This window comes from Cyclospora cayetanensis, unplaced genomic scaffold, assembly GCF_002999335.1.
Source record: "Cyclospora cayetanensis isolate NF1_C8 unplaced genomic scaffold, CcayRef3 CcayRef3_contig_187, whole genome shotgun sequence".
NCBI lineage: Eukaryota > Apicomplexa > Conoidasida > Eucoccidiorida > Eimeriidae > Cyclospora > Cyclospora cayetanensis.
In genome coordinates this window covers 2012-67276 of record NW_020312133.1, presented here as the reverse complement: position 1 = coordinate 67276, position 65265 = coordinate 2012, and the positions used below count along the sequence as shown (strand labels likewise).

Genomic DNA, 65265 nt, shown 5'->3' with positions numbered 1-65265 from the left:
TGCAAACCGTTCAATCTGTATTCAAGCAGCAACGAGGCGGTGTGAATACGTATACACGTATATGTATAGGTATCTATACGAGTCTAGTGTGCAGCAGCCAGCTAGCCAGTGAGCGCTTCGGAGGTAGCTACACTCCGGATGTGACCGACAGCGTAGCCCCTTGTACGGAGGCTCGAAAGCCTCCAGCTGGCAGCCAGCGTGCCGGCAGTCCCGGTGCTTTCTGTTTGGATGGCTAGCTCTCCCGCGCGGCCGCTAGCGATTGTAGGTTCGACGTCTGCGAGGCGGGCTAGGTACGAAAGCCTCGAAAGGGGCATGGATAAGCGAACTGAACGGCTCCATATGCAGCACGGAGGAAGAGGACGGGTAGAGAGAGAGAGAGAGAGATAGCTGAATACAGGGGCAGAGGAGAGAGAAAAAAAATTGAGATATATATATATATATATATATATATATATATATATATCTGAACACTGGGGCAGACGGGGGGCATGAGGGACGGAGGGAGCACCTCGTCCTATGCGCTCCCCGCTACGCCTCGTGGGCAGCAGCGGGGGAGGCCCTTGTCGCCATGCATAAGATATATACATATATATGTATATGTGCATGCAGCATGTGTGCAGCAGGGATCGGCTGTATCGACGCTCGACGCGCTATTGCAAACTGTGCTGCTGAGCCTGTCTCGCCAAGCACCTGCAGCTGTCAAGCCTCGACGAGCATGCGGACTTGAGCATCAGCACGGAGGTAGGTGTCTTGGTGTCTGCCACGGCATCCCTGGTTGGTTGAAGCCTTTGTGACCTCTTTGATGTCGCGGCTGCTCGAGGAAAACGAGGGAGGACTTGACTGCAGCATTGTAGATTTCCAGAAAGGGGTGCTGCAGCAGCGTTTCAGCCGTTGGTCGCTTTCCACTCGTACGGTGCAAACAGCAGCTCAAAAAGTCTCTAAAGGAACGCACATGCGAGGCAGACACAAACAGAAAAAAGTCAGCCTCTCCTCGAGAGGAGACTTCGACGTCTTGAGAGAGGAAGCGGCTCAAGCAGAGACACAGAAACAGTGTCATGACAATGACACAAAGCTCCCCCTTCGTCCCCCCCCGCCCCCCCCGCGCATATATATGTATATGTATATATATATATATATATGCACACATCCACATACATACATCCACACACGTACATACATACATACATACTTACACATATATACACATACATGCATACATACACATCCACATACATATACATCCACATCCACACACATACATACATATACATCCACATCCACACACATCCATATACATATACATCCACATCCACACACATACATACATACATATATATACACATACATACATATACATCCACACACATCCACATCCATACATACATACATACACATCCACATACATACATACACATACATACACCTAAAAAGCAAAATCAAAAGCCTCGGGAGACCTTTCGGGGGAGGGATGGGGGGCAGCAGTCACGCAGAAAGCCCGTCAAAACTGTTAGAAGACGGGGGAACTCGTATCCTCTTTCGCAAACGGCGGGAAGGGCAGCTACTGTCACGCATGCAGATGGTTGGTGTGAGGAGGGGGAGACTGTCAGCCTTGGCAGCGCAAAAACTGCGTTTTTAGGCAGACTACGACCAAGCACACTTGCCCTCCTACCTCCGCAGCACGCGTGTTTTGCCATTTCCCCTCTTTCCTGCCTTTGCTGAGGCGTGACACCCACCTGAAGTGAGAAGACATGCCATTGAGCTTCTCTTTGATGGCGACATTGTGCTGAGCCTCTGCCGTTATTTTCTCAGTCCATCCCTTGGATGTGATGTTCCTCATCACCTCTTCCTCTTGCACCATACACTGCAGAAAGAGCAGCAGCTTTCAGCAACATCCTTTGTGACAGCGGTAGACACTAACGACCGCGCACAGCCAACGGCAGCAACCCTTCGCAGATAAACACTTGCCTGCACTCCCTTGCCCCCCTTTGCCGTCACCCACAAATGCAGCTCCAGCTGCAACAGCAACAGCGTCACTGCCATCATCACTAGCAGCAACACTACCACCAGCATCACCACCATCATCACTACCACCATCATCACCATCATCATCACTAGCAGCAACATTACCACCACCAACAGCAACAGCATCACTACCACCATCATCGCCACCATCATCACTAGCAGCAACACTACCACCATCATCACCACTACCACCATCATCATCACTAGCAGCAACATTACCACCACCAACAACAACAGCACCTGAGAGCCGAAGGGGGGTGCCTTGAAATACAATTCAAAGGCCAAGATACCGAGCATCCAAATATCGCTTTTTTCATCGAAGCTACTGCCGATGCCACTCCCTGCATTGTGGAGTGCCTCAGTCAGCTGTTGCTGCTGCTTTTGCAGCTGCTGTAATTGCTGTTGCTGCTGCTGGTTTGATTGCTGACCTCCCTGCTGTTGCTGCTGCAGCTGGCGTCGCCGATCCGCAGCCATACACCGCATGCGCGCTAAGCACTGCTCTGGAGAGAAGTAGTCTGCACGTTCAAAAGCAGGAGGGCAGCAGTGAAAGAGGCACATCGTGAAGCAAATGCAGGAGGAAGACGAGGAGGATATGCATCTAGACACCCGCAGCTGCTGCTGCAGGAGCAGCAACTGCAGCAACTGCTGTTGCGGGTGTCTAGATGCATGTCCTCGTCCTCCTCCTGCTTTTCCGCATTGCGTGTTGCTTTTCTTGTGCTACTTGACAGCAGTCTAAAAAGCCTAGTTGCTATTACATATTTTCCGAAGGTGTGCTGCGCTCTGAAGAAGGATCGAAAATGGAGCGGATTCCCCCCAGGGAAACTCACCGCAAGTGCCTCTGTTGATGGATACACCACGTTTTCTGTGAGCGCCACCTATGTGTGCAGACAGACCAAAGTCTGCCAGCTTGAGATAGCCTCTTTCATTGACAAGAACGTTTTCCTGAAGGCAAGCAGGTGACGCAGGCAGCGGAGACAGACAGAGACAGAGAGCCTTTCGAGGGAAGGCAGAGACCGTATAGCCACACGGGGGAGGTGGGGGGGCGCGAAACAGCCCGACCATCACTGTAGCCGCTGTTGTTCAACAACAACCCCACCAACAACCCCACCAACAACACCTCCACTTTGGAGGTCCTCGGCACACGAAAAGGCTTTCCCCACAGATCCAAAGAAGCGAGAAGAAGAGAGGCAAAGAGGCACGCCCAACAGCCGCAACAGAACGTTTCGCGATAAGGCCGAAAACAAGGCAGGAAGGAAAATACGCAGAGGAAAATAGCAAGAGAGCAAAAACGGAAGGATACGCAAAAAAAGCACTTGCCAGAGGTAGCCGCGACAGCCACACACACTCACAGACACACACAGACACAGAGGCACACACAGATACAGACACACACACATATACAGACACACACACAGATACAGACACACACACAAATACAGACACACACACAGATACAGACACACACACACAGATACAGACACACACTCAGACACAGACACACACACACGCGCTGGCCTACGCGTTGTAGGCTTCCTTCGAGCGCTACGCTACATCAGAAGGACGCGATGTGGGTGCAGGAGTTGCCGGCAAGGCGGAGGGAGTGATAAAAGAGAGAAAGACAGCAAAGAAGGGAGGCGAAACGAAAGGATCACGATGAGGAGGGCAGCAGGTAGAGAGGCAGCCGCGCACAGTTCGCTTGCACCCTAGTGCAGAGGCACCTCCGGGAAAGGCTAGATTCACGCTGGCGAGTGTTTGGGAGGGGAAGGACTATTACAGGTTTGATGTCGAGATGAGCAATGCGTTTGTCATGGCATGTGCGTATAGCCCATGCGATCTGGAAAGCCATGCTGAAGCGCAGAGACAGTTTTTGCACAAGGCTGTGACAGGGGTGGAGAAAGCACTTCTCAAACGCCTCTCAGAGGGTTCTGTTCTCTAGCCTGGAGTTGGTTGGAGGTTGGTGGGGATGAAATGGAAGAAGAAGCAGCAGCAGACGCAGACTACTGCCGGAGAGAAAGGCTAATTAGAGAGGTGGTGATGGGGAGGAAGAAGAAGCAGCAGCAGACGCAGACTACTGCCGGAGAGAAAGGCTAATTAGAGAGGTGGTGATGAGGAGGAAGAAGCAGCAGCAGACGCAGACTACTGCCGCAGAGGAAGGCTAATTAGAGAGGCGGTGATGAGGAGGAGGAGTAGGTTGACTAGAGAGGCATGAATCGCAGACGAGGAGGAGCCTTTGAGAGCAGCAGCAGCAGCAGCACGAGGGGCAGTGGGTTGGAAGCAGACAGCAAGGAGCGAGAAAGTGCAGGAGCGATTTACCGAGCAACTTGTTCTTCTGAGAAGCCATTTTGTGTTTCATCAAGGCGACTGAAGAGGTCTCCTTGATGACAGTATTCCATCACGAGGAAGACAGTTGAAGGCGTCTGAAACCAGCCATACATGCTGAGTTCCCCCACGCAGCAAAAAGCGAAGTGTCTAGACAAGGAGCCGACGGCAAACAGGAGAGCAGGTAGTATTTTAGACAGGTAGAAAGACACGAGGGGGGGAGCAGAGAAAGTCATTGGTGCGGCGTTGGCGAAGAATGTTCAAGAGATGAAAAATGCGAAGGGCAGAAGCTGGTGGAGTGCGCAGTAAGGAGTGCAGCACCGCTGTACAGGCTGTGCCTTTGCTCGGGTGTAAAGTGAATTGAGGGGGCTCGCACACACAGGCGGCACAGACAGAACGACGCCTAGAGTGAGCGAGAGGGAGGGGCAGCAAAGGCAGAAGCGCAAGTCTGGAGACGTCAACACGTATAGGGGGAAAGGGGGGGAGGAACAGAGATACACTGCCTGCATCAGCAGTCATTCCAAGACTAGCACCCCAAGAAAGCACGAGTAGGTGTTGTTAGAGAAAGCGAGAGAGAAATAGAGAGGGAAAAAATGAGAGAGAAAGATAGAGAGATAGAGAGAGACACAAGTAGTACCAGCATATGTGCGGATGCTTGAGGTGTGCCTGCAGCTCCACTTCCTTTTTCAAGAGAGCCTCATTGCCTCCCCTACAGCGGAAATGGGAAAAGAAAAGCAGCGAAGGTGAGAATATGAGGAAGGCTGGTCGATGCCACAGAGCGCAGAAGGCTGCGAGGGGCACCGATGCGGCAGCACAGGAAAGGGAAATTTGGGCTGAAGAGGTGGTAATAAAGGGGGGGGTTGGGGGGAAATAAAGGGGGGTGAAACGGGAGAGACTTTTCCGCTACCAGAGAGAGAGCTCGAGAAAAACACTGCGAAAAGCGGCGTTGCTACAGTGCCGACATGCGCCGCTTTTTGCAGAGACGCACCACTTTGTCAACACTTGTGGCAACAACAGGAGCACCACCAGCGACAGCAGCAGATAGCAGGAGCAGACAGCAGGAGCAGATAGAAGATAGCAGCAGATAGCAGATACAACCTCTAAACAGCTCTTGAGGACGCACCGGATGAGGTGAGACTTGGTGATGCATTTCAGCACACAGATGAAGCCGCTGCGTCGCTCACGTGCCAGAAATACACTGCCATGGGCGCCATCTCCCTGCATGCGCAAGTGTAGCAGTATCAGGGAAAGTTGAAATCTTTGCAACAGGAAGAGCAGAGGGAGGGGTGGAGAAAAGAGCAGCGCATGCACCACCACAACACGCCGACCGACTCACCAGATAGCCTCCAATATCGAAGTCTCTCAGAGAGAAGCGGTATGCATGGAGCCCACACTGCAAAGAAACGTCTTCTTCGACTGCAGAGGGCTGCGCTACATCAGTACTCTCTCTGTTCTTGTTGCTGCTGCTGCTACTGCTGCTGCTGCTGCTACTGCTGCTGCTGCTGCTGCTACTGCTGCTGTCGGTATTGGTATTGGCATTAGTATTGCAACCGATGGCGCTTCCATTGCAGCAGGCAATGTTTTCCTTGAAACTTGCCTTCTGACTGGTACAGCTGCTGCCCACCGTGTTAGCTGCTTCCCCCGCTACGACTCGCTGGGAAGGTCCTTTGAGACTACGGGGTTGCTGCTGGAGTTGTTGGTGTTGCAATGCGCTTGATGGAGGATCTCCGATGCCTTGCATAGTCGGGGAGCTTTAGGATGAAGCACTGATGCTCAAAGTCAGGGGGGCGTAGCAATTCTGCAGCTGCCAAGGTTGAGAAGACGAGGTGTAACAATGTGCTTAGAGAGAGGCATCAGCTGCTTCTGCGGAGGCTGCTGCTGCCGCGAAGGAGTGCTTAAATGGAGAAGACAACGGCATGGGCAGACAGCTGCTGGGGATCTGCATCAGCCTGAGTGTGCTTCAGCGGGAGCAACTGGCAGAGTCGATGGTAGATAGAAGCTGCAGCAGCACAAAAAAGGAGGCGGCGTAGGTGGCTTTGTTTGGAGCGACTGCGGATACTTCTTTAGGCTTTTAGTGCGTTAGGGGGGCTTTGGCGCTGCTGGTCGGGGTGTCGTAGTTCTCTGAATGAGATGTGTCGCGGGGATGACAGTCGGAGGCTGCAAGAAAGAAGACAAGTGAGCGGTTGCTGCAGTGTGACAAGCTCTAAAATGGAGAAATACAACGCAAAGCAAAGGCTGGGGGAAAAGAAGGAAGAGGTTTCCATGGGGGTGGTGATTCGGGTCGCCGATGGGGGCTGCTGCTGCTGCTGCTGCTGCTGCTGCTGCTGCTGCTGCTGCTGCTGCTGCTGCTGCTGCTGCTGCTGCTGCTGCTGCTGCTGCTGCTGCTGCTCGGTAGCTACGGACGTTGGCACGCCTGCTGTAAGCCTGGCGGTTTTATGGCCCATTTTGCCGCACATGTTGCTGCCTTTCATCGCTTGCGCTTCAAAACTTCTCAAGTGTATTGTCAAGATCTTCAAGTGTATTACCGGAGAGAGCATTGACAGCAGCTTCACCACTAGCAGCAGCAACAGCAGCAGCAACAGCAGCAGCGGACACCAGGACCAGCAGGAGCCATGTAGTAGATCTTGTACTGGAGCCTAGTGTAACGCTGCTCTTCTCTCTGCAGCCCCCTTTAGGGAGGAAGGCGGTTTCAATAACTCGTTTGGCTTTGTTTTTTTCTGCGTATGTTGCGGTATGATTCGCGACAGAAGGCGCGCAACAATACACAAGGCATTAAGCACTGGCAACTAGCCAGGTGGTTGGCAGCTATTGCTGCAGCAGTTCTTGGTGCCGTTGCGTTACACATTTCACTGGCTAGCAGGCAGCAGAGAGTCTTTCTTGGCAGCCCATGTAGTATCCTCCTGAGCAGCAGCAGCTGCAGCGGCAACAACACGAGCAGCGGCTGTTGCCGCAGTAGCGGCGGTTCTTGCGAATGCGCAATAGAGGGGTCCCTACGCCTCGTCTGCTGCAGTGTAACGTGGAGCTTTCTGACCTTCCTGCTGCTCGCGAAGCAGTAACACCTGCAGCTCTGCTGCAGGTGTCACTGCAGGTGCTGCCGCTGCCCCTCCTCTGTCTGATGATCTCATGACCCCAGGAGTCGCTGGACTGTCTGTACACCAGACACCGACGGCGAGCATGCATGCTGCAGGCGCCTCTGGGAGCCAAGCAGGAGAGAGCACCCCTTTTGCGTCGCTCACTGCAGCGGCTTCCCCCTTTACTGCTGCTCCCGGAGACTCTCAACGACCCCCTGAAGATGCAGCAGGCACGGGGGCAGCTGCCGCAGCAGCCGCTGCATCTCCCGTTGTAGCACCCGCAGCAGCAGAACCAGCGACTCACGCAGCGATCGACTCCGCGATTACAGCGGCAGGGACAGACTTCCGCGAGTCTCTTGGGTGCGCCTCCTTCGCAGACGGCGCCTTGTCTGCCGCAGCTGCAGCAGAAGGCGGAGGCAGTTTTGGAGGCTTCACTGGCGCTCCCGATGGAGCGACAGGCAGCAGCAAGGCCTTTTTGGAAGCCTCGCGAAAGTGGTGCTGCAGCTCAGAAACAAGAGGGCTGGCTCCCGTTTGCTGCCCTTGCCACGCTCTGCGAACTTGCCGATGCAGCAAGGGAGGCCCCTTCGCGCAGCGGCGGATTCTCTTGCAGCACCTGCGGCGACAACAGCACGAGAAGTTTGCTTCCGCTGCCAGTGCTGCTGCTGAAGAGCTGGAGGACGCATGCGAGGACGGCTTCGAGTGCAGCCAGAGCGACGCCTGCAACCCTTCAAGCGGTGTTGTGGACCCCTATGCTCGTGCATGGAAGCCGCCTCTGCATGCAGCCGATTTTCCCCCCCTTCCTCCGCCCGTCTCCTCGAGAGCACGACGAGCAGCAGCAGCCGCAGGAGGCCTTTCCCCCACTCCTGCTACACTGGATGGGGAGGGGACTGCGCCTTGCCACAGCAGCGCTGCCTCCGCAGCTGCCTTGCAAATGCAGTGGTCTCTGCCTCCGGTGGGGTTGCGCGTTGTTTCCGCCTTTTCTTTTGGAGGGTTGCTCACGAGGTCAGCGGACTTGGTGGTGCTTGAGCTCGCGCATTTGGCTCCCGCTCCAGCTGGCGAGCAAGCCTGGCAGCGGCTCGCGCACTCAGCAGCCGCGCCAGCGTCGCATCCTGAGAGCCTTCCTCGGCACCAGCAGCAGCAGCGGCAGCACGCTCGGGAGCAGGAGCTTCAGGGGGGCAAGCAGGCGCAGCAGCCTCCCCGTCAGGAGAACTGGGAGTGCGTCTGCTGCTTTCAGGTGTCGCTGCAGCGGTACCAGTACGCAGAACTGCAGCGGCACGTGTACCAGCTGTATCCGTTCACGCCTATGAACGGCGGGAAGGAAGGGCACGCAGGGGCGGGGTGGGAGGCCCCTTGGAGGCGACTGGAGACGCGCTTCAGCAGTCTGCAGCCTAAGCGCATTTCCACTGCAGTCGCCGCATGGATGGGGGGTGGTTCTGCTCGGGGAGGGGGCAGAGAGGATCCAGTTGCGGCAGCAGCAGCAGACAGCGCGGAGGCTGCTGTGTTGTTCTCACCGCTTGAAGACGCGCCTTCAAGCGGTGAGAACAACACAGCAGCCTCCGCACTGTCTGCTGCTGCTGCCGCAACTGGCAGAAAAATGGAGTACCTCACTGCTGGGCAAGAGGCGCCTGATGTAGCAGCGTTCGTGGGAACGCTGCTGCAGCGTGCTGATATCATGAGCGACGTCTTTGTTCAGAGACGCCTTGGAATTCGGCAGCAGCACGTCCTGTGCTGTCGGCGATGCAGAAGGAGACTCGAGACACCCCACCCCCTCTCCCCCCTGCTGCTGCCTCCGCAGCACATGACGCTGCCCGTGCACGGGCGTCTTTTCGCTTCGCGCGTGTCTCTTGAGCTGCGGGATGCCTGTGTGGCCTTTATTCAACCTCCTTCCGCTGAATCGGCTGCTTCCGAGGCGCTGTACGGATGCAAAGAAACGCTCCCAGGAGTCGACAAGGGGCCTCTGCACCACCAGCAGAAGCAGCAGCATGCACAGAAGCATGTAGATGATGACGGGCCTGGCGAAACCGGCGAGACAGCCTCTTGGCGTATTCTTCAGAGACGCAGTGCGCCGTCCTGCTGGCTGCTAGGGGGTTCTTGCCCGCCTTTTGTGATTCTCTCCCTTTTCCACACGAGTGGCAAGCGCATTTCCTTGTTTCCTTTTCTCGCTGGGAAGAAGAAGCAAGGAAGCAGCGCAATAAAGGCTGCTGCTGTCTCCGCAGGGACTGCCGCCGTGGCAGTGCAGAAGCGCATCGCCCTCATGGCTTATCCTCAACGCGATAAGGCTGCTGTGTTGCTGATACTTCCCAAGCCCTTCCCTTCGTCTTTCTGCGAGCGGCTAGAAGCCGCAGTGCTGCGGCAACAAGCCACAGCAGGCCCACTGACACCAGAAAACACCCCCAAGAGCGACTCCAGGAACGACAATCGCACCCGGAGACAGCGTCGATCCGTGGCTTGCGGACTCAAAATCAAGAGTCGGAGTTCTCTCCTCGCTCTCTCAGTACCTTCCTCCCTAGCCCTCCCGTGGCTGCCTCCCCTCACAGACACCGCAGAGGCTGCAGAGGCTGCTGCGTTTTGCAGCGAACGTGGCTCAGAGCTTGACGCAGTGCTGTCTCGGTTGCACAGGCAACGCTTCCTGCTAGCCGACGCTGCTTCTTCCGTCCAACAGCAGCATCCGCACCAGCAACAGCAGCATCCGCAACAGCAGCAACAACAGCGGGAGAGCGAGCTTTCGCAGCAAGCACAAGGGCAGCACCACGATGATCGCGGGTATCATACACTTTTGTCAGCGCTGCCTCCAGGAGAACTCTCTCGCCAGCAGATGCAGCTGCGGCACGAACAGCAGCGATCCACCCCTACGCAGCCAGATCAGCAGAGTGAGCCAGAGGAGAAGCATCACCCCTCACGGACAGAGCGCCGCGTAGTTGAACGGCAGCTGCGAAGTTCTACCGAGGAAGACTCGCAACCTCCGCTGCACAAGGGTCTGCAGTCGGACGAGAATTGCGTGTCTTCTCGTGCATCGACGTCTCTCTTCTCAGCAGCCACACTTGCGAGCAGTCAGTTTCAGCTCGCCTTCTCGTCTCTGCAGCATGAGTGTCTGAGGAACTCTATCAGACGCGGCCTCTGCTGCTGCTACGCGCCGTTGCTGTCATCCTTCTTTGTCGGGGGAGATGATGGAACCATTGCAGTGCTGCAGGTGTCTGCCTTGGAGGCGCCGCTGCTGCAGAGCCACGCATTCCCCACGTCTTCTTCCGCAGCAGCAGCAGCGGAGCATTTCCGCAGCGGCGCAGACACTCAGAGAAATAACCGCCGTCATACCAGCTCCATCATTGCCTCCTCGATAGGCCCTTTGATAGCCCCCATGCGCCTCCACACACCCCTTGGTAGCACTCAGTACGCCGCTGTAGAGCAGCAGCTGCAGCATCTGCGTCTCAGAAAGCTCCCAGAGGTAATCAAGTTCATCAGGGAAGAACCGGTGGACGTTGTGGCCCTACTGTCCGTACAGCTGCCCGCAGGCGACACCCTCGGGAGCACCTCGAGCAGCCGTCCTAGGAGCACAAGTGCCGCAGATCTGAAGCCCATGCTGCTGGCAGCGGGAAGAAGCGGCAGTGTGCTGCTGGCGGATGTCGCGTCCTCGCAAGTTCTTGCATCGTATGTAGCGCAGAAGGGAGGTTTCCTCGCGCCGACAGACACGATTGCAACCGTAGTAGCGGATGAGACTCGGCTGCTGCTATTTTGCTGCTACAGCGGCGGAAGCGTGCGAATACTGCAGCTGCAGCAATGCAAGGCCAGCGACAGCGGCCTGCAACTCGTGGTGCTCTCCTACCTGGAATCAGGGGCGCACCCGCTCCATATGGCTCCTGTGCTGCCGTTACTGTCTCTTCAAGGCACGAAACAGCAACAGCCGCAACAGCCGCTTCGACAGGAGAACAGTCTTTCGGGAAGTGGCGGCTGCAGCACCGCGGGCGGGCCTTGTTCGGGTGTCTCTTCAATCCGCTGTGCGTGCATTGAGTCCCAGCAGAGGCTCCTCTTTCTTGGCAGTAGCTCTAGCAGGAACGGTGTCGTCTCCATCTTGTGCTACAGCGTCTTAGGCAGCAACTGTAACAGTAGAGCTGCAGAGGAAGGCACTGAGGCCGTCGTCGCTGAAGCGAGTGCTGCGCGCGTAGTCCTAGTTGCCAGAGTTGTGTGCCTTGCAGAAGCCGTCTCCTGTTTAGCTGTCTGGCCAGAGAGAGGCATGTTGCTGGTCGGCGGTGCAGAGGGGGCGCTGCTTCTGCTGTTACTAGAGGGTCTAGTCTCTGAGTCTCCCGAGTTCGAACCAGAGAGTGCTACTGCTGCTCCCTCAGACAGGCCGCTGGAGTCTTTGAGACGGAGGTTCCATTTCCACCAGTCTGGTGGCACTTTTGTAGGCAACCAGCGGCCAAACGAGGAGAGAGAGCTAAGAGGCTCTTTCTCTGCACGCAGCTCAAAATTGCCATTCCCCCTGCGCATGCGCTTCTCTACAGCGCAGAGCCGCCCCCAGGGAACTGATGAACGCTTGCACTTGCAGCAGCGTGGCTTTGGGGGGGACCTGGAGAACGTGCTGCGTGACAGTATGGCTGCCAACGCCGAGTCCATGCTGCTCTTGAGGGCGCACAATAAGTCCATCCGGAAAATCTTGCTCTTTCCCAGCGAAGCCGTCTTCGTATCCTGTGGTGCTGAAGGCACCCTGAAAATGTGGAGAATGCCACCAACCGGGGAACTGGCCGACTGAAGCGCAAAGCACACGAGCGCTGACCGTTTCACAAAGAAAAAAGGGATCTTTTAGGCAGGGTGTCTGAAGAGACACCTGCCTGAAAAACCTGGGGTTCCTTGAAGAAATGTGAACGGCAGCAGTCAACCTGGTCCCGTGCTTTTCGCGCAGCCACGTCGAGGGAAATGTAGTGCCGCAGCTGCTGGTGGAAGAAATGTCGGTGCCGCAGCAGTTCATGCCGCCTTCCTCTTGTTGGCTGCGCAGGATTAAAGGCAACCACCGCGTGTGCCAACTCTCTACATGGGCCCTTGCGGAGGATGCTTATCCTGCTGGCTCCGACAGAAAATCTGTCGCAGCGTATTCGTACGTCGACGGAAAATAGAGGAAACGGGACGGCTTGATTCCATAATAGTGCATGCAACTTGGCAATGCTCTCTTTGGCCTTTTTGCATTTCTCATGTCGCCAAAGGGGTATATAGTGTCTCCCTTTTGCCGTTGACTGAAGGGCTGCTGCTTCACCAACACTGTGGCAGGTCACCACAAAAATGCATCTAAAAATACTAGGGCAGGCAATACCAATTGCTGCACTGGATAGTTCTTTCTTGCTTGATCTCATGGATTTGCGGCACTTCCCATTGTCTAGCACGGTGTGCACGTAGATCGGAAGCACATTTCAGGGAAGTTGTGGCAAAGTAGCGGACGTTTGGGGCATCTAACATTTCAAGCCTTAATCAGCTAGCATCCTTGTTCTGTTGAGGTAAACTAAGACCGAAAATCGAAACTGCAGGCAGTGGTTCATCCACAATAAACCATAGTTGCAGGTTGAGGACAGTGGCTGGCCGGTGTGTGTGCAGGCAACGACCCGTGGAGACGAAGCGCTTTTGTGCTATATGCCAAAATATTCCGGGGGCATCCTCGTGCCTCAGCGAACTAATTGACTACTGGTATTTTTCGGAGGAGCGCAGTGAATTGGCTTCCGCAATTTGTTACCCACATCGCCGTCAAAAGTGCAAGTAGAGTCCTGTAACCGAATCCCGGTGCTGCAGCAAGCGCGTTATGCCTTTATAAACAACCCAGGATTCAGACAACTCTTGAACGCTCTCAGTGCAGAGAACCGTTTACTGCGAAGTCTAGCCTAATCGGGCGTGCGTTGAGACACCTGAGAAACAACATTGCGTCGTTCCTCCAAAGTATCTCACTTGTCCCTACGCAAGTGCCTTTGCACTTGAAGAAATGCAGAATTCCCTTTGCCATGAAGGATCAGAAAAAATAATGTTAAGCAGTAGTTGCTCCCAAAGAAGTCGGCTCTTCTCGCATACTTGAACAGCAAGTGAGTTTGTATGGCCCCGTTCCTCCCTGGAATGTTTGCAGAACCTCTGCAGTGTCCGGCATGGAGCCCCTCAATAGGAAGAGTCTTAGGTACTGCTTGTTACGAAGGAAGTGAAATTCCTATGCTTGGGGTTCTCTATGGTCCCATAGGCCGGATTGCGCAGTAGGCGCCCGAGGCACTTTGTATCCCGGCATTGCCCATGGACCAGTGAAATGGTATGCATCTGTTCTAACTGGCTAGACAGATCAATTCCAGGGTAAACTTGCTCTATGTATGCCGGCGCTGGGAGCAGAACTAGCTTTCCAGAACGCGCGAAAAGATGGGAAAGTTTGCTTCAGGAAGCCCTTCCCCCAGCAGCTTATGCTGAAATGAGGCCCCAGCCCCATCCGATCAAGCTGGTTTTGGTCTTCTGTGGAGCTTTTCCCATCGGAACATTGCCAGCGTCTCGTACAACCATACACCAAAGTCTCTAATACCCCGGTTTCAAAGATGTGCGCGGAACTCACGGCACCACCGGTAGGTTTCCCCTCTAGCTTACGCCATCAGAGAGCCCAACAACAAAAGCTATATTGCAGAGCAATGAAAATAAAGGGAGAGGCTCATTCGCCAATGTCGTCTCACCTTATTTACCGCAAGGGCCCCTCCATCAGTGCATTCAACTTGTTGCAGCCTACAGAAACAACCCTACCGTATGTACTTAGATCCGCCTTAAATTAATTCAATTACCAATTAAAGCTACAAAAATATCATTTGTCAGTGCTTTGTAGCAGAACGTGTCAGGGATTTCCGCAAGCACCCGCCTGGTTCGGCCGATGGTGCGGTCGGTCCGTATGGATGTCTTGGGACCTGGGAACCGATACGTAGCTCATGTACACAACTTTAGCAACTTTGGGGGTATTTTCTCCCCGTTAAGTCATTTAAAGTGCTGTTCTTATGTTAGCATGCACCTTATGATCTCGCTTTCCCCTCGTGTCTTCTCCACCCATCCAGCCAACCGGCGCCTAAGATGAGGCTCTGTTTGAGGGAAGCGCCATCCGACTATGCAAAGCAGTACCGGGGGAGATTGTACAACTCAGCTATTACAAAGGATGGGACGAGCAATCAGACTTATGCGAGCGGGCATTTGTGGGAGATCTCGGAGAGTTCAGGGCAATCTTCTGACGACCGCGGCTCTACGGAGCATATGCTGAGCGGCACTGGCGGCGACAGCACAGATACAGCTGACTCCACCAGCATCTATCTCCCTCAAAGACAAAGAATGCTTACAAGAAAGTACCTGAAGTCAGTAAAAAGAAAGTACAAGCAGCAGAAAATTGCCTACTTGCGTACCCACACTGTAGACGAATTCAGGAATTTGCAAGCTGAGGTGGAGCGCGAAGAACGAATAGCTACCGCATTTCTTGCAAGATGGCCATACGCATCACGAATCCATCAAGATATTCCCCTAAAAGCTTCATCCGTCGACCTGAAAGCACGACACACGTTCCGCCAGGTATCAGGCCGTAAAACAATCAAAAGTGTGCTTCTATAAACGCTGACAAGGCACTCGGAGTTGCAATGCTTTTACTTTGCAAAAGCAGCAAAATAAAAGCCACTCCTGTTTAGTAATGGATTTCGAGACTCGTTTTTGCCTGTGTCTGCTGCATATATTCAGCCATTTTTGCCTAATGCGAGAAGGAATATGCCTTATTATCTTGGCAGTTTCCTAGTCCTATCTACGCCCTGCGAATAGCTCCCTGCACTATTTTATTCAATGCACGAAAAACCAAGTAGCTACCAGGAAAAGGTTCGGGATTGTCGGGTTAGCAGGTTTGACTGCAGCTGCCTATGCGCTGATGGGGAAACATGCCGTACCAGATTTGGGGTCATAATTTTTTAGGATACCAGGTACCTTGCGAAAACAGCACCCACAACGATGGCATATCTGCGGTTGACACATTTGCCTCGACAAGCTCTGAAGAGCATCTGCGTGGTGTTGTGTCTCATAGGGGCACTCAAATTAATCTGTATCGGCCAATCCTGTGTCGATTCCGTAGACCACGAGGCCGGCTCACTAGGCTAAAGTTTGTATGCAATCAGACTGTAGATCACTGCATCAGAGACAGAAGTATCGCGTTCATGCAGACCTCATTACACGCCAGGGATCCGCAGGATCCATCAAGCTGCGGCTTCGTACACCGTGGACCCGCGAAGTGCCGTACACTTCAGGCGCTTACACTCTACTCTAGGAGGAACCTGATGGGGAAATGAAGTGCATGTTGTAGCCTTCAGCTGCTTGTTGCAGTAGGCTGAGCTCTCTCCAGTTTGGGAAGCACCTGTTTGCGGCTGCTTTTAGTGGAGCAGCGGAGGTACACGGGCATAGTTGCCATCAGCTCACTGCAGTTTTTCGTGAAATACGCTTCTCGTTCCTGGATCTTTTGGTTTTTGGTGTATTTTCAATCCCTTCATTGCGATTGTATGGCCTGTTTTTATTAGGGATACGGCATGCACCGCATAATTCATAGCCCCTAAAGAATGAGATGTTGAGACCGTTAATCTTTGAGTATCCGGCTATGGCTTGCCAAGTTATAGTTAAGGCCTAGCTGTCACCATACACTGTCAACCTTCTCAACAGACTCACTGACTGTGTGTCTTCTCCCGGTGCTCCTTGACCATTAGGGGAATACGTTAGTCATGAGGCATAGCACTCAGATGGCTCCTTGTGATACAAAATCGTATTCATGTTTCAGCAAACCACTGTCACCTTCGAGATGCTTCCCCGCACTGGCTTTACTCCATTAAGCTGGACAGGCGAGGCAACCGGCGTACCGTACCGACACGAGAACCATCGATTCCTATTTGAAAGGACGGAATACCTTGCTGAAAGAGAAGGAAAGCACAATCCGCATCTCCTTTACTAGCCTCTGGGCAAAGACAGGCACCTCCAATTCACACGCAGCATCGTTCATTGCCTTCCTTTTACTATTGCAGAAACACTCGGAGTCTAGAGCACTAGCCACGCCAGTAGAATCGTGTATACGGTATCAACACCGACGCAGATAGACATATTCCTGGACCAGGTGGGCTGCTTTCTTATCTGGTTATGCTGCACGCTATGAAGCGCACGCACATTGATTTTTCAAAAGGAGATGTCGCAACAGTCACGAATAAGGCTCGCACCCTACATGGAATTAGGAAGGAGCTAGCTTGGAGCTACCTTATTCACTTAAATAAATGCGCGGTATACCGTATAAGCTAGGAAATGCGAAGGCATACAGTTAGTTCTCCTACGAGGGGAACAAAGAGACCTAAATGGCTACTACAAGATTATTTCCCCGAGTATCCTTAACGAGTCCTAATTGCCGAGATCATCAGAATGTATGATTAAGGTGCACTGACTGACGGATGCAGACAGTCACCTCGACGTCAAGGAACATGGTCTCGTGGCCACGAAGCGGAGGTGAACGCTGTTATTGAGTGAAGATGTCTTATTGCCTCTGGAAAGCACCTCTGGCCCTAAAATCAGGTCATGTTGAGTAAATATCTCCAGCCTTCCCTGTAATCGAAGAGGCTCCAATGTCTCGAGGGCTTGCTCCCTCTGCTGTCCTCTGCATCACCGCTAGTCAGCAAGCGCTGCATAAGCTACTTATGAGAAAGGCACACGACCAAACGAAGAACATATATACTAGTTGCGGTCAATTACTATCGGAGTTCATTTGCAGTTTGCTTCTGTGTGGCTGTTCTCACCAGATAAAGACATATCTTGCTCGCCTTTTCCTCGAGGTCACCCCCCTCCCGCGCCACGATGCAGCTCGGATATTTTTTGTTCTTGGGCACACTATTATCGTCTAGTACCATCGAAATTCAATCGGGTAGGTTTTTCGCTGCTTTTCCACCTAGGTTCTATGTCTTTTTACACTCTCAGGAAGACTCGGGAAGAGCTGAGAACCATCCTGCACACAGCACCCACCAAATGCAACAGTCCGTCCTATGCAGTAGTGTCTGTCACTGGCTGAAACGTCCAATAGTGCAGTACCTATGAGCAGACCACGGCTGCTTCCGTGTTTCTCGTGAACCCCACCATCGTATCTGCTCAGTACCGCGTTTATACGGTGTGCGTGGATGGGGTCTTACCGAGTCTCGAAGTCCTCTCGAAATTAGCACTTCTAGATAAAATACAGCCTGCTGCCTCCAAATTACACATGTACATTTGTGTTTCTGCTGTTCTGCGCAAATTGTCAATGTATCAGCCAGTGCAGAGAGCTCCATAAGTCCCTCAGCCATCGCAAGGCGGCTATATCCATTCATCAAAGATGCGGACCCCTTCTCAACCACCACGCAGGACGATGCGCCTCTTCATTTTCCCATCGGGTTCCTTACCCAAGAGGAGCCCGAGGTGAGGGATTCGACAGTTGCATTCGAACACCCTGGACCTGCCGCTTCGCAGTCCGGATGGAATGAGCAGCAACATACACCCTTTGCTTGGTACTACCCTAGCGAACCGCCTATAGTGGACCAAGTAGGTGTACCTTTTGAATCCGCTTACCTGCATCGAGGTTACAGTTCAGTACATGGTGTTCCAGAACTTCCGACTGTAAGCAGCAGACCTCAGGGCAGCGACGAGGTAGTGTACCCACAGTTGGGAGCCCCCACCTTCCCTGAAAGCCAGCGTTTTGAAGGTCCTAAATTTCTGGACAGAGACTCTGAAAGTTCTCGATTCCATGAGGGAATGCAGCCTCCACTGGTTCCACTGTCTCCTTTGAGTAGACCTCTGAAGCCTCATCCGATACCGGAGTCGCAGCCTGCTTCTGCCGGCAGGCCAGAGGACTCTGAGAAAAGTGCCGAGCAGGCCAGCCATGACCTGGTGAAAGCTGTAAAGGAGGCTAACAGAGCCGCAGAAAAATTAGAACAAGTTACGCATATTGCGAGTGGTGGAGAGCGCCCTCATGAGAGCCAAGACCAAACAGCAGACAGGCCACCGGCAGAGAGCGACAGCAGCGCACAGTTGGGTTCTGACGCTCAAAATGGAGAGGCAGACGATCACGCTGTTGAAGAGCCTAATGAGCAAACCCCGCAGGTTCCTTCAGAGGAAAAGCCTGAGATTCCTTCAGAAGAGCAGCCTGAGGCCCCTTCAGAAGAGCGGCCTGAGATTCCTTCAGAAGAGCAGCCTGAGATTCCTTCAGAAGAGCAGCCTGAGGCCCCTTCAGAAGAGCAGGCTGAGATTCCTTCAGAAGAGCACCTTGAGGCTCCTTCAGAAGAGCAGCCTGAGATTCCTTCAGAAGAGCAGCCTGAGGCCCCTTTAGAAGAGCAGCCTGAGGCCCCTTCAGAAGAGCAGCCTGAGGCCCCTTCAGAAGAGCACCTTGAGGCTCCTTCAGAAGAGCACCTTGAGGCCCCTTCAGAAGAGCACCTTGAGGCTCCTTCAGAAGAGCACCTTGAGGCTCCTTCAGAAGAGCAGCCTGAGGCCCCTTCAGAAGAGCAGCCTGAGATTCCTTCAGAAGAGCACCTTGAGGCTCCTTTAGAAGAGCACTTCGAGGCTCCTTTAGAGGAACCGTCTGAGGAGCAGCATGTGAGTAGAGATGAAGACATGCCTAACGGCTCGCGCGCTGATAGAAATGAAGGCAGCTCTGGGAGGAATGGCAGGCCAGCTGCCTCACTGCGGCCACATGACAATAATTTAGAGCAACACGAGAGAAGCGAGCCTCGTGAAGCCCTTGAACAAGAGTCTCATGCAGCGAAACTATCAAAGCTGGCGGCAGAAACTCAGAAACGAGCTGCAGCACTAGAGAGAGCCACCGAACGGGCCCAGAAAGCAGCTGAAGCCGCGTCTGCTGGGGTGTCATCGCCGTCTGAAGATCTAGGGAGCTCAGAGGATCTGGGAGTTGAACACGTAGACGACACTGAGGACGCTGGTCTCTTGCCTTCTGATGAAGCTTCAAGCACTCAGTCGGACCAGCAGGCTGACGCTGAAAGATCGGAGTCTAGGGCTGAGGGTGCGCGTGCTAATAAGCCTAGGGAAAAACCAGCGGACTCCAGCATCGGTCCCGATCAGCTGCCTAGCGACGAGCGGGAGGAAGATGAGGGCAAGATTGCGTTTGCTGAAGACATGGAAGAAGCGGCCGCACGCGCAGTGGAAACCGCTGAGGCCCTTGAAAGGGCTGCAGCGGAAGCCACTCGATCCGCCGAAATTGCAAGGTCCATTGCGGAACACGAAAGCAAGCCAGAGGAAACAACTGATTCAGGAGATGCGTCGAGCGCCGTAGATCGTGAGCGTCCCTCTGCCTTCAGGCCAAAACCCACCGACATTGAGCAGTCAGAAGAGCCGTCTCACGTCGTTTCGGAGCAGCGTCCTCAGCTTCCTCCTGATGCCTCTCTTTCGAAGCCAGAGGAGCAGTCTCAGGTCAGCTCCGAATCCGAGCCTCCTTATGTAAGACCAGATGAAGACTTCCAGGACCTACCTGAGGAAAAATCTCGGGAGCCTCCAGAGCACCAGCAGCCTGAACACGATCAAGTCCACAGACAACCCCTCAGGCCAGGCAGCGCCTCGAGACCACCGTCTGGCGCCTCTGACACGCACTCCTCTATAGGGTCAGAATCTGGCCAGGACGACTTTTCAGAGGCACAGGACGCGAAGCAACTCCTGCTTGCCGAAGAACTGGAAGCCGCAGCAAAGGATGCACTAGAAGCCGCTTCGCGCCTGCGCAGCGCAGCGGCAGCAGCTCTCGAGGCTGCTGCAGATGCCCGCAGTCCCGTGGAGTCTGCTGCGGATGACGCTCACAGGGAAAGCTCTGAGCACGGATTCGAAGCCGACGACTTACATGAGGGTGCAAACAATTCTACCGGGGAAGACAGGGGTTCCCTCCCCAATCGTGAACCAGCAGGCCCACCTAAGGCCAATCAGGAAGGTGAAAAAAGTGATCAAGCATCATCTGATGCACCTGCGTCGAACGCAGGTGCACGCGGCAGAGCCACTGGGAGGGCAGGTTTCGCTCGTCATCTCCGCGCACCCAACTGAGGCACCAACAGGACGACAACTGCACACAAACGACTCAGCGTGTCTGGAAGGAGGTCATCTCTCTGTCGGCCTTTAAAACGGGAAATCATAGCTGCGCGCCTCTACTAGCTCCGATACACCTTGACAGAAAATCGCAGAACAAAGCCAACTCACAGGAGCACGTAGCAATCTAAGCAGTTGTTCCCCTAGGTGTGTCTGCACTGAACAGCTTTCCCTCCGCATTTTCACCTCGCGCAGGCCAAAGGACCTCGGCAGACCACTTGGGCTACGGTCTAGCTGCGTTGCACGTTGCAGAACGTTCCAGAGACTAAGGGATATGACGAATTGTTTTGGGGATAACGCAGCATGCATGCGATTCAAAGGACACTAGGAGTCAGATAGGGGCTGCTCCCGTGCCAGCCGTTGCTTACTTACTTTTCGTTCTAACGGCGTTTTAACTATGCATAGAGCGCACTGCTGGTTGTGTCTGTCGTATACTAGTGGCCATGCCGTAGAGCTCCGAGACTACTGAATGCTCTGTGGCACGCTAAATAATATAATGCGATGCCATTTCCCCCACTTCAACTACCTAGACTCCCATTGCACCCCCTTGTAGTTAGCTAGCAGTTTGCACGAGCGGCGCTGCTTTCCTCGAGACTCGTGTGTGCGTCTAATAATGCTGCTGGCTATTGTAACTGCGGAAGGGATGGTTCATCTTATCCGAGTTGCATTTGCACTCGGCGTCGTGATTGGGATTTTATATTATATATACATATATTGTGTAGGCCTTCGTTAGGTCGGGTCATAGGCCGGTACTTTTTTCTCTCAGTTGGATGTATATGTATACATATATGGATACACACATATATATATTGATGGCATGAATTTTTCTTCCTGCACGCTATAGTGCTGTGCAATCAGACCGCATTGCCACAGAAATGCCATGCACGCCTAATGGACTTTCTACTCTATTCGTCCCGCCGCCACTCCATCCCAGGGGAAGCTCTGGGAGGCTGGCCGCTTGCTTAGGGCAGAAGAACCCTGCGTTGGAATGGCGTGAAAAGGAATGTGTTTTTCCTGTTTTCGCAATAGCCCATTTGCAGAGGACCGGAGTCCTTATAAGCTCGGCCTTTTGCAATCAGCCTCGTAGCTCCTGCTGCGGAAGCTGCAGCGACAAGATGCTTCTGATGCCTTGCACGGAGCTTCGAGCGGCACTTGGGCTGCGCTCTATGTGGACCCCTGTCCTTCTTCTGTTTTGGCCTTGCCCAGGGCCTTAGGCATCTTTGCCACCTGCAAATCTTGCTGTTTGTAAAAGTGAGGCGCAACTTCTGCGAGCCATTCGGGCCGAACTTCGCAGACGCTACGCATGTACTCCTTGGTAGTCAGCGCGAGCTCCGTGTACACTACAAATCGGGGGAACTGTCCGAAGAGGGAAGAGTGTGGGTGTATCTCTACGGTGTGGGGATGCTTCAGGGTGGTAAAAGAGCCATGCCGGTTCAGTCGTGCTGCCTGCAACGCGCACAGGTTCCAAAACAGAGAAAAGGCAGGGCAGCGTAGCAGTGAGAGGAGTCGCGCGCTTGCGCTGCAGGGAGATTGGGCTTTCAAGGTCGTGCTAGGCAGCTGTCTAGGAGACACAGGGCCAGAAGCGCATGCGAACGAGCCGCATCCCCCATCGAACTGGCAAAGGCCAAAGAGGCGAGTGGCTTGAAAAGCCGCTTTTACCCCCCGAAGCAAGGATTCGGAGACTCGAGCTCGCTCGGCCTCACTTGAGTAAAGAAGCCAGAAGTTATGGCCTTGCGGATGGGCTCGTCAGCGCCGTCGCATGATTTCTCTTCGAGTTCGACGCGCTCTAAAAGCCCCTGCAGTTGTTCTCGCACGTCCCTTGCCCGCTGCATGGATCGATGCTGCACGAAGTTCTCATAGCACCAAGCCACGGAGAACCCTGCAGCATAGAAGCGCGCATGCAGCACCAATTCTGCTAGAGCACAAGGGCGCTGTAGAGGCTCAGCAGCACGCCAGGCCTGTGAAGCAACTCCCTCCCGTCCCCTTTATATTCCCCCTTTACGCAGGCAGGAGGTAGGCCCCTCCCCTCCAAAAAAACGGAGTCGCCGCGCTAAACCGCTGTCTTGAAGCTCCAATAACTGCGCTGCTCAGACACTCCCTCGCTGCGCTCGCTAGAAGAGCAACGCTGCATCAGGCAGGGCCATAAGCCTCCTCGACAGTGCGCTACCCACAAAACAAGTCCGACAAAAATAATCAGAGAAACGGTGCAAGGGTGATGCGCATGCCTGTGTCTTCCCATTGAGCATAGACGTTGAGTAACGTGAGAGGGTCGCCTCCTGGCTTCGCAAATGTCTTTCTGGCATTGTCAGCATGGATGGCCTTCTCCTTCGGACGGTAAAACAGCATGCCTCCCACTCCTAGCATTGCACAAACCGTTAAGGCCTCTGAGACGCAGCTGTACTTCTCGGAGTTCACAATGAACTTGCTGAACATGGGATCTAAGGGAAATTCCGCCATCCGCCTTCCGAGCTTGGTTAGCTCTCCCTACAGAGGGCGCACAGTGCAGAGAGCGCCTTGGCCTTATTGTGCCTTGGCGCTGCTGCTGTTTCAACGAGCAGCAAGTCACGAACACCCTTCATGCAAAGAAACACGCCACCCCACCCATGCAGCTGACATTGTATGGCACCCAAGATTTTCTGCTGCTTTCGTGGGAAAAGGCCTCCCAACAAGACGTCAGAAAGCAAACAATCAGCCCTAACCCGCAATCGACCCCAAGCGCAAGGTAGTGGAGTAGAGCTGTGTGTAGCACCCCTTCCCTTTCCCAGAGGGGGCTGTGTCGAACACCCTCACACTTTTCCTCAAGAAAACACATCTGCCTTTTTGTCTACACGTCTTCACGTATTCGCAGCCAAAAGAACTGCGCACGACAAGATCGGTGACGTTCGAGCGAGCATCGTTCCTTCTCGCATTCCCCTATTTCAACACGTATAGGTATATAGGTGTATATGCAGATAGGCCTATGTAGGTGTATCTGCATACATATATATACTTCTTCACAGCATGCGTCGTGGTGTCTTACTTGGTCGTTGAGGGCAGCCAGTGCGTACAGAAGTTCGAGGGCGCTGATGAGAGCGTCTGGCGCGGGTGGATCCATGAAGTCGAATTTTAAAAGATCATCAATGCCAAGGCCCTTGAGCGTAAGCACCACGTTGCTGAGGTTAGCTCTTTGAATCTCAGGCACATTTGCATCCTCCATCTCCTTCTCGAACGAGTATCGAGTGTACAAGCGGAAGCAATGACCAGCCCGCACGCGACCGGCCCTCCCCGACCGCTGATTCGCTGCGGCTTTCGAGCAAGGCACCGTTACCAAAGCATCCATCCCTGAAGCAAGCAAGCAAGCAAGCAAGCGGAGGCAGAAACGTGAGACAGAACGCAGCCTCCACGCGGGCAGCACAAGGGGCCTTGTCGTGGCGGTAAGGGAAGGGGTGACGGCAAAGATCGGCGACTCGAAACACAAACACAGCGTCCTCCAATACGACAGTCAGTCAGTCAAACACCCCTGCATGCGCGGCGTCAAAAGCCCCCAAAATGCGGCCCAAAGCAGCTGCACGACAGGAGGCCTTTCGGTTTGCATCTGTGGGGTCTGTGTTGGGGTGTCAGTGCACGAAAGGCGCGCATGCACAGCACAGCTGTCGTGCGTATAGTTGTGCAGCAAGAACAAACAAGCCGCTAGGACCGCGTCTTTTTTTCTATATCTCTTTCTCTCTCTGTCTATTTCTCTCTCTGTCTCTTTCTCTCTCTGTCTCTTTCTCCCTGTCTCTTTCTCTCTGTCTCTCTCTGTCTCTTTCTCTCTCTCTGCATAAGGCTCTGCTGCGGCAGGAAGAGACGTCGTCCAGCCTTGCACACGGCCCCTCTGGAAGCACCGCTTGTGATCGCGTGGCGTGTTGCCTACCTGTCTTGGCGCTGTACTGATTTTCTCTGCAGAATCCGCAGTCCACGACGTATACCACGCCCTCGAGCGTGATGGAAGTCTCTGCAATGTTCGTCGCAAAGACAGCCTTCCGAGCACCCTGAGGCGTTGGCTCGAAGACGCGGGCCTGCTGATCTCCTGGCAAAGAGGAATACAGGGGAAGCACAATCAACTCCGCCGCTTCTGTGCCTCGCCCGCGAAGTCTGCGCAGCAGCAGGCACACACCACACCCCCATACGTCCCAGCTGAAGCAGGTGCAAGGCGCAAAAACATACACACTTGCGAGCTGGAGAGGGAGGGAGGCAGGAAAGCACAGCAACCGTTTTCTTCTTGCCGCACGCCGCGGAGGCGCAGGCGCCGCAGTGCGATCGAAGATGCAGGGGAAAGAGAGGGAGATGGCGGAACGAAGCGGCAGAAAGAGACAAAAGAAGGCAGAGGCAGAGCTGTTGAGGGGCATGCGCGCCATGAGGCCCGCACATCTATATATATAAATATATAAATATATATATATATGAAGGAAATTGAGACAGAGAAAAAAAGAGAGAGGGGAGACAGACAGACAGAGAGAGAGAGGCTGAAGAGAAAGCCAAGACGGCAGGCAAGCCCCTCAAGAGCCAACGTCTATCAGTGGCAGGGATGCATGCATGTGCATGCAGATTCCTCGGTGGACCCGCTAGCTCCCCTGAAGCCCAAACGCCTTTTCCCTACCAACCCTCTTCCTCTCAATGCCACGCCACACACTCACAGGTAGACACACACAAAAGCACGCATGCACGACGCGAAGCTCAGAAGCGGGCCGGCGGCGCAAATGTTTCCTCTTCCCCTCCCTCCCCTGCTCTCAAGTCGGCGATTCACACAAAGCTCCCCCCCCCTCCCCCCCCGCGATACACTCTCGACTTGTGTGTAGGACAGGTGGTACCAACCTGCGCTGTATTTCTTCGACTGCCTCGTCAATCTCTGACTGTCCTGGCAGGAAGAGCAGAATGTCTCCTGAGGGTTGAGTAAAATGGAGCTGGAGAGCAGTCACGACGGCGGCATCGAGAAAATTCGCCTCAGGGGTTTTCGTGTAGTAGATCTGCACTGGAAAGCGCCTTCCTGGAATCCTAAAGATGGGCGCATCGTCGAAATACAAAGAAAACTTCTCCGCCTCGAGCGTCGCGGAGGAGATGATGAGCCGAAAATCCTTTCGATACCTGCGGACAGGCGCGTGCACAGGCGCACAGACACGCAATGCATGCATGCACAAAGGCATGCACAAAGGCATGCAGACAGACAGGCATCACTTCCTTCCCTTGAGCCGCAGAGCAGCAGATCACTGAGACAACCCCAAGAAGCAGCAGCACACCCATGAGGAGCTGCCTGCGTTTGCTGCGGAACCAGCAAAAGGCCAATGCAGCGCTGCCATGCAAAAGGGAGACGACGCGAACGCTCGAGAAGAGAGGCAGCACACTTCCGCTAGAACACGCACCAGAATCCAACCAAATGCAGAAGCAAGAGACACACCTAGGGAAGTCGCGGAGCAGAGAGGAGCAGTGGCGCGAGAAAAGAGGCGGCGCGACTCACCTTGACAGATCCTTCACAAGAGCAAAGAGAACGTCTGTGTGTAAGGTGCGCTCGTGAGCCTCGTCTATCATTAAGGCAGAGTACGACTGCAAATCTGGCTCCGTTAAAAACTCGCGCAAAAGCATTCCATCCGTCATGTACTTCAACTCCGTCTTGTCGCTTGTGCAGTCCTCAAAACGAATCGAATAGCCTACCTAACGCAAGCCATAAGCAGTCACTCGCACAGAAGTATACACACAGCGAAGAACACACATACATATTGGTACACCTACATACATACACATACAGATATATGCATACAGATACATACATGCAGATACATACATACACATACAGATATATGCATACAGATTCATACATACAGATACATTCATATACATACATACAGATACATACATACACATACAGATATATACATACAGATACATACATACACATACATACATATACATACAGATACATACATACACATACATACATATACATACATACACATACATACACATACAGATATATACATACAGATACATACATACAGATACATACATACAGATACATGCATACACATACACACACATACATACGAACAACAAAATATTGACGTTTCGGCATATGTGAACTCTAAAGTGCCTTCCAACCCAACAAGACGACCCCACAGCCTTCGCTGCGTCAGGCGGTAGTCGGCTAGCTGAGTGACCAGCCGCTTTGACACGAACAGCAAACAGCTGGCTCGTTTCCAGCATGCGTGCCTAGGCAGCTTCAAGGTACGAAGAGCGATCTCGTTGAGATAAGTGGCTAGAATAGAGCATCGCTAGCTCATGGAAAGCGCAGTTCCGTGTGTAGGAGGGAGCCGTCTCGCTCTAGGGGGCCGCATCAGCACATGCAAATACGCCAGGAGGCGTAGAGTGTCTGCGCTGGTCTCGGTATATACACTCCAAACAGCAGAGCAGCCTCAAGAAGCACCCACCTCCATGCCAAGTCTACAGCCAACCTCTTGCGCAACTCTCGCAGCGACAGACATCGCGGCAATCCTCCTAGGCTGTGTGCAGCCGATTCTGCCGGCTTTTGCATATCCAACTTCTCGCAGAAACTGCGGCAGCTGCGTTGTTTTGCCAGATCCCGTCTCCCCAACAACCACCAATACTGGATACTTCGCCACTGCACGGAGAAATTCCTCTCGATACGCATAGACTGGAAGCAACCGACGCTGATCCTGCGGCAGGAAGGGGGGCAGAAGGGCCTCACAAGACAGCAGAAGGCAGTAGTGTGCTGCATGCCACGACCAGCAAATTGATGCAAGGCACTAGAGCAATTCACACTCCTAAGCAGCCACGCAAGATGACACAATACAGACGAGACGCGCAGTGAGGGGACGTCCACCTCTTGGAGCCAGCGTCTTTTTTTCACGAAAAACCATGCTTCGCTCGCGCCTGGCGAATTCCTTCCTTCCGTCGACAAACCATGCGAGCGAGAAAGAATGCAGGAAAAAATCAGCAGACACGGTAGCAGCAGCAGCAGTAGTAGACGGACGCGCGTAGGAAGAAGACACTGAGAGAGCTCCACTGAGACAGACACGCGATACACGTTTAATAGCCAATCCCACACTTTGCCAAAGACGCAAAGACGCAAAGTATGCGCACCGAGAATGGAGAGGCAGACTGCCAAATCGTCGTGTATACTACACAAGGGACAGAAAGCGAGAGAGAGAGACAGAGAGACAGAGAGACCGATAGCGGGCAGCCTCATGAGCTACACATACACACGAGAGAAGCCTGCAGAGAGATGTGCGCAGACACGGGAACGGAGCAGAATCGACGGCGACAATACAGAGCACAGCCCACCGTGTCTCTGTACACACACAGACATACGTACATACAGAGACATACGTACATGGACATACATGCATCCACAGATATACATCCAGACATACATACACATACACATACACATACACATACATATACACATACAGTACACATATGACGCAAAATGGAACGCAATTTCGTGTAATGCATGTACCTGCAAGTCTCGTGTTTTGACTTTGTGGGCGTTCTCTGCTGCCTGGATGTCTGTCTGCGCCGCTGCAGTGTCTGCCTCCGGTGTGAGTGGTCCGTGTGTTTCTCGCGCTTCGAATTCGATGGAGGCACCCGTTTCGTCGATCAATTTGTACTCAGAGGCTTGAAGCCTGCCTTCGCGTGCTCCGAAGTGGGCGAGAGCCGCCTGAGTCTTTTGCTGCTCGAGCAGCCTCTGCTCGCTGAGCTGCTGCTTCGGCTCCTGATACGGCTGCTGCATGACACGCAGTCGAGCCTGCAAGTCTTCGTCGTAAGCCTCCGGCATAATGTAGGCCTCAATCTCCTCCCGATCCTGTCGCTCCCTGATGACGGTTTTCGCGAGCTCCAGCGTCTCCTTCCGCAGCTCTAAGGCGCGCCGCTCCTCGGGAGTCAGCTTGTCTTCGACCTGACTGTACAGCCACTCTCTGTCTTGCACCTTGCGTTCCTGCAGCACCACTTGGTCGCCCTCACGCTTCTTCAGATAAGCCCTCCTCGCCTCCTCCCTGAGCCGCTGCATGTATGCTTCGTTGCCTCTAAGCTTCTCGTTAGGTCGCTTCTTAGCCTCCAGCAACAAGTCCTCGACAGTCTTGAGCTCCTTGGCTTCGCTGGAGTCTGCTGCTGCGGCTGCCTCCTCGCGCTCCCGCTGCAGCTGCTGCTGGCGAACTGCCGCTGCCCCTACTTTCTTCTGCGCAGCTGCTTCTCTTGCACGCAGCCGTGCGGCGAACGCGGCAGCCTCGGCAGCATCGTCTGCCTCCGGAGGTGCCGCTGCAGACGAGCACACACACTCGACCTCACGCATGCACTAAAAATGTGCAGTTTCGGACGGGGGGGAGTCTACGTACACACAACTCCACGCGGAAGGGGAGTTGTCGGCGGTGAAGAAAGCGCGGAGACAGAGAGGGGGGGGGGGATGGAGAGAGAGAGGGGGGATGGGGAGAAGGAGATGGGGAGAGAAAAATGGGATGGAGAAACAGAGAGGCAGAAAGAGAGAAAAAGAAGTAGAGAGAGAGAGGATGGGGAGAGAGAAAGAGAGGATGGGGAGAGAGAGATGGAGGATGGGGAGAGAGAGATGGGATGGAGAGACAGAGAGGCAGAAAGAGAGAAAAAGAAATAGGAAGAAAGAAATAGAGAGAGACAGAGACAAAGAGAGACAAAGAGACAGAGAGACAGAGAGACAGAGAGAAAGAAATAGAGAGAGACAAAGAGAGACAGAGAGAAAGAGACAGACAGACAGAGAGAGGGGATGGAGACGGAGAGGAAGCACAGATAACACGCCAGCGGTCATTCATCAGAGGTTCGGAAACTTCCTGGATGGTGAAAGCCTCTCAGATGTCACTCTCAGCGAAGCCTTTGTCAACCAACATGCAATGAATATAGGGAAAGGTAGGCCTATGTGTATCTCTCCCATCTCTCCCTCCCCCTCTCTCCTGTGGATGCAGAAGTGCGAAAAGAAAAAAATCGCTAGCGGCTCACCAGGTGGCGCCTCGTCTCTCAGTCTCTTTCTGGAGCTCTGTGCTGCCTGCTCCTTTTCATCCGCTGCAGAGGCCGCTGCTGCCTCCTCTGCAGCGGCCATGCGCTGGAAGAGCTCCGGTGCGAGGAAATCCGCATCTTTCTGAGTAAAGTGCAGCTCCTGCTGCAGCGTGAGGGAAAGCTGGTGAGAGTTGGAAGCTCTGTCTGCTGCAGCTTGCACAGCGGCAACCAGAGATCGCGTCGCAGCCCCCACGCAGCGCTGCAGCTCCTCCCGGAGCCATGCGGTTACATCGGACAGAGACATATCCTCTTTGCGCCGTGGGGACAGACTGTATGAGCCACTTGGATGCAGCAGCAGCAGCAGCAGCAGCCGCACAGAAAACGGCTTCAAAGGAGCTGCGCAGACACCCGAGAGCGCACGCGGACGTGCAGAGGTTTCTTCCGTCTCGAGGGCCAAGCCGCGAGCGAGGCTCTGAAATTAGAGGGGCCATGCAACAACAAAAAAACCTGTGCTTACAGCAAACTCCAAGAGAGGCGAGAAAATGCGACACGCTGGACCCTTGCTTGCTGCGCTCGCGCCGTACAGCAGCACCCGTCCCTCCCGACTTCCCTTTGTGCTGAATCCTTCCCCGATCTGTGCCTCCTGAGAAACTCCAAACTCCTAAAATGCCCCATACCCCAAAAGCCAGCTGCCTTACAGCCTCCACAAAAGCTCGACGGACGACAGACGGTCTGCCTCCCTCTACTTGCAGCCGAAGCCACCGAACCGCAGCAGCAATACCTCAGAAGAAATCAAACAGCTTGAGAAAAACAACGTCAGACGACTGCAGAGCGCCCAGGGAATACCCACGAGGAGCTTGCAAGGGGGCCCACGAGGGGCCCCAGAGAGAGGGCCTCTATGGGGCCTCGCTGCGGCCTGTTGCAGGGGGGCCCCCCAGCCAGCAGGGGCCCCCCAGCCAGCAAAGGGCCCCCACCAGCGAAGGCGCTATGATTGGGGTGGCTGTTTCGTTTGCCTTCGCACGGTGTAACACCAGCTTTCTGTTCGTGCAAACCCAAGGAATGAGGGAGAGACACGTGGGGGCCGTATCTTCGGCGCATCGCAGACGAACCTGTTCGAAAAGAATGTCTTGCGATCTGCTGGCAGCGCAGAAGGCTGTGCTTCCTCCACGGGTAGAGGGGTGGAAGGAGAAACACAGAGTTCTCAACTCGTTCAAAAAGCATCTCGGAGCCGAAAGCATTTCAGAGATCTAGCAAGACAGTATACAAAGCCTTCGGTGATGCCTCCTAGACCGAGGCAGGGAACACCTCCTCTGCACAGTTCTTCGAAAAAGAACTCGCAGCAAACTCTCCTTCGTGGCACTTGCCACCGACAAAGTACCGTCCGCTATGAGTTCTCTGAGAAAGTGAACCTACCCAGCCACACCAAAAATCTCACGGAAAAACGCGCTAGGGCGTCTGTGTTTCTGGAGTCTCACTGTTTAAGTGCTTGTGAGGAAGTTTCTCTCACTTTTGCCTCATCTGTGCCTACGCTTGCATTTGCCGCGTAGCTCTATTCTGTCCCATATGCGCCGCGTTGCAGTGCATCCATGTAGAAGTGTTCCTTGGTTTTCTGCCCGCCTCTCCACACGGTGGGTGCGCAACACACCACCGAGGAGCTACTGCGCAACTTTGCACATTCCCCTGGGAGTCCTTCTGTGAGCTCTACTGTAGATCTTGCACGGCTGTGCTAAGGAAAAGATCCGTGTCGCCCACCCCCCATGCTTTCCACAAGGAGATACGTTGAACCCCTAGCCCTCTTGTCGCTTGAGGAGAGTCATCTCACGCGTTCTCATTGAGGGCACTTCTTTCCCTGCCCTGATGACCCCACAGAAATCCCCATAAAGATGAGGGACCGCTGCCGCGCGCGGCTTCAGTTCAGGCTATTCAGCCAAAAGCCACCGCACCCTATTTCCCTTGGCAGCTTCACACACAGACAGAAGGCATCATTCTTGGAATAGATAGCTAACTAGCTCTCCTCTGCATCGTGTACAATATGCGAAGGGTCTCCGCAGAGAGGATCTACTACTACGCAGTTTATGTCTTGTTGTGGCCTTCCCAAGATTTGGCTGTCGCTGTTTACAAGGTCCTAGAGACTAGTTAAGCACTGTAAGGATGGAATGACCTCTTCATGAAGCCTTTGTGCCCGATGTTGCTAAAATGGCCTCCTTCAGGATGCATCGAGGAGACAGCACAAAAACCGTTGCCCTCTGCGGGAGATCGACAGGACTCCCCGACTCCGCTACTTGTTCAAGCCTGCGCACCGAGGGAACGAACGGCGGAAGAGAGGAATTAAAACGCTGGAGCGGAAAAGCATAGCCAACCGAGAGTCACAGAAGCGTCAGGACAAGCGCAAAAGAGGCACGCACTACAGGAGAACCGCAGTACATAGAGAGAGCCCTGCATGTATACCGCTCGTAGCTTGCCTTACGCGTGAGAGAAGCGCACTCCTGAAACAAACACAAAAGAATTCAAATTAGATAACAAAGCTGATGAGTGCGCGGTTAACCAAGCTGTTGGATATCGCCTATCACGTGTGAAGGGATACCTACAGTCTCCCTTCTGCATGTGCCAGGGCTGTGCTCTGCCTCGTTCTCTTTTCGATGATGCCGCGTTGTGTGCATGTAGCTGCTTGACTGTCTCTTTTCATCACCCCGCCGGCTCCCTTACCTCCCCCTACATCCAAGTTTCCTTCACACGTCGTCAACTATGGTTGGTCTGCCTTTCTCTCTGATCATTTCCCCCGTATGCACATCCTGAAGAACAGTAGCTAACTCCCACAAGGCTCGGAAGTGTTTTCGGCTGTGCACCAATGCCATCCTTGCTGCGTAGGGGTAGCCCACTGGCTAACCGCAGCGAGCTATAGCCATGGCAGACCAAAGGTAGGACAGAGTGCCCGCTGCGCTCTTCGCTACAGTTCTGAGGGTTCAGCTCCTTCACTGAGGCTTCATCTCAGCAGCATCGTTATTGCCGCCGCACGCGGGATGGAACCGGTCAATAATGCGCTTCGCACATATGATTACTCCTCGATTCTCCTGTATGTACTCTGGATTTAACAGTCTCGTTATATTCTGTGTCTCTCTATGTCCAGCAGCTAGCAATAGGCGTCTATGCTCTGAGCCAGAGCGCAAAGCAGCTAGCGCATGCAATAACCTTGATTGCTCTGGTGATGCAGCGAGGCACACCAGAACTGCTACCTTACACCTCGGTGGCATCAGAGTCCTGTTGGTCCCGCGGAAGGAGGTAAACAGCTCTTTGAATCAGCAGCTGAATTGCGGCTTCGAAGATTTGCTGGATGCCTACGTTGCAAGATATAAGGCTTGTTTCAAAGTCTCCGTAGAAAGCCACTCGATTTCAGACTCGATACACACACGGTAGAAAGTTGTTGTCTTTTTTTCCAAAAAACACACGCCCCTGTTCCTGGTCAACCCCTTCGCGGCTCTGGCACGAGAAAGGGGACACCATGAGCAAAAAACGCAACCGCCCGCTCTAAGCAGCCAAAACTCCACAGCTTGTTACACATTGCCTCTACCGTACATACACCCAAACAGCATTGCGTTTTTTTTGAAGCTAACGGCACCCTGCTGTACTCGCTGGGCGGTAGGAGAGACCAATTAGTTGGTCAGTTCTTTACGACTTTGCACCTAATCACAAGTGGTGTACAAGAGAGTGTGTACGAAGTGTTGCATGACTGGCTACGGCACCTGTGGTGGTGTGGCTTCCGCAGGAACCGACTGCGGCCTTCTCATGATGCAGAGCTGCTTCCCTTTGGCCCCATGGAAACGAATTGCAGTGTATGTACCGCCCACGAGGGAGCTCTGAAAGGCCCTTCTACGTGGCTTTTTGCTTGCTTGGACGCGTATCGTCCTGTGACTGAGAGGCCAAGGTTCGCTGCGGAGATGCAACCGGCTGGCTGACAGTGCTGGGCGCCCTCTGATAGCGGCAGGGGCCTTCCGAGGAGATCCGCAGAGTCCCTAGTTGCCTAGCAAATGCTATGGTCGGTGTGTTTGTGCATGCGTGAGTGTGAGTGTGAGTGCGTGTGAGTGTGGCGGCGTGGTTGTTGCAGTGGACTGGAAGAAGGCGAAGCAGGGAGGGTGGCCGATGGTCTCAGCAGAGTGCAGACAAAGAAAAGGAAATTGAATTGCCATGAGTCTTCAGAGCGTTTTTGCTATCCAGTACCTTTGTCGCCGCACGCGGATGCCAGAAAGGAACGAATATTTGCCACATCACGTAGATGAGTCATCGGGGTGGTTGCCGCTTTCCCCCCCTCCCCCAATATTAGGGGCCCTCGCCGCTGGCTGTCGGTCTGTCGGCAGCGAGCGCGCGAAGGGGGGCTTTTCGCATTGCAGAGTTTCTCGAGGTACTAGCCGCAGTTTCTTCATTTTGTCTTTTGCTCATCCACTGAGCGACTCAATGAGCGCCTCTGAGGCAGTCTAAGGCGAGCGGCCGCCCAAGACGACCAAGACAATGAAGGCTCTAAGCCGGTTGGCGCATGTTCCTTGGTGAGTTCCGCCTGATTGACTTTCTAGAGGCCCCTTAGAGCGCAACAAGGCCTTTTAGGGGCCCTTGCGAGGATTCCTCGTGCGACGAGAAGGGTAGAGCTGTAAGTATGGAGCCACAGCGAACTCCCAGCAGCGTCCTACGGGGTCGCAAAAGACATGCAAGAGCTTCTTTGCTAGCCGTATTTTATTTCTGTGGGGAGAAAGGGAGGGGGCATTCGGTGTCTGTTTTTGTCTTGCGCGTCGGGATCGGCACCCGACGCCTCCCCGTGTTTTCCCAGCCCCCGCTGCGCCTTCCCCGATAGTCTCCCGAGTCTCATTTTGAAGAGGCTCCCCTCTCTCTACCACCCCTTTCAGCTTTCCGTGTGGTCCCTCCTCTCCATGGAACCTGTCTCCCTCGCGTCTGTTGTGATCCTCAAGGCTTCGCCGCATTTACACCGCCTTGGCTATCTTGATCCCTCTGTTAGGGCTTCTGTATGTCCCTTCGGTGGCTTGCTTTACGCTGTACTGCATTGCGCTTCTGGCCGCCTTCGAGCACGTGAAACTCCGCAACGCGGCCCTCCAGCGGCTCGAGGATTGGTGCACTAGGGCCCACAGAAAGCTGCATGCAGAGGCGTCTGCGGAGAGGCAACACACAGCGAGCGAGGGCACTCATGGCAACTGCACACAAGGGATGCAGACAGAATTCCATGGCTTTTCAAGACACGCTTATGCTTCATGGCTGGTAAGGGCTCCTCCCATGCCAGCAAGAGGACTCGGCAACCCGTAGGGAGGTATATTTTTGGTCGCAAACTCAAGTTTCCCTTTTTTCCATTCCAAGTCCTCTGCGTGCGCTTCTGCACAGGAGTTTGCATCATCGTGTGTCTGTATGTGCACGTGTGTATGTACGGTTGTGTATGTATATATATATGTGTGTATGTGTGTGTGTGTATGTATGTTTGTGTGTGTGTGTGTTTGTTTCCTGCCAGCCGCTAATGCTGTGTTGCTCGCTCCTCTTCGCGGCCGAATCCATGGACCCCCAAAACACGCCTGGCCTCTGTTTCTTGTCGGCTACTGCTGTACGTACACCCCGCGCCCCAGGCAGATGCCCTTCCTGCCTCTGTATAGGGACCTTGCCATGAACGCTACTTCTCTATTCAGACATACGTACACACGTGCTTACATGCGTGCCCACATATACATATATATATATATATATATATATATATATATATATATCTATTTACGCTCACCCATCCTGAAATTGAATTGGAGCTCATCACGCCCTAAGCCTGCCGAGCCTGAGGGCGAGGGCCTGTATATCCTGATGCCCACACAGCATTTCCTAGCGGTCACCCTCGCTGGTTTGCATGCGTATGACGCTGCGTTTTGTAGGTGGTCTCCTTCAGCGCCGTCGCCGTGTCCATCCTGACCTATGCGTGGCGTTCGGAGATCCCCGAGTCAGAAACATGCACTTGCTGGCTACTTGCCTCTTCGGCTTGCAGATGCGACCGTTTGAGGCTAAGATTTGTGATTCTGTGAAGGTGTGCAGGTCTCATGAGGCTCTGCTCTACGCATGGGCGTCCGCTGGTTTTGATTTGTATTTTTTGTGCCACTTTGCGGTGCCGCTCGCAATGGGAAGCTTCGTCCTGCGCCGCAAGTAGGTGCGAAGGTTGCCTGCGACGGCCTTGCACTGACAGGGTACTTCCAGTCTTTTCACGGTAGAGATGCCGCTGGTAGCTAGCGTTATACAGCCAAGACTCGCGTGTGTGTGGTGGCTTGTGCAGCGCGGGGTTGCCCCTAGCGGCCTCCCTCATCGCGATCTCTGCTGCGGGAGACACGGGGGCCTTGTTTTGCGGCTCTGCCTTTGGCCATCGCCGCATCATCAAGCGATTGTCTCCGAATAAAACTTTGGCAGGTCTGTGTTGCTGCTGTCTCTCTCCAGCTACAGGACCTGGGGGCTGGACTTCAGCGCTTGAGGCTTTTGAATTGATGCACTTCCATGGCAAAGGGACACCTGCAAGACCTGCTGCTGAGTTGCAAGGCAGAGCTGCCTGCCTGCCTGTCAGCCTGCACGCGCGAGCGCCTTAAAGCGCCGCGTGTGTGTACTTGTGTGTGTGTGTGTGTGTCTTTGAGCGGCTTTTTTACGTGTCCTTCATTTTTTACGAGCATGCCTTTTTAAGAGCCCTTCTGGCCATACCGACTACACTGCCTCATAAGGGATGAACGCACAACACTTGTCTGTGCATGCGGTGCGGTGTGCTCTCTTAGGAGTCATTGGGTCTTTGCTCTTCAGCTGGCTAACAGCGGCACTGTTGTGGCATTTGGCGCAGTCTTATCCCGCCCTTAGCGTGCGGGCGCTTCCCTTAGAGGATTACTTGACCATCGGCGCTTTGGTGTGTAGTGTAGCGACACGCGAGAAAGAGCAGCAGCAGCAACGATTGTTGCTGCTGCTGTTCCTGCACGAGCCGCGGCGGCCTCGGAAGCCACAAGCAGCACGGAGGGCTCATGCTGATGGGGATAATGTCGACGCGGTTAGTCCTGCTGCTGCCTCTTTTGTTTTTGCTGCTGCTGCTGCGGGTGCAGACAAGCGTTATGGGCTTTTTGGGAGACTTGGTGGAGAGTGCCTACAAGCGCTGTGCTGGCGTGAAGGACTCGAGCTCGATCTTTGGTCCTCATGGGGGGATGCTTGACCGCGTAAGCTGGGATTTTCACACGGATATACATGTATATATATATGTATATACATATCGCCTTCTGAAAACAAACAGGTGGTGGCTCGATAGCGCTGGTTCTGCGGGCATGATGGGCTTCATGGGGAGCTGATGACATGGGCCTTGACGGAAATAGACTCGGGAGTGTTAGCGATTGGCTTTGACAGGTTATCCTTGTGCTGTGCACCTTTTGCTGTGCTTCAAGCTGGACTCGCTGGTTCTGCCTATCCCGGCGCTCCTGCTGGTACTCGCTCTACGCGGCCATCTCTAGTTTGCACGGTAGAAGCACTAGTGCTAGATCGGTAGAGGCAGAACATGAAGCTGCTAGGCTGCTTGGGAAACGGGAGGCTGCTGAAAGAGCCCGAGGAGCAGACATAGCCCCTCCTCTCTGATGGGGAAGGGGAGAGAAGGAGGAAGCCTTCACTTGAAGGCTTCTCTGCGGCCGGGGGTCTGGTCTACAAAAGAGGCATGCGTTGCCTCACACTGCCATTGCGTGGCAAGATGCCAGAGTCTACGAGTCTCCGGTGCGAGTGAGGAAGGGGAATGTTGCTCAGACAGGCGGTGCGTCTCTCCGGTGAGGAATTGCCTTGTCTGTAGCCGTGGCATCAAAGTGCGACGACGCCTTTGAACCTTCAAACTTCGTGAAAACAGGCAGACAGGCTTTCAAGAAGAGGTACCACCGAAGGACTGCGCGGCACCGAATCAGCGACAGCGCAAAGCGAACAAAGGGATGCTTGTCGCAGGGAGAAGCAATTGCTGCAGACCTGCACTTCTTTACGAAAGATGCACTGACCTGGCGAGGAAAGGAGTACTTGTCATCCCTTCATCCGTATGCCAAGCAGCTTCTTTGTGCAGGGCATGAAAAATACAGGAAAATGCGAAAGCACGCACAGAGAGAGAGGGATGATAGAGAAAGAGAGGGAGAGGTATGCAGAAAAAGCTGCAAAGGTGGAGGGAGAAGGACAGGAAGATGCAGAAGTAGGGCAGCAAGAAAAGGATGCCATTTCTGCGTGATTACCGGGGTCCTTTCCAGGGGGAAAGAGCCGCATTCTTCGAACTGTCCTAAGTAACGTGTATCCATTTTCTTTAGGCCATTATTTACCAGAGTGACCCTCGACAGAACTTGAGGTCGTTAGTTAAGCATTCAGTGGACAGTAAAGCTACAGCACTGAAACCCTCGCATGTAGAATCCAGCGTCAAAAGCAGGTAGTGAAGTGCTAAACGAGTCGAAGCGACCCCTTCAAGGCTCTTTCTGTGTGCACGGACTCAGCACAAGAGCATCCCGTAGGCCAACGATATCTGTCATGACTTAGTCGCACGTACAGCGTCTAGCCAGCCTGATGATGCGCTAAGTCGAGGAACCCTTTGCAAGAGGCTTTTTCATGATGATCTGTCATGCCGCTGCTTGCTAGTAGCCCGTAAAGCTATGATAGCTGGCCTTGAAGCGTCAGCCCAGTAGTGGAAATGCCATGATTGCGTGAAGACGCACATTGCCATAAGTCGCACCGCATTTGCAGCTTCTCGCAAAGCCCCAAGCTATGCAGTGCTCCCTAGTTGCAGGTTTGACTGCTGCATCTGTTTTCTCTGCCACAAAGGCCCCTAAAATGCGACACCAGCGGATGTCAAGAGCGTCCCGAGGTGTCGGTGTTTGTGATAGGTTACCACGGGGATGTGCCCCGAGGCTTTCTTCCCCGGGAAAGTTCCCCAGCGGCTCGGAGGAGGCGATCCTAGGAATACGCCTCAATGCACGTGACAACCTCGAGCGACTGGATACGGATTTGCTGGCGGTGGACTAGGAGAACTAGAGGCGAGAGCCCTCGTAAAGAAAAATGTCAGTCGACACGAGACGTAGCCAAACAGCAGGATCTGGATAGAGGATACTCGAGGAGAGTGTGGAAGGGTGTGAAGGAGGTGTAGGCGCGGTGCCCTGCTTCTCGAGCCGTTGCCGGCTTAAACGCAGTGGCAACTTCTGCCTGTGCGTGATCTTTGTTTATTCACTTAATTTCAGCTGCGATGTCGGCTGTCACGCTCGATTCCGAGAGCTCACGACTCCGAGTGAGATCCGTCCCCCTTCAGGGTCACCGGCGCTGTACAGCGCGGGGCCTGTCTCCTTCTCCGGGGAGGAAGAGGCGGCCGGAAGGCAACAAACTTAGCGCCTGACACTTCAGAATCCCTTACGCATCATCTGATCTGCATTTCCTAGCCTGCAGACTCGTCGAACCCTCTCTTCGGGGAGCGCCCGCCTGCGGACTGTCCGCCACGGAGGGGCAACCGTCGAGGGCCGTCTAGAGTTTCTTAGGCAGCCTCTTTGCTGTGCCGAGCCAATGGAGCCTCCCGTTGACTGTTTGATTTCCGTGCCTAAGTTTGGTCCTCCTCCCCGAACAGATCCCAGTGCCGGGGGGGGAGGGGGGCTAGGCAGAGGGCGTCGTCTAGTTGTCAGCAAGCTAAACACCGGAGGGGATCCCCCTTCAGCGCGGGGAGGCCACACGGCCACTCTAGTAGGGGACAAGATATACTTGTTCGGGGGTCACGAGCTTAGGGGTGCAGACAAGGGGTTTGCTTATCACAACGCCGTTTTCGTGCTGGACCTTAAAGGTCGCCGCTGGGTGCCCTTCAAGAAGCAGAAAGGGACGCCTGCAGCCCCCCGCTATGGTCACACTGCCTCTCTCTTCCGCTCCCGCATTATTATTTTTGGGGGCAAGGGGGGGCCCAACCTCTACTTTCAAGACCTTAACGCCCTAGACGTAGACAATGCAACGTGGTACAAGGGCCTCTCTCGTCGAGGGGACCCCGGCGCGCGCTTCTGGCATTCTAGCAACATAAGCGGGGACCACATGTACGTATTTGGGGGAGCTTGCGGCTCGACTTTGCTCGGTGACTTGCACGCACTGAACCTCACGACAATGGAGTGGCAAGAGCTCAAGCCCAGGGGCAGGGCGCCTCGACCACGAGTTGCCCACGCCTCTGCCCTTGCGAACGGCTACCTCCTCATCCATGGGGGCATGGCTAGAACAGTGGTGAGTAGCAATACGTGACGCTACCCTCTGGGCGAGTGCCCCTACCCGAACACAGCCTTCACCTAAGCGAGGTGCCTCTGGTTGGCTTGAGGCAGAGCCTGCGACAGTGACAGGAAAATAACACACACACGCACACGCAAAAAACGCACTGAGCGCACTATTTCAGGCGTCAAAATACACGCTGAATGCAAGAAGAGGGGATCAGTTCAATGAACACGGTGTCGGATTTAGACCCTGCGCCACCACGCGCCTATCGCTTCGCCAGTATGCTAGTTCTTCCGGAAAACCAGTCGGAGAATGAAGCCCTCCTCTAGCTCCTCACCCTGCATAGCTATATACTTGCACTTTGGGCTGGCAAGCGCCTCCCGGGGGACTGCAGAGGCGCACGGATGTGGCCTTCACAGGCAAAAGCTAATACTGGTCCTTTGCTCTCTCTTACACTCGGTGTATCCTTGCTGTTTGCGGCTGATGGTGAGCTTCCAGCTGGAAGATACGCAGGCCGAGGCTTCCGCACTAAATGCTGCAGACCTTGCTACCTGGTATTTAGGGGATTTACATGCCCTCTCCCTCTCTGCGCTAACCTGGCACCGCTTGAGGGTTCAAGGCGACCTTCCCACCCCCAGAATGGGGCACACCCTCGCACCGCTCGGTAACAGTCTCCTTCTTTGGGGGGGCTGGCCTCATCGTAACTCGACACGAGCAAGCATGTACAACCCTGACAGCAAGCAACAAGAACTCATGATGGCTTCAGCACCCACGGATTCTGATCCAACAGCAGCGTTACTCCTGCAAAGCGAAGAGCCCCAAGAGATTCCACTCCAGGATGCGGCTGCGTTGTGCAGCTACACCGGAGAGTGGAGTCCTATTTTTGTGCGAGGCAAAACACCAGCTTGTCGCTATGGGCATTCTCAATCGGAAACCCCTAGTGGGGTTGTTGTCCTTGGCGGGTGGACCAGCCCAGTACCCTTAATGGAGGCGCTACTAATACAGGAAGAAGAAGAAGAAACTGCTTCTTAGGGAAATCAACTAGATATAGTTGTAGGCCTCATGCGCTCCTCCAGGCAGTTTCATGGTACACCACGACTCCTAACCCTAGTCTTCGCGGGGGGGCGTCCTCCAGCTCCGAGGCTATCCCTGAGATCAACAGAAGCCTATGTCCACAAGAAATTTTTCCGCTTGGGCAAGGATCCTGCATGCTGTTGGCTCCACTCTTGTTGCGGTCCTCGCTCGAGGGAAAGGCGTCATAGTGAGAAAAGGTTGTACTAACGAAAATCTTTTTTTTCATGCCCGTTCTATTGACCTCTCCTGACAAGTTAGACAGCTATCAGGCTGCCTAGATACCTGGAAAACTTTAATTTGAGCAGGGCTTTAGCGGGCCAAGTCATACTTGAGCACTTCCTACTATACTAGTTGTGTTTAATTAAGAATTTCGTAAGAGAAAACTCCATACTTGAGCAATTCCTATCATACAGGCTTATTGCAGAATACTGTTAGCTCAATAGGGCACGATGCCATGTTGTGAGCGTGTACGGTAGATGCTGCGTGCAGTTTGCTGCGAATGATCTGAGTGCTTATAGGGTGCATCTACGCGCATGCAATGTGTATCTCTCTCCTATCATGTGGGGAACCCTGAGGGGCAAGCGCAGGGAAACGAGGGAGCCTTTTTGAAACCTTCCATAGCTCTGTATCAAGTTTATAATGAGCCTGGAGTTAAGTGCTTTCCTACAGAGTTCTATGATTGAGCCCCACATGCACCCTTAGAGGGATCATGCAAAAGACGATGGACTGCAGTAGGGACTTCTTAACTCAGCGAGTGGGGGCCGGAGAACTTGGACACATCGTTGCCTTCGGCATCTGTACGCCACAACCGAGTTCGCGCAGAAAGCTACGATGAAGGGGACATAGGTGGTGCAACCTATGACTGTTTACACAACGGTAGGGTGGTTTGTTGCTAGCGGTAATTGGCTATTGGCGCGTAAGTAGAGCCCCCCATTGGAGCGTACGTACAAGAAGGGCCCCTTCAAGAAGGGCCGAAGTCGGATGACGAGAGGATTGCATCCTTTCGCCTTTTTGACAGGGTCCTTCTAGAAGTCATAACACCCTAGAATCAAGGGCCTTGCGACAACATTGAGCTGGAAGAATGAGAAAAAGCACTGTGGACACGTTTTTTGAGTTTTCCAGCCTGTGGGTCTGCGGGGAACCGCCGCATTACACTCAAGTGTGTGTGAGTGTCTGTATTTGCGCAGTGTTCTATGCAAGGTCTTCGAGAAGAGGCAATGGGAACTCAGATTTAACACAACCTTTGTAGAAAATTATTGAGGTTTTCTCAAACGAGTTCGATCCTCCGCTTCCCGCGCTTCTTAGAGCTGTCTACATGAGGGGAGAGAGATACAGCTTGGATGCGCATAACTACACCCTCAAAGGACTCCCAAGGATTCACAGCTAGTATACGCAGCTTCGAACGTACATGCACACAACTTTGCGCCTTCTTGGGTTGCGCGAATAGTACTCTGAAGTAAGCGAGATGTACGAGCATACAAATTGAATGGTTAATGCAACCCCAATAATCAGCTAATATAACCAGTGGTGTAGTAGAAAGTGTCTAAGTGTAGCAGGCCCGCAAGCGGCTGTGCCTGCGTGTGGAAGGATGGGAGGTAGCCACCTCACACTTAGTAAATAAGTCTACCACTAAGTCTTAATTTTGGTTTGGAAATGGCAGAGATAGCTGCTTTTGCATGAGGGTAAGGCGGAAGGCTGTTGAGGGCCGTAGCGCGGTAGACAATGTAGTGTAAAAGCAATTGTTGTTTTCGCTGCTGGTGAGTCAGTGGCGTTGATGGAGTCTGTAAAGGAAGCAGAGTTATCTTCAGGTGGAGTGACAAGACGGGAATTTCATGGTTTCCTGCAGAGGCCACATGATGGCAGCAGCTGCTGCTGGTGGGGGCCCTTGATGGTGGCAATGAGCAAAGATCAGAAGCAAAGGCAGTGGCTGTCACTGCTGCGACTCTCCAAGCTGCGTTTTTTTATTCTGACAGGGATTCTTGCATGCGAGTCTTATTATTTGTTTGTTTCATTCATATGTAAGATGAATGTACGCCGTGGCGCAGACGAGCATGCTGTAGTGTCTGTCCAGCGTAGCAGCGGCTCACAGGGTCAGCGGCCGTAGCATGAGCAGGCGGCTGGTCCTCTCGGATTCGTGTACCTTAGGAGTCTTGTACGGCATTTTCGTCGCGCCTTGGAGGCTTACAAAGACTCGCTTCGACGGGAACGGCCAAAGCAACAGGAGTTACAACCTCTCGCAGGCACGCTGCCACCGAAGGTCGTCCTTTTCGGGTGTGCCGCGCCGGAATCCCCAGCAGTAGTCGCACCGCGCGGCAGCGGAGCAGCGGCTGTAGCTTGAGCAGCAGGGAAGCGCTTCTGGCAGGCGGGAGAATGACAGTATCCGATGAAGAAGTGTCTGATGGCTGCAGCTGGGGCGAAGGGCATGCAGGCAGCGGGAGCAGCAGCAGAGCGTCTGGAACGGCGGATAGGGGGGACCCTCTGGGAGGCCTTGCGGCAGCAGAACCAACAGGAGTGCCATCAGCTCCAGCAGCCGACACAGCCGCTGAAACTGAACTGCCTTCGCGCTCTCCGCGTGGTGGAGGCTATCAAGAGCGGCATGAGGATGCTCACAGCGCCTCACGTGAAGGTACCAACCTGCGCCATTCCCAACAGTGGCCTTTGCATGCAGCAGCCGAGCAGCAGCAAGAACTTGAGCCGTCACCCATGCCTCTGTCGAAGTCTGTGCAACAACTCGAGCAGCGGGGGGACGGCGGAGAAGGCTTGCCCTCTTTGGTTGCGCCTTTCGTGCGTGTATTCAGCAGCACAGGCGGCAACACCACCACGACGAACACTGCCACAACGAACACCAACAGCAGCAGCACGGGCACGAATGGAAGCGGTTCATGGCAACATGCCTTAGCGGAGTCGTTTTTTCGCGGCAGCGGTCCAACGGAGGGGTCTAGGGGGGAGTCTGAGAGGAGCTCTCGCATAGTGGGATCTTCGTGCGGGAAAAGCGGAGAAGCTTCTTCGCGGAGGGAGCTCCAGCATCAGCCTGCGCTTGCTCGGCACTTGTCCCTTCAAGACAGCGGCGATGAAGTGGTAGGTGGTGGGCCCCCAAGCAGCAGCAGCAGCAGCAGCAGCAGCAGCTTTCTGCCCAGCGATCGCGTCGGTCGTGGCACAGCCTCCAGCAAGTCGAACCGGAGCAGCATCAGCAGCAGCTCAGGGAACGCCTCCAGCTGCAGCAGTTTGTGGTCACAGCCAGGTACATGCGGCTGCGAGCCACCAGGCCCTAGAGCGGCGCACAGTTGCGACAGCGTGGACGATTGTGTTTTTCTGTTTGGGGGATGGAACGGCAACAGCCCCATGAGCGACTTGTACGTCTTGGAAGTCTTGCGAGAGGGTGACGGCGAAGGAGAAAGCAAAGAGGGCCACCATCGGTATCAGTGGCACTTGGTGCCTCCGAACAAACACACTCCAGCGGCTAGAAACAATCACACGAGTGCAGTTGCGGGCACTGAAGTGTATATCCATGGGGGGCACGACGGCTCGCAGTGGCTTGCAGACTTTCATATTCTGGATGCAGCTGCAGTCATCAACAGCGGCTTCAAGGTTGCTCGTTGGAAGGCGCCTCAAGTCTCAGGTCAGAAGCCTTCGGCTAGAGCTTGCCACACGCTTTCGCGGGTTCGACAGAAGCTGTTTCTCTTTGGGGGCTATGATGGTCACCGCTGTTTCAACGACATTGAGATCCTTGATCTGGAAACTCTCGCGTGGATTCAGCCCAAAGTCTCCGGTGAGAAGAGGCCCCATGTGCGCTTTTGGCGGGGGAAGGCGTGTGGAGAAAGACGCAGTATTTGCGCCTGGGAGGGAGGGGGCATGTGGAAAACGCGACGTATGAGCTAGACGTTTCGGGGAAGAAGCTAAGCTGTCTGGCGCAGCAGGGAGGAGGGGGGACGCATAGAGTCTTTGGAGGAAAGGGGATCTGTCTGTGTGTCTGTCTGTTCCACTGACTAGATCACACAGCGCGTGTCTCTGGTGGCTTCTCTGTCTTGGGGTGTCTCCGTTTCTTGCTTGTTCGGCTTTCTCTCGCGCGCCTTTTTTCGGCGATCTTCCAGTGTTGATGAGGCATGTGGGGTGTCGTGTTCTGCTGACTAGGAGAGAAGCCGCTGCCTCGAAATGCGCATTCCATGGCTGTCGTGGAGAGTCGGCTCTTCTTGTTTGGTGGACACAGTGGCAGCAAGCATCTGACGGATCTCCACATCTTTGACACTCCCTCCCTTACATGGTTTAAGGTGAGTCTTTTGCGGCTCTTCTTCTTCAAGCCTTCGGGGAGCGAAAAGCGGGAAGAGGGAGGGGGAGGGGTCGAGATAGGCGGGGAAGTGGGTTCGCTGCCGTGCAGCAGCGCGCTCCTTGGAGGTGTCGCAGCAGGAGCTGCAGCTGCAGTTCGGCGTGTCTTCTTTTTCTTTTTTCTTCTTCTGCCGCTGCCTGAGGGCCCTTAAACGCTGCCACCTTTGTTTTAGCCTGGACTGGTCGACACGTTCTAGCTTCTCCCCCCCGATCATAGCGTCGTTGCGTATTCGCTTCTCTGGTGCCCATGCGCTTGTTTGCTCAGCCACAACTAAGCGGCTCGGTGCCTCCAGGCTTGCGAGGCCATTCTGCAACGCTCGTTGGCTCTAAAATGTTTTTATTTGGCGGATTCGATGGGCGCCGTCGCACCAACGAAGTCTGTGTGCTCTGCACGCGTTCGCTCACTTGGCGATCTCCGAAGGACAGTCAGATTCATGCTCCAACTGGGAGGCAGAGGCACAGTGCAGCTCTCGTTTCGCAACGCCGCATCCTCATTTTTGGCGGCTTTGACGGGGCCCATTGGCTTGCCGACCTGCACGAACTTGACACGAGCAAGCTGAACGAGGCAGCACTGAGCGGCGTGGCTATCAAGCAGCTCCTGCAGAATCTCAGGCAGCTCCTGCAGGGAGGAGACTTCAGCGATGTGACGCTTGTCGTTGGAGGGAAGCGGCTCCCCGCCCACAAAAACATCTTGGCAGCAAACTGCGCTTTCTTCCGGCAGATGTTTCTGGGCCAGATGAAGGAAAGCATGCAACAAGAAGTCATCATCCAAGGGTGGACGCCAGAAGCGTATTCCGCAATGCTCGAGTTTCTCTACACAGGCACTCTAAGCGAAACAAGACCAACCGTCCTCAGCGAGGTGAGGACGATCCTACAACCTGCCCTTCCTGACGCGTTTCTAATAGCCCCCTTCTAGACGTACATACACAAGAAGGGAGGCGTTTTTGTTTCTCGAAAACAAAAAAAACGCCTCCCTTCTTGCGACGAGCGCCGCCTCTCTTCTTGTTTCCCTCCCGCCCCGCATGCGCCGCGTCTGTACACCAGGTTTTGCTGCATCTTAGCCTTGCCCTCGCGTCTGCAGCGCTTCGGCTGACCCTCCCAACAGCTATCGGGTTCGGCGCATGCATGCAAGCGCAAGCAAGCCAGCAAGCTGTTTGAGCCGGCAATTCGAGTTCGTGTTCTTCTCAGGTTCTGGGCTTGGCAGACCACTACACACTCTCTACGCTGAAGCGCTACTGCGAAAGCGTTCTTTGCATGTCTCTCGATGCCTCGTCAGTGTGCTGCTTGCTTCGCTGCGCTGAGAGGTATCAAGCAAAGAAGCTGAAGCAGAGCTGCGTGGAATTCATCTTCCGACATTCTGATATTGTCTCCCAGACACCCGAATTCGAGCAGCTACAGGCCATTCCATCCCTCATGATGGAAATAGCCAAGATGAGTCTCTCCAACCACAGAGCGAGAGCTTCCTTCGGAGCCGTTGCTGCTGCTTCCGAGACAGCACCAGAAAGGGCTCCCGATGTTCGTAGGCAGTAATTGACACACGCACATCACGAGCTGACTGAGGTGCCGGCCTAACACACCCACCCAGTGAGAAAACGGTTTAGTGTGGCGCGTCGTAGGGAAGCAGAACAAAGACCTCTCTGGCCTTTTCCTCCTCCTGGCGTATTTTCCCTTTCTCAGCTGCGCGCAGCTAGGCTGCGGCAGCACCAGAGCAGCAATGCTTGGCTGCTTGTTTGCTGTGCTACGCCTGCGTCTGACGTCTAGCCTCCTCTAGGGCCTGAATTAGAGGGTCGTCTGGGGTGTAGAGAGTACTCTGCAGCAACTCGCTGATCTCGTGCTGCAGAGCTACGCCGACCCCTTGCATGGCGGCAGCGCTTTTGGCGTTGTTCTTGTTGCTGTCACAATCGATAGCGGATGCATGGGCATTGAGGCTTGGAGAAGGGTGGCCTTGCTGCTGCTGCTGCTGCTGGTGCTGCTGCTGCTGCTGCTGCTGGTTTTCAGTAGGGGCGACATTCTCCGCCGTCGTCGTGTCGTGCTGCTGCTGCTGCTGCCGCTGTTGCTGCGTCAGCACGTGGCTAAGGCTTTCAATCTCCTGCTGCACTGCGTGAAGCTTATTCTCCAGTTCGATTTCCCAGGCAGCCGGAGTCAGTTCACGCTGCAGCAGCAGCAACGCCCCCCCGCAGCAGAAGAAAATATACAGTGCGCATCCCTCACGCGGCTGCTTGAACACACAGCAGGAGGAGTTGCTCTTCCTGCCTCCAACAAGGCACAGGCCATGAGCTGGCTGCAGACGACGGTCCTTGGCTGCTTTTTTTGTAGGAGGAAACATGGAGTTTGATTGCCAGGCTGCCTCTGAGCTGAGAGTGCTCTCTTTCGAGCTCGTATCTAACTCGGCCAGAAGAGGGAGAGAGAGAGCGAGGGAGGGAGACAGGCACGGAGAAACCACCATTTGTGTACGACACGCAACAGGCCTAGAGATTTTAGCCTCACCTGTTTAGCTGCCCGTAGCTCCTGCAAAAGAAGCGAGCAGCTCCTGAGAAAGTAGTTCCTCGAGGCAGTCATCGCGTCCAGCTTAAGGGCCAAGTCACGCGCCTGAGAAACTCGCGCGTCAGAAGACAGAGACACCCCCTCCCCCCACCCAAATCATCGCCTGGCAGTGTGACGCTTTTAACGCCTTTCAACCGAATGTTGGAACGCGCCAACCGAAAAAAACCAATTCAAAAGGGGATCTGCTCCGCCCTTCAGACGCCCCCTGCTAGCTACTGCCGGTAAGGGCCGCTAGCTAGCTTGATTACACAACACGACGGCTCGAGGCACATGATACAGCGACGCGAGTTTCACTGGCTTGACTAGGGATTACTTGATAAGTCTTCAGCTGCAGTTGCGCCTTGATCTGGACCAGGGGCGACTCGCAAAGCTCTCTGCGACACTGCGCTGCTTCCGCTTCTGCTGCTGCCGCACGCGCAGCAGCAGCAGCAGCAACAGCTGATGCTTCCTGAAGCTGCTGCAGCAGCAGCCTGCGTGCGTGCACACACACAAAAAACACATATATATACATATACATATATACAGGTATACATACACATACGCATGTATATATATATATATATATATATATATATATATATATATATATATATATATATTCATACATATACATACACATATACACACACATGCATATATACACACACATGCACATATACACATACACACACATACATATACACACACATACACATACACATTCACACACACACATATACACCTACACACACATATATACACATTCACACATACACACATATATATACACATGTCCATACACACATATACACATACACACACATATATACACACATACATATACACATACATATACACACACATATATACACACACATATATACACACATACATATACACACACATATACACGTCCATACATACACATTCACACATACACATGTCCATACACACATATTCACAGCCGCGTCTGCGACGTTTGCCAGGCTTCTTGGTAGTGGTTGCTTCGAGCTTCTGCCATACATAGACCGCATATAAACACGCGCACTGTGGGGAGGGGGAGGCAGCCTGTGCGACTCACTGCTGTTGCCTGGATTCTATTTGGAGCGCATGCTTTGCTGCTTCTTTTGTTTGGTGGCAGTCGGCCACAAGGCGCAGCTCTGCATCTGCAGCGGCTGCAGCAAGCATTTGGTGCTCCTGCTGCAGGCGGCGCTCACGTTGCTGCAGCTGCAAAGACGCAGGAAAACACACATAGCATACTGGAGAGCAATACCCCCTCCAGGAGTAGGGGCTAAAAGCCGTGAAGGCGTCTTTTTTTTCTCTCTTTCTCTCTTTTTCTCTTTCTCTCCTTTTTTCTCGAGCTTCTTCGAATATACAAGGGTCTTGAAAGTCACCTCAAGAGCTTTTTGCTGCAGCTGCTCTGTCATTTCACGGAGTTGTTGCTGCAGCTGTTGCATCTGCTGCTTGCGTTGCTCCACTTCCTGCAGCAAGCGCACCGCTGCCTTTCCCCAGCAGCCCATGCAGAAGAGTGTCGCACGAGCACCCTTCTATGCGTTTGCTGCACAAGCCTCAAAGAGCCATCGCCACGAGGCGAAGCGAGGCAGCCTGCTGCGACGCTCAGGGAACCCCTGCATGCACTTGCATCCTACGTGGAAAGCGCTGAATTTGTGGCGAAGCGGAAAACGCAACAGTGCAAACTGTCTCACTTGAACTCGCTGCAGCTCCCCGCGAGCGAAAGCCTCCTCTAGCTGTTGACGCATAGCCGTTTCAGATCTCTGACAGCACAAGCCACAAGCCGAAAGTCTAACACCCCACGACGTGCGAAGCCTTTGGCTGCAAGTGCCGAGCATGGGTAAATATGTGTGTGTGTGTGTGTGTGTGTGTCTGTGTGTGTGTGTGTGTGTGTGTCTGTGCGTGTCTGTGTGTGTGTGTCTCTTTCTCTCGAGCTGCTTCGCAGCGTGCGTGCGATTGCAGTCCTTTGCGAGGAGACTCTCACCCGCAGCTCTCGCTCAGCGTTCAGTTGGTGGGTGATTCTCCACAGCTCGAACTGCCCCTCAGCGTCTGTACAGACACCACTCCGCGATCTCAGCAGCAGGCGAGATGCAGGCGACAGAAGCCTCTCGACGCAAGGCAGACGCACATGCATGACGGAGGCAAGCCTGCGCCTAGCAGAAACTCACCGAGAATGCCTTGCTGGGCAGGAGGTCTCCTGCTGCTGGGCACTGTATGGACAGCTTCGGAAGAAGCCATGCATGCTGGAGATGGAGCTACACTCGACGCTCGTGCAGCGGAAGCTGAAGCAGCTCCTGCAGCTGCACTTGGCGTGGCTGGCGTTGGCGTCGACGCAGCCGTTGGAGCTGCTTGGGGTGTGGTTGTTGGTGGGGAGAGCAAGTGCTCAAGGTACAGCTGAAGCTGCACTTCTCCTGCAAGCAAAACTCATGCGATGCGCTTTGCAGCACCTCGTGTGCATCTCTCTCGTGAGCAGTTTGAAGTGCTGCGCCTGTCAAGTTTGCGGGCTGTGTGTGTCTCGGCGGCGTCTGTTCCCCTCGCTTCTCCAAGCCTCTTACACACAATGCACACTCACCCGTCACGAGTGGAGGGGGTGGCTGCTGCTGCTGTTGCTGCTGCTGCGGATTGAGCCGCAAAAGCAATCCAAGTTTCTGGTAATTGTGAGGAGCGACGGCGTCCGTTTGCACAGGCTGACGCAGCAGCGGAGAAAGATCGACAGAGGCCTCCCCTAAGCACCAGTCTCCCGATATGCCGCTTCCCTCCGAGAGTGCACTGCTGCTGCTGCTGCTGAACACTTGCAGAAGCAGCTGTGCTGCAGTGAACGACTGCCGCAACTGCTCAGTGGTGGCCTTTAAAGTGTATTCGCACACGCCGTCAGGAAGCTCTACCTGCCGCAAAAGACAGCTACAAACTGCACAGCATGCACCGGCTGCAAAGAACGAAAGAAAGAGAGAAAGAGAAAGAAAGCTGCTGAGAGAGAAAGAAGAGAAAGAAAGGGAGCTGCTGAGAGAGAAAGAAAGAGAAAGGAAGAGAAAGGAAGCTGCTGAAAGAGAAAGAAAGAGAAAGAAAGAGAAGGGAAGCTGCTGAGAGAGAGAAAGAGAAAGAAAGAGAAAGAAAGGGAGCTGCTGAGAGAGAAAGAAAGAGAAAAAAAGGAAGCTGCTGAAAGAGAAAGAAAGAGAAAGGGAGAGAAAGGGAGCTGCTGAGAGAGAAAGAAAGAGAAAGGGAGCTGCTGAGAGAGAAAGAAAGAGAAAGGAAGCTGCTGAGAGAGAAAGAAAGAGAAAGAAAGGGAGCTGCTGAGAGAGAAAGAAAGAGAAAGAAAGGAAGCTGCTGAAAGAGAAAGAGAAAGGAAGCTGCTGAGAGAGAGAGAAAGAGAAAGAAAGGAAGCTGCTGAGAGAGAAAGAAAGAGAAAGAAAGGAAGCTGCTGAAAGAGAAAGAAAGAGAAAGAAAGGAAGCTGCTCAAGGTTCTACGATGCCATAAAGCCCCCGTTGCTGCATATCCAGCAGATCATTGTCTTGGCTAAAGGACAGGCTGTCTAGACGGACCGCATTTCCGCCGTTGCAGTTTACAGGCGGGTAAGAAGTGAAAACATGCTTGTTGCCGAAGGGAGAGTACTTGTAGTGCACATGCACCCGCTGCAGCAGCTGCTGCACGAGAACTGCGCTTGCAGCATCTTCCCTATCGGCAGCAGCACGCAGCTGGAGACACACGCAGTCTATGTAAAGCCTCCAATGCTGCTGCTGTTGTTGCTGCACCACTTTCCGTCCACTCTGCTGCTGCTGATGGTATGGCTGTAGTTGGCTGTGCTCCTGCGTGGTGTTGGAAGGAGGCATGCAGTCGTTGGATAGGGCTTGCTGCTGCTCAGAATCCTGTGGCAGAAGCTCTGCTGCCTGCTGCAGCGGTTTTTTTCCAGGAAATTCACTGCTAGCGCTGTGACAACTGCCCTGGGGTGCAGAACTGCTGCTGCTGCTGCTGCTTTCAGCAGCAGGAACGGCGCTAGGAAGCGGCTCTGCAGCAGTGAAAACAGCACAGTGGGTTTCTGCCTGCAGCATGAGACAGCAGCTTCAGTAAGACAGCGCGCAAAGTTCATCGCCAGAGTAAGCCAAACTCACAGAAAAGCCGCAGCACACACCTCAAGTGCACCTACATACCTCCTGGCAGCGTAGAGGTGTCTATGCTCTCCAGATTGGCGATTAAGGCCTGGCGGTGCTGTCCACGCTGTCCATACACTACAGCTGAGATAGAGTGCTCCGCCTGTTGCTGCAGCTGCTGCGATCGCCTCATCTGTTGTTGCACGGCAGTGATCAGCGGCGACAAGTCCACTGGCAGCCCAGCGCCATGCTGATGCGGCTGTTGCTGCTGTGGTGCCTCTGCAAGTAGCAAAGGCTGCATCCTCTGCAGCTGCACTACAGCCTCCTGGAAGTCTTGCGCGAGCAGCAAGCAAAATCTGCTGCTGCTGCTGGCGCTGCTGCTGCTGCTGGCGTCGCTGCTGCTAGGGACGCACGTGCGGAGAGCAGAGCCGATGCAGACAACGAGGGGCCCCTTACCTGCCACGGCAGCAACCAAATCGTGTACAACTCTCTGATAGCTGCATCGTGAACGTTCAAATTCTGCGGGCTGAACGGTTGCTCTGAGTGCAGACCACAAGAGGGGGGTTGCTTACTTTCTGTAGGCGTGGGTTCGCGCTGAAAAGACAAGAAGAAGCACTTGCTGCTACTGCAGCCGCTGGCGCGTGGCAGGTGCTGCAGCTGCTGCTGATACTGCTGGCGCACAGTCAGGTGTATAGACAGCTGAGGGCCTCCATCCGTAGGGTCCAACTCGGTGGAGTATATCCTGCTGGTGGCTGCTGCTGAAAGCCTCCCTCCCCCCGTAAGCCCCTCCTGAGTTCGAAGCTGCTCCTGCTCTTGCAGCGCCTCTGTCTCAATAACGTCGCGAACTGAAAAAGCCACGTATCTGTCTTCCCGCTTTCCTTGCTGGGTCTCGTGGGGGGTGATTACGAGGAAGATGTCGACTTTTTCGCGCAAAAAGTCTAAGACCTCATCAAGCTGTCCGTACAGGGCAGCTGTGAACACATTGTCGGGACGTGGCTGCTGCTGCAGCAGCCGATAGAAGCGACAGACAGCAGGGGCCGCTTCTCCTAGATCGGCAATTGCCGTTGCTTCGCTTCCAGCTACATCCGCAATGAGAACTTTGGATCTTCTGCTGCAGCCACCGCCGATGCTCGCAGGCTCTCCGATGACGGAGAATTGGAATTGAACCTCCACGCTGGGCAGCATCATCCGTGCATGCCGAACGCTAGGACTGCGTGCATGCAATGGACTGAAGGGGCCCCAACATACCTGTCTTTAAAAGATGTGCCAATTGATTGCTAAGCCCTAAGGCTTAAAATTAAGGTTCTGTGCGCGCGGGAGCAGTGGAGGCGCAAAGCCAAGCTTCCCAGGCTCCAGTGCCGACTCGCCGGCAAGAGATGCTGGCAGCGGAGAACTCTCGCTTTACCCGCCACGACACCAAATCAAATACCGACACCAAGCCCCAGCCCGCATACATTTTGCTTTTAAGACCGTTTCCTTCATTATTTTGCGTTGAACTGCGCCGGGGTGGTTGCAACGACCACACCGGGGCCCTCCCGCGAAGAGGGTGATGCGTCCAGTAGGGGGCCCCCCCAGCAAGGGGGCCCCCCGCTACCCCGGGGAGGCTGCGCCTGCCGACCGACGGCAAAACAGACTCTGTAGTTCAAAGTGTCTGGGAGACACTGAGTCTTGAGCTCCCTTTTGGACTGCAACTATCAACCCGCCTCGCGGGAAGGCGAAGCGGCGATGCAGAACACGTCACACAGCATGCATGCCAGCTCGCACATCGGGGTCTACCCGTAGAAGCTTCGAGGCTTTAGAGCAGCCTCTCCAGAAAGGCGAATGCCCAGTCTGTTGCAATATGACTGCGCCTGGCGAGTCGATGCAGCCGCCAATGAAGAAGCCTTCTGCGATTTTTTTTTTGCTCCCGTGGCTGTCTGTACTGCCGCAGCAGCCAGTGTGGAGCAGCCTTCCAGGGGGTTCTGCTGCGGCGTCTGCTGCAGTGTCTGCTGCAGTGTCTGCTGCGGTGTCTGCTGCGGCAGCACGCGCTCAGCAAGATTGGGAGGGCCGCCTCAACACTTCAGCGCCTTGCAGACCCCTGCATGCAGTAGCCGCAAGTGCCTCTACAACCAGCTGCCTAGCGGGCGGCCAGAAGATGACAGCAGAGACGTCGGCATGCCGTTTGCCGCATGCCTTCTGCACTTCTGCGTGCGGCAGCCCTCCTCCCGCCAGCCTGCGCAGCTTCAGCAGCAACACTAAACCCAGGGAAGGCGTCATCAGACAGGCTCGACGCTACGACACTCTGCTGCATCCATTCGAACAGGCTGCTCTCGCAGAAGCAGCGACGCCTCAGAGAGACAGCAGCAGAAACTGCAGCAGCGACGGCTGCTGCGTTGTCACGCTGTCGGGTGTGGAAGAGCTCAAAGGGATCTCAGATCCTGAAGGATTGCAAACCTTTGGGGTTGGAGTCTTGCAGTCTCTCGGGCAAGTAGCCTTTAGCCTTTAGCCTTTGAAACATGAGCACCCATCTATTACCCGTGCAGATAGGCCCCCCTTAAATCCCTTAACGGCTTCAAATTTCTTCCGCAGCGCTCGTTTCGACGCCTCTGTTGGTGCTGCTGCGTTTCAGCCTGAAGAAAAGCCACGTGCATGTCCGCTGTGTTGGCGAGAAGGAAATGCAACAGATTCGCAATGCGTATCCTCCAAGGCGTGGGAGCAGTTGCGCTGGCAAAGGCAGCAGGAGCAGGAGCAGGAGCGGCAGTTTCCGCGACTCCGAAGCGACAGACGCATTATCCTTTGCCGCAGTAGATTCAGAACGGTTTCGAAAGCGGCGAGAGATTTTTCTGAGGGCAGCTCGATTGGCAACGCATGCGGCTGTGGCAGAGAGCGCGGCAGCGATGCAGGCAGCAGAATTCAGAGATCAGATGCATCAGGAACTGCGGTGTATCCGCAGGCGGACTCGGCAAACGTTTTTAGGAGACATTTTTTTGTGCCCCTGTGAGAAAGTTTCGAAAAAACAAAATTTTGGTGCTTTCTAACTACCGAGTTCCTTACCCTAATGCTTCGTTTCGTTTGCGTGTTGGAGTCTACGCGGCAAGTGGCGAGCAGGCGCTGGGTGCGGAGCTGCTGCGCCTGTGTGTGCTGCAGCTGTGGTGTACAGACAGCAGCAAGAGGATAGGAAGCAGGCTGAAGCGGCTGCTTTGCAAGACGCCGAATGCGAGACCCTCCCTTCCAAGTGCGTTCCTCTCCCGTTAGTAAAACTGCTCCCTTGTTGGCATGCAGCACCAAGTGCAGCTGTCCATCTGTCTGTACACTTGCGGTCTGGGTGCCGTCATTGGCTGTATGTGTGTGTGTATACACCACCTTTGTTGGGACTGTGGCTACCGCTGGTGCGCTGTGTTGCGGCTCTTGCAGAGGGGTGCTTCGGCGTCTGCTTCAGTCTGGACTTACGGAGGAGAGGCTTCAACTCCTCGTTGTACACTCCATGTTGCACCTCATTGGGTAGGCTCGAGAAAAAGGCTTCTGGGTTCACGCGTCGTCTTTAAAGGCGTGTCAAGCGCGAAACTTGTTGAGGCTCTTCCCCCCCGCACTGCTTCTTCCAAGAGACTCCTCGCTGGTCCTAATGGACTGGGCAAGCATGCGATGCGCCTTTTAAGGTTTGAGGCGTCGAGGCGAGAGAGAGAAAGGCTATAAACAGCTACTTGCGCGGCTTTTTTCCGTGTGGACCTAGGTTTGCACACGCCACGCCAGAGGAGACTGCGGATATGCGGGAAGCCGAGGAGTTCTTGTGTCTCTTGACGCCGCCCAGCCCCTTCAAGTAGGAAAAGGAAGCTTCTCTAAGCTCGTAACTCGTCTGCCTCAGAAACGCATGCTAGCGAAAAGCCTGTTTCTGACACGGATTTCCATAGGTCCCCCATCCCCCCTCGGCTCTCCCCTGGAGGTCAACCAACGCACGAAAACGCGATGTACATGCAGAGCACCCCTGTTCTAATGCGCATGCAATCTAGAGTTTGCGGCGTCGCAGGCTTCGCGTGGCTGGCGTGGGTACAGACATCGTGTCCACTGACAGATTTCAGAGAACGATCCGCTCCCTGCTCGCCGCAGACGAACTAGCGGCAAATAGGGCTTTGCAGACGCACCCGCCGGAGGCTGCATGCACAGCAGCTGCAGGAACTGCCCCTGCTGTGCATGCAGCCTCCGGCGGGTGCACCTGCAGTGCCATGTGTCGGTACACGTCGCGGCTGTTGTCTCCTATTGAGGCCGCTCAGTTGCGGAGGCTACAGCCAACACTTTTCGCTGCGCACTGGACCTTGCGGCGGCAACAGCGAAAGCCGCAACAGCTGCAGGGCATGCAGAGCACCCCCTCTACCACCCTCAGCAGCAGCACAGCGACAAAAACACCTTCTTCCTCCGACGTGGGAAGGCCTGCTCCTGCTCCTGCTCCTGCGGCAGCCATCCGAAGTGCAGCGAGGTTCTTAGGGAGACGCTTTGCTGCGAAGGAAGCAGCAGCAAAGGCTCTCGGGGTTGGCCTCCGCATCCTGAGCCCAGGTATGCATTAACGCAACACAGCTTCAGAGACGTATTGTTGTACCTCCATACACACCTTGTATGTGCATGCGCTGCACTAGCCGTAGCGCTTTTACGCCGAGATTCACAGTCCAACGCGTCCCCCTGCACACATGTAGGCAGGTGGCAAGACCCCTTAGAAAAAGGATTCTCCTGGCCTTTGTTTCACTCTTTCCTTGACGGCGATTTTCCTCTACATGCCACCCTGTTGGCGCTGCTGCTGCGGTTGACAGGCGGCTTGTCTCTCAGTGAAATAGAAGTGCAGCACTTGGCAGAGGGGAAGCCGCTTCTGCTCCTGCGAAACAAGGCCGAAGCCATGCGGCGCTTAAGGCATGTGAGGGCCATGCTTCTCTCTAGCGCAGATGATGCTGGCATCGCAACTGCGCAGGTTATTGCGTGCTGCTGAGCACTAGCTCCCGCAGCAAAGGGTCCGTCTGTGCCGGGAGAGGGTTGCGCCAGCACAGCGCAGTTAGCCATCATCCTGATTTTTGTAGAGCAAGCGATCGATGCGGGCTGCAGTGAAAATACGCGCCGCTACGCTTGGCGCTGCCGTGGTCGCTGTGCCGCAACAAAAGCGCGTGCAGCAACTGCAACTGCGGTAGTATTTTTTTGCAAGGTGTGTGGGCACCCACAACTTCCTTCCTTTCCCTCTCCCCTCTCCTCCTTAAACTACGAAACTATCTCTGCTAATGCGAAGGCTCCTGCGTGGCGTGCCGTGTATCTCCCAAGTTTAAGTCGCAAAGCCGTTTTTGCACGTAGGCGCGCGTATGTACACTGGAGAGCGCAGCAGCTGCTGCTGCGCGTTCTTCCCAGAAAGTCTCGCCAATGTTTCCTCCTGCTGTTGCGACCGACCCCTACCTTGCTGGTGTCGTGAAAGTGTGCAAAACGCTCTCGCGAATCCCCTAGGCCTTGTTGTCTGTTGCTGCTGCCGACGAAGAGGCCTCAGCTGCTGGCTCTTCCAACCGGCGCGCTGTTGCTTGGCCTCCCCGCGATGCTGCTGCTGCTGCTGCAGTCTGTGCTGCTGCTGCAGCTGGTTGCTTTGAAGCTGCTGCCTCCGCTGCTTCGACCTTCCCTACGGGAGTCTCACCCGCTGCTGCTGCTGCTGCTGTGATGTCGGGTGTCTCCCCACGTGCCTCGGCAGCTGCCGCTGCTGCAGCCTTTTCGGAGGACCTATCATCAGCACCACTAGGTGAGTTGCTGTCTTTTCGGCCGCTTCCCAGCGCGTCGGTTAGTCGTGACTTGAAGGCGTCGACGCGCGAAGAAACCCCCTATGCAAACAGCGCCGCATAGCAGCTATATATGTACATATATATATATATATATATATATATATATATATATATATATATATATATATATATATATGTCTATGCACCTCAGAACGGCCGCCACGAAGTTTTGACTGCCTCCATGGCAGCTAATATTTGAGCGCATTTAACAGCAAATGCCGCTCTCACGGCCTTGCGCATCCCGAAAATACACAAAGAAAAACGCTTCGCTTGTTGCTGACCTGAAGCGATTCTCCCTTAAAGAGGGCGAAGCAATGCCCGTGACGGTACACCGCCTCTCGCACAGGGGCATACTTCTCCCCTGCATGCAAATCGCAATTTTTTTGTGCTTTCCGCATTCCTGTTCCTCACGCTTTGCAGAAACGATCCCCTTACATCGTGCGTTGCTCGACACCCCCCCCTCCCGAAAAGTGTCCAGCCACTCTCCTGTACAAACCGCCTCCTTCCCAGCCGGAGGCAATGGTTTGGAGCTGAGTGATTGCATGCTGTGCGACATAGCGTCAGACACCCTCCCCATCCACCCCTACACGCGAACACACACCAGTCTCGGGAAGCGTCTCGCTGTCTAGACACACGGCCGCGAGAGAATCCAACTCGAGATTCAGGCTTTCAGCCTCGTCGAGAAACGCAGAAAACTCCTCCAAAAGCCCCAATGGTGCGGATACATCGTTGCTGTTGCCGCTGCTCGTGGCGGGAGAGACGAGGCAGAGGATGAACGCGTCCATGCCTTCGCAACTTTCTAGACGAAGGGCGAACTCTGGCCACGAAGACTGAGAACCCCCAATTCACACATAAAACGCACTTCCTAGTCTCCCCAAATCCAAGCTTTTCCCCCATTTCCCCCCTCTGCCCCCGCAGACAGACGGAGGACAGACCTTAAGAGCGTTCCAAAACTAGAGGTGGCGTGATCAACTCCCATTTCAGAATCTCACACTTGCACCACACCCCTACCTGTTGCAGTCGCTTATGGCAAACCGCCACAATTGGATCCAGCGTCCGTCCACGCCTCAGCAAATCAAATATCCGTTCCGAATGGTTTTGGTCAATAGCCGCTTTCTGCGCGCCCACGCAGTTACACACCGAACATATGCATACATACATGCACACATACAGATGGACATAAATATTCATATAGATATATATATTACATATTATGTATTCCATGTACATATTACATACACATATTGCATATTACATATTCCATATACATATTGCATATTGAATATACATATTCCATATACATATTGCATATACATATTGCATGTACATATTGCATATACATATTACATATACATATTGCATATACATATTACATATACATATTGCACATACATATTGCATATTGCATGTTACATATTACATACTGCATATACATATTGCATATTACATATACATATTCCATATTGCATGTTATATATTACATATACATATTGCATATTTTACATATTCCATATACACATTACATATTCCATGTACATTTTACATATTCCATATACACATTACATATTCCATGTACATACACAGCAGTAGCAGCAGCCGAAGAGACTCAACACTCGACTTGTGTCTTGTGAAGATGCCCAGTGTATCCACAGGCCAGCACGCACCGAACCCTGATCCCTACTGCACTGGCGTTTGCAGCATGCAGAGGCATCCTGGGGTATTGCATTTTTAAGACGACACCTTGGATACTTGGTGCGTCTGGCAGCGGGAGTATGTGTGCGCCGCTTGAGCATATTTCGGTTAGAGACGCTTATTTGTACGATTTGAATCGCGAGGTTCTACGGCACGCTACCTTGGCCTTGAATTCGGGATCTCGAGAGTGAACGGCAATAGCCTGGAGGAAAATCAGAGGCGTCAGCACCAGCTGTTGTTGGCTTGGAGCGTTCTGCTTCTGCTGCCTTTCATGTTGCAGCAGCAGCTCTTCTTCCTTCAACACCGCAGTTTCCGCTTCGGTGTTGCTATCCTGCAGCTGAGAAGTGATGACGGGTGTAGCACCCTCGGAAGACAGCTCTGCGCAGCGGCCGAAAGGATAGATTCCACAAATATGCCTCCCTTTGGAAAGGTGCCGTGGATGCAGACAGCGAAAGTGCAGAGGAAGGAGGGAAAACCAGAGCGAGAGAGGGAGAGAGGCGGACTGTGTGAAGCTCTGAGAATCGCGTCTTTCGACAGGTTAAACAAGGCTACAAGAAAGAGGGTGGTGATTTTGGGAGGGATGCGGCTAACACGCCGAAGCTTCCGTTTGGGGTTGAAGAATTCTCACCCTTGTCACTGGTGGATTGCAAAATCTCTCTGAACTTTTGCTCTTTGAGCCTCTGAATTTTGTGGAGGATCTGCAAGACGCGTTCTTGCGTCAGCTCTTCAGGCAGCTCCAGTCCTGCAGCCAACAATGTCATGGGCGTCTTACCCGAACCGATACAAATATACACGCCCTTCTGTACACCCCCTCATTCTCCCCTGCCCCCCCTCAACAAACGTTCACACGCAGTGACGGCGCTCGCAGCCTCAAGCAGCACAGAAAATCTCGGTGCAAGCCACCCCTCCAGATGCCCCTAACAAAGGAGCAGCAACAAGTCAACATCTGCCGATTTTGGTATGCCTCAGCGAGTGTGTCGAAGGAACGCTCAAGGGGGCGAGAAGAAAGAAAAGGCAAAGCGCATGAACATAACCTTGAGGTGAAAACATACCAGGGAGCAGGGGGAGAATGCCTTGAACGGAGTCTTCATGCATTTGCCGCAAGCCTGCAACGAGCTGCTTAACTTCGAGATCCTGCAAGGCTCCAAACACACGAAAAAACACTCATTGAGTAAGCATGCCGGAGGGGTCGCCACGCACCCTGTGTGGCGCATGCAGGCGCTCAAAGCCGCGGAAATTCAGCAACTGAGGGGTGTAAAATGAAGTGCCCTTAGGATCTGTGAGAGTACATTTTGTGCGAGTCGCGTGCATCGCTCTTCAAAATACTTTGCAGATATCCCAGCCTTTCGTAGAGCTCCCGACTCTGCAGCCTCCAGGCGTGAATGCAGCATCCTCTGGAGCGTGACTGCCTCCATCTGCAAAGGTGAGCCACTCCCCCGAAATCAAGAGAGGGTTGTTGCATGCGTTTCCAAGCGGAGCGCAAGACCGTCGGACATGCGACAGCTCGAGACGCAAGAAGACGGGTGCCCCCTCTCGGTAAACTGCTGCACTCTTGGGATCGAGACGAGGGCATGCAAGCATGCGCAAGGAGGGAAAAGGGGGAACAATGTGTGAGCGTACTGTCTCACGGAGACTCCGAGGAGTGGGCCGACCCTTCCCCTTCGCCTGAAGACTGGAGAGAAGGTTTGATGTCATCCTGAGTGCGGAGTGTCATGACACTTGTACCAGACGTTTGGACGCAAGCTACTGCCTTCCATTCGATGCCATAAACCACGATGCAATTCGTGTGGTCTCGTGCTGTAAATGGGGATGCAAAAGTCCACTTACTTGGTGTATATGTATGTGTACATGCATGTGTATATGTCGGTGTACATGTAGGTGTGTGTGTAGGTGCATGGGTTTGTGTATGCAGGTGTATGCATGGGTGAGCATAGGTGTATGCAGGTGTATGTATGTATGAGTGTGTATCCAAAGTGCGTGTGTGCATGTGTGTATGCGTGTGTATCCAAAATGCGTGTGTGTTTGCAAAATGTGTGTACGTGTGTGCCTGTAGACTCTTAGACAGGCAGGAGGGCGGTATGGGTTTCTTGCTGGAGTGCGAAGTTCAGGCTATTGATGAGCTTACTGGGCGGCTTCAGCGAAGATTTTGTGGAATTCCTTGACAATGGTTCTTAGGATAGCCACGAGTTCTTCATCGCTGCATTCTTTCTGCTTGGAGGTGGTAATGCCGCTACCACTGGTCAAGCAGAATACTGTCGCAGCACCAGCAACTGCAGCCACTGCCCAAAACAGCCGTGTGTTGTTTCCTTCCTTTAGGAGCTGAGAAAGGGAGGTCCCCATTGCTGCTGCGGGCTTTGCTGTTGCGGTGCGGCTGTATACTGTGAGATCTCCGGTGTATTTACGCGGCGGCAGACTTCTTGGAATGGCTGCCTCGGAAGGCTGGCTGGCCGTTCGTTGGGGGGTCAGAAGATGGGCGCGGAGGGTGTTCTCGTTGTTGCTGCTGGTCAAGGCGTGGGGGTTGCTGCAGCGCTGGTGTCTGCAGAGCTTCCTGTGAAGACATACACTTTCGAAACTGCCTTCCTGAAAGGCATGCATGAAGATTGCCACTGACCTCTCAGCGATGGGGTGCAGTCGCAGCCGCAGCCGCGAACCCTCGGGCTGCGCGACGCGGGCTGCATGCGTTCCTGCAGCCTTAACGGCAAGACAACATTGTTTTGGAAGAAGAAAGCTTTCTTCTTTTGTTTCCCCTCATTTCAGAGGCGGCGTGTTGCACTGCGCCAAAGCTGTTGCAGAGGCTTGGCAGCTCCAAGCCCGCCGCCTTCCAGCGGGTTGACATTCGAGCGCGGAAAACTTTGGAATTCAAGAAGCGCTGCAGAGGGCGGAGCATGCAGAATGAAAATTTCCCTTCGAGATGTTGTAGTGCTCTGCGTCTGTACTGCCTCGCCGGCCCTGATCTTCTATTGTGCGTGAACTCCCGTTGTACACTGAAGCTCGTAGCCGCCTAAAGATCGAATTTAGCCGTCCACGCAGCGTTCCACGACCTACTTTTGCGGCCGAACGCTTCATCCCCTGTGCATGCATCCTGCGGTTCAAGGGAGCATTTCATGGTTCCAAGTCGTGCGCTGCCGTTTCCCTCGTGCGTGTTGCTGCAGCGGTCGTCAGTCAGAAGAAAGAAGATTACGCACGCCGATTTTCAGGAGTCATCAGAGATCTAGAAAGACGCAAGCATCGGCAGCGGCAGCAACACCCCTTGAGCCAAGCGCAGCAGGGGCAGCAGCAGCAGCGGCAGCAGCAGCCACAGGAGCTTTGAGGCTCTCAGGCCTGCAACGATCTGGATAGAGACACCTGCAGCAGCCGCAGCAGCACAAGCGAGGCTCAGCGGCAACAGGGATGGCAGCGTTCGTCGCCAACAGAACGTGCAGCTGCTCCTTCCGCACCGCTCAGCTGTACGTGAGGGGGCTCTCCGTCTCAGCAGCTCCTGCGATCGCGAAGACTTCCGCAAACAGCGTGGCAGTAGCCACAGTGGCAGCGCCATGGGTTGGAAAAACTTCTGCAGAAGGAGGAGCGGCAGTTCGCATAACGGGGATGGCATGGCAGTGCATGCCAAGGGCCAAGAGCAGCCGCACGGGTTGCTGCTCAGCAGCAGCAACCCTGCGCAACATGGGCAGTATTAGCAGCAGAAGCAGCAGCAGCAATAGCACGCGACAGTCTGTTTTGCATAATGTTTCGCCCATGCGCGTCGCAGCATCGGGTATAGAGTCTGCGAGACTGCAACAGCACTTCATATACCACCGGCAGCAGCAGCAGCAGCAGCAGCAGCAACAGCAGCAGCAAGAGAAGCGGAGGCGCAGGATTAAGGGCCGCGTGGCTGCCCTTGTTGTTGCGTTCACAGCAGCAGCAGCCGCAGCCATCGTGCTGCTTGTTCAGAACTGGCAAGATGATTACCCCACGCAGGTGCAGAAGCTAGAGGAAAAGCTCAAGAAGCAACAGTATATCTAAGGGTTCACGGCGTTGCGCGCTGGCATTTTCCCTGCAGCTGCTACACATAGTTGCCGTGCTGCTTTCTTGCTAAAGAGCCCTTAGTGTGTATAGTTAGGAAGGGGTTTACACGCGTTGGCACCGCGCTAGTCTGGAGCAGACACAGCTCAAACCACCATGCAACCGATACGTTTCACTCGCTTTCGCCTTCACCGATGGCATGAGTACTGGCCTTGTGTTCAGCCAGGGGCACCCCTGGACGAGCATGAGGCGGCTGTATCTGTCGTGGTTTGTGGTAGCTCGCATCAGCTAGTAGAGGATATGGCTTCCTCTCAGCTATTTGGCATCCTTCCCTCCCCCTTGCCTATGTAGAGCACGTCCTCTTGGTGCACTTGCGTCTAAATGCAACACCTGTGTTGCATTTAGGCAGCTTGCAAATAGCAGTCTGCCGCTTGCTGAGTCTTTTCCAAAAGACCACAGAATCCTCGTCGTAGAACCTTCCGACCCAGCAGTAGGCAGAAATTCTGGCTACACGTGCTGTCCATACACTCGAGGGGCCGGCACACCCTACAGGAGGCCCCTCCTTGGCCGTAGGGCACTTGCTCCTGAACCGTCGCTTCCAAGGACGAACACACACAGCCGTATTAGCCCTCCCTCTAGGAGCTGCAGCACGAATACAGAGGGAGCGAGAGGTGTGGGGTGTGCTTTGCTGCCCTCTTGCGCTGTCTCGGCATGGGGAGCCCTCTGAGGCCGTTCCCCCCTTCCCCCCAAGCGCCTTGCGTGGCAAGTTAGGGAGTGGCAGTTTGCAGGAGGTCTCTGGCTTTCTCCACATCGACCCACAAGGCTTAGATTCAAGGGAGAGGAGACCGCCTGGGCAAGTGTTGATCTACCGTTGAACACGAAGCGTAATGACACCCTAATCTAGTTACGACGCAGAGGCGCTCTGCACACGCTATTACCCACTGCGCATTGTTTGCTTTCAAGGAATCAAGTAGCCCAAGCCTGAAACGATCAGAATACGATTATCACCAGCGACTGTCACCCACTGCCAATGCATGCCTAAGTCCTGACGAAATATGAGGAGTACATATCTATACGTGTGCTGGCGGGTGACAGGCTTCGCCGATGCATACTGCCCGCAGATGAATTCCCAGCGGGATCGCGCAGGTAATGGCTCGCCGTAGTACAATCCATTTATTCGGTTAGGTGCATCTAGCTAGCACCTTGTCTCTTCTTATTCATGTGCAATCATGAGCCGTGGCCGTGGGTAGAAAAGCGGCCAAAATCTGCACTTTGTGCGGCTCTTCCTGCTATGTGCCACAGTATTTCGGCATAAATTGCGCCAACAAATCCGTACAGCAGGATTGAAGCCTTGCAGTCATTGTCCATTAGGAGTCTGCAAAGCAATGTCGGATATCTCGGAGGGCACGGCGCCAGCAGTAACGCGTTGCGCCTGCTGCCTTCGCGAGAGTATGTGCATTCCTTTTCCTTCCGACGGCGAACACGTGTCAGATGCCTGTCGTTAATGAAGCACTTGGTGCTGATGCCTGCGATGCGCATGCAGCAGCGTAGATACGTCTTCGGTGTCATGCAGCGCAGCCGCAGCTGCTGGTACAAATACTTCAGCAGCAGCTCTCAACAGCTGCGGCTTCTATGGCTCGCGCTCCTTTTAGTCCTGCAGTGTGTATATATATGCTCATAAGCTAAATGATCCTTGTTTTAGTTTTTTTGTGCGACTTCTTGCTCGCCTTTGTTTGCTCTTGAAGGTAGAGGGCCTCTCTCGGTGGGGTATAGCAGCTCGTACCCTGGCCTTGTTGATTCCTCTTGTATGGTCGCTTCTTCGCTCCTTCTGCCGCCCATTTTAGCGTCAGTTTTTCATATATGGGACGGGCACAATCACTGCCACTGGTCGCTGCTCCTGCTCTTCTATTTACTCGCCTTCGGGGAGAGGGCTCACCGTGCCGATACCCTGCTGCACGATACACCTCAGCGAAGCACCCTCAGGACAGAGATCCTGTTCGTGAAACGGAGGAAAGACAGGTTGCCTGTTGATGACTGTGTTGTGGATGGACGCTTTCGCC

At 54.1% G+C, this 65265-nt stretch overlaps 11 protein-coding genes across 11 annotated transcripts in view; 6 read left to right on the top strand and 5 right to left on the bottom strand.

Annotated features, from left to right (window-relative positions):
* The window catches only part of LOC34622274 (aurora kinase A), a 5890-nt gene extending 2022 nt beyond the window's left edge, over window positions 1-3868 (bottom strand). Inside the window, exons 1-4 of the mRNA XM_026337503.1 lie at window positions 3797-3868; window positions 2850-2964; window positions 2263-2537; window positions 1734-1861 (exon numbers count right to left, since the gene is read on the bottom strand). Coding sequence (XP_026193288.1) covers window positions 1734-1861; window positions 2263-2537; window positions 2850-2964; window positions 3797-3868 — 590 coding nt within the window. The remainder of the gene's footprint in view (window positions 1-1733; window positions 1862-2262; window positions 2538-2849; window positions 2965-3796) is intronic.
* Window positions 3869-7464: 3596 nt separating this feature from the next.
* On the top strand, window positions 7465-12156 carry LOC34623941. Its single transcript, XM_026337502.1, has 4 exons — window positions 7465-7642; window positions 7790-8791; window positions 8933-10011; window positions 10396-12156. Exons 1-4 carry the CDS (start codon window positions 7465-7467, stop codon window positions 12154-12156), a joined length of 4020 nt encoding a protein of 1339 aa, XP_026193287.1.
* Window positions 12157-19489: 7333 nt separating this feature from the next.
* On the bottom strand, window positions 19490-20438 carry LOC113147322. Its single transcript, XM_026337501.1, has 3 exons — window positions 20384-20438; window positions 19966-20214; window positions 19490-19767 (listed from the first exon to the last, which is right to left on the bottom strand). Exons 1-3 carry the CDS (start codon window positions 20436-20438, stop codon window positions 19490-19492), a joined length of 582 nt encoding a protein of 193 aa, XP_026193286.1.
* A 1224-nt stretch (window positions 20439-21662) lies between these two features.
* LOC34623943 (pre-mRNA-splicing factor ATP-dependent RNA helicase DHX16) lies at window positions 21663-29796 on the bottom strand. Its single transcript, XM_026337500.1, has 10 exons — window positions 29496-29796; window positions 27991-28787; window positions 26939-27184; window positions 25972-26165; window positions 25332-25601; window positions 24391-24611; window positions 23518-23819; window positions 22724-22982; window positions 22202-22377; window positions 21663-21944 (listed from the first exon to the last, which is right to left on the bottom strand). Exons 1-10 carry the CDS (start codon window positions 29794-29796, stop codon window positions 21663-21665), a joined length of 3048 nt encoding a protein of 1015 aa, XP_026193285.1.
* A 4199-nt stretch (window positions 29797-33995) lies between these two features.
* LOC34623431 (phosphatidate cytidylyltransferase) lies at window positions 33996-36991 on the top strand. The gene is made up of 7 exons (XM_026337499.1): window positions 33996-34030; window positions 34448-34751; window positions 35551-35666; window positions 35794-35924; window positions 36278-36402; window positions 36593-36703; window positions 36926-36991. Exons 1-7 carry the CDS (start codon window positions 33996-33998, stop codon window positions 36989-36991), a joined length of 888 nt encoding a protein of 295 aa, XP_026193284.1.
* A 2053-nt stretch (window positions 36992-39044) lies between these two features.
* Window positions 39045-40754, top strand: LOC34623432 (tip elongation aberrant protein 1). The gene is made up of 2 exons (XM_026337498.1): window positions 39045-39737; window positions 40221-40754. Exons 1-2 carry the CDS (start codon window positions 39045-39047, stop codon window positions 40752-40754), a joined length of 1227 nt encoding a protein of 408 aa, XP_026193283.1.
* A 2412-nt stretch (window positions 40755-43166) lies between these two features.
* On the top strand, window positions 43167-46649 carry LOC34623433 (leucine-zipper-like transcriptional regulator 1). Its single transcript, XM_026337497.1, has 5 exons — window positions 43167-43893; window positions 44038-44565; window positions 44928-45064; window positions 45385-45978; window positions 46308-46649. Exons 1-5 carry the CDS (start codon window positions 43167-43169, stop codon window positions 46647-46649), a joined length of 2328 nt encoding a protein of 775 aa, XP_026193282.1.
* Window positions 46650-47113: 464 nt separating this feature from the next.
* Window positions 47114-52925, bottom strand: LOC34623100. The gene is made up of 11 exons (XM_026337495.1): window positions 52411-52925; window positions 52197-52279; window positions 51762-52005; window positions 50227-50379; window positions 49639-49717; window positions 49327-49417; window positions 49037-49140; window positions 48724-48869; window positions 47977-48133; window positions 47607-47708; window positions 47114-47191 (listed from the first exon to the last, which is right to left on the bottom strand). Exons 1-11 carry the CDS (start codon window positions 52923-52925, stop codon window positions 47114-47116), a joined length of 1752 nt encoding a protein of 583 aa, XP_026193280.1.
* A 949-nt stretch (window positions 52926-53874) lies between these two features.
* LOC34623101 lies at window positions 53875-56691 on the top strand. Its single transcript, XM_026337494.1, has 7 exons — window positions 53875-54203; window positions 54349-54716; window positions 54867-54954; window positions 55134-55220; window positions 55450-55536; window positions 55744-56267; window positions 56519-56691. Exons 1-7 carry the CDS (start codon window positions 53875-53877, stop codon window positions 56689-56691), a joined length of 1656 nt encoding a protein of 551 aa, XP_026193279.1.
* A 280-nt stretch (window positions 56692-56971) lies between these two features.
* Window positions 56972-60901, bottom strand: LOC34621720. The gene is made up of 10 exons (XM_026337493.1): window positions 60827-60901; window positions 60496-60621; window positions 60259-60340; window positions 59835-59948; window positions 59367-59584; window positions 58526-58630; window positions 58116-58344; window positions 57796-57875; window positions 57377-57553; window positions 56972-57139 (listed from the first exon to the last, which is right to left on the bottom strand). The coding sequence occupies exons 1-10, from the start codon at window positions 60899-60901 to the stop codon at window positions 56972-56974; spliced, it is 1374 nt and encodes a 457-aa protein (XP_026193278.1).
* Window positions 60902-62791: 1890 nt separating this feature from the next.
* Window positions 62792-63205, top strand: LOC113147320 (runt-related transcription factor 2-like). The gene is made up of 2 exons (XM_026337492.1): window positions 62792-62799; window positions 62884-63205. Exons 1-2 carry the CDS (start codon window positions 62792-62794, stop codon window positions 63203-63205), a joined length of 330 nt encoding a protein of 109 aa, XP_026193277.1.
* Window positions 63206-65265: the final 2060 nt, after the last annotated feature.

Coding starts and splice junctions, on each gene's coding strand:
- LOC34623941 (XM_026337502.1), top strand. CDS start 7,465: ATGACCCCAGGAGTCGCTGGACTGTCTGTACACCAGACACCGACGGCG. Junction 8,792..8,932: donor ACTGGAGACGCGCTTCAGCA/GTCTGCAGCCTA, acceptor CACCGCTTGAAG/ACGCGCCTTCAAGCGGTGAG. Junction 10,012..10,395: donor GTGGCTCAGAGCTTGACGCA/GTGCTGTCTCGG, acceptor AAGGGTCTGCAG/TCGGACGAGAATTGCGTGTC.
- LOC113147322 (XM_026337501.1), bottom strand. CDS start 20,438: ATGACGAGCGAAACCTGCCCTCCCAGTGGCTCTGCCGCGTGCACCTGC. Junction 20,215..20,383: donor CGCGTGCACCTGCGTTCGAC/GCAGGTGCATCA, acceptor TTTCCCTGTGAG/CGTCATCCGCAGCAGACTCC. Junction 19,768..19,965: donor GGCGCTGCCTGGCCTGAGGG/GTTGTCTGTGGA, acceptor AAACGACGTGAG/ACGGCTCTTCTGACTGCTCA.
- LOC34623943 (XM_026337500.1), bottom strand. CDS start 29,796: ATGTCTCTGTCCGATGTAACCGCATGGCTCCGGGAGGAGCTGCAGCGC. Junction 27,185..27,990: donor TCAAAACACGAGACTTGCAG/GTACATGCATTA, acceptor TTCCTGCCGCAG/GATCAGCGTCGGTTGCTTCC. Junction 22,378..22,723: donor TGCTCAATGGGAAGACACAG/GCATGCGCATCA, acceptor TCTATGCTGCAG/GGTTCTCCGTGGCTTGGTGC.
- LOC34623431 (XM_026337499.1), top strand. CDS start 33,996: ATGAAGGCTCTAAGCCGGTTGGCGCATGTTCCTTG. Junction 34,752..35,550: donor ACGCTTATGCTTCATGGCTG/GTAAGGGCTCCT, acceptor GATTCTGTGAAG/GTGTGCAGGTCTCATGAGGC. Junction 36,403..36,592: donor ACTTGACCATCGGCGCTTTG/GTGTGTAGTGTA, acceptor CTGCGGGTGCAG/ACAAGCGTTATGGGCTTTTT.
- LOC34623432 (XM_026337498.1), top strand. CDS start 39,045: ATGGAGCCTCCCGTTGACTGTTTGATTTCCGTGCCTAAGTTTGGTCCT. Junction 39,738..40,220: donor GGGGCATGGCTAGAACAGTG/GTGAGTAGCAAT, acceptor GTGAGCTTCCAG/CTGGAAGATACGCAGGCCGA.
- LOC34623433 (XM_026337497.1), top strand. CDS start 43,167: ATGACAGTATCCGATGAAGAAGTGTCTGATGGCTGCAGCTGGGGCGAA. Junction 43,894..44,037: donor GGTAGGTGGTGGGCCCCCAA/GCAGCAGCAGCA, acceptor GGTCACAGCCAG/GTACATGCGGCTGCGAGCCA. Junction 45,065..45,384: donor CCTCCCTTACATGGTTTAAG/GTGAGTCTTTTG, acceptor TTGTTTGCTCAG/CCACAACTAAGCGGCTCGGT.
- LOC34623100 (XM_026337495.1), bottom strand. CDS start 52,925: ATGCTGCCCAGCGTGGAGGTTCAATTCCAATTCTCCGTCATCGGAGAG. Junction 49,418..49,638: donor ACGCTGAGCGAGAGCTGCGG/GTGAGAGTCTCC, acceptor TTGTGCTGTCAG/AGATCTGAAACGGCTATGCG. Junction 48,870..49,036: donor TGCAGCAAAAAGCTCTTGAG/GTGACTTTCAAG, acceptor GCGTCTTTGCAG/CTGCAGCAACGTGAGCGCCG.
- LOC34623101 (XM_026337494.1), top strand. CDS start 53,875: ATGACAGCAGAGACGTCGGCATGCCGTTTGCCGCATGCCTTCTGCACT. Junction 54,717..54,866: donor AGACATTTTTTTGTGCCCCT/GTGAGAAAGTTT, acceptor TGTGTGCTGCAG/CTGTGGTGTACAGACAGCAG. Junction 56,268..56,518: donor CCTCCGCATCCTGAGCCCAG/GTATGCATTAAC, acceptor TGCGGTTGACAG/GCGGCTTGTCTCTCAGTGAA.
- LOC34621720 (XM_026337493.1), bottom strand. CDS start 60,901: ATGACATCAAACCTTCTCTCCAGTCTTCAGGCGAAGGGGAAGGGTCGG. Junction 59,949..60,258: donor CATTCTCCCCCTGCTCCCTG/GTATGTTTTCAC, acceptor TGTTGGCTGCAG/GACTGGAGCTGCCTGAAGAG. Junction 58,631..59,366: donor ATCCCGAATTCAAGGCCAAG/GTAGCGTGCCGT, acceptor GTGGGCGCGCAG/AAAGCGGCTATTGACCAAAA.